General features: G+C 42.0%; 3 protein-coding genes across 4 annotated transcripts; 2 read left to right on the top strand and 1 right to left on the bottom strand.

Moving 5' to 3' along the window:
* Positions 1–12076: 12076 nt before the first annotated feature.
* On the top strand, positions 12077–35257 carry PLEK2 (pleckstrin 2). Its single transcript, XM_061180940.1, has 9 exons — positions 12077–12225; positions 19569–19733; positions 28858–29039; positions 30252–30343; positions 30658–30845; positions 31088–31189; positions 32965–33048; positions 33959–34037; positions 34778–35257. The coding sequence occupies exons 1-9, from the start codon at positions 12184–12186 to the stop codon at positions 34903–34905; spliced, it is 1062 nt and encodes a 353-aa protein (XP_061036923.1). The 5' UTR covers positions 12077–12183; the 3' UTR covers positions 34906–35257.
* Positions 35258–38066: 2809 nt separating this feature from the next.
* Positions 38067–57188, bottom strand: EIF2S1 (eukaryotic translation initiation factor 2 subunit alpha). The gene is made up of 8 exons (XM_061180941.1): positions 57048–57188; positions 52796–53044; positions 47657–47736; positions 45936–46087; positions 41752–41858; positions 40293–40390; positions 39417–39560; positions 38067–38612 (listed from the first exon to the last, which is right to left on the bottom strand). Exons 2-8 carry the CDS (start codon positions 53034–53036, stop codon positions 38487–38489), a joined length of 948 nt encoding a protein of 315 aa, XP_061036924.1. The 5' UTR covers positions 53037–53044; positions 57048–57188; the 3' UTR covers positions 38067–38486.
* Positions 57189–57686: 498 nt separating this feature from the next.
* ATP6V1D (ATPase H+ transporting V1 subunit D) lies at positions 57687–70417 on the top strand. 2 transcript variants are annotated; one of them, XM_061180942.1, is made up of 9 exons: positions 57687–57855; positions 62056–62173; positions 63318–63397; positions 64761–64828; positions 65558–65602; positions 66705–66808; positions 67264–67330; positions 68517–68595; positions 69719–70417. In XM_061180942.1, the coding sequence occupies exons 1-9, from the start codon at positions 57815–57817 to the stop codon at positions 69858–69860; spliced, it is 744 nt and encodes a 247-aa protein (XP_061036925.1). In that variant the 5' UTR covers positions 57687–57814; the 3' UTR covers positions 69861–70417. The 2 variants fall into 2 exon arrangements, with proteins under 2 accessions (XP_061036925.1, XP_061036926.1); XM_061180943.1 differs by lacking the exon at positions 57687–57855 and adding an exon at positions 57871–57984.
* The last annotated feature ends 271 nt before the right edge of the window (positions 70418–70688 follow it).

The following is a 70688-nucleotide window of genomic DNA, read 5'->3' as shown; positions in this document are numbered from 1 at the left end:
ATACTTTTGAGAGAATGTGATGTTTGTTGCTGCAAACACACTGAAGATGACAGGGCAGACAAATGGGAAAAGCCTGGTTTTTGATGGCAGCATTAAGCCATTGAATCAAGTCTGAAACCATCTATCTCCAGACTTTTTGTTAAGTAAATAAAAACATCTCCCTAGGGTTTAAGCTACTGTTAGTTGACTTTTTGGTTGCTTGTAGCCCAAAGCATTATAACCAATACACATTTTCTTCCCTGAATGAGAGAAGAAAGTTAAGGGGGATTTGGGGATGGACAAATCACAGTTCTAGTGACCAGTCTGGGCAAACCCAAGTTCTTTGTGGAAAAGGGCAGAAAATCCTGTGGTAGATGGGCCAACTTCACCTTTGTCTAACTTTTTCAGCCAATATTTATAGAGTGGCATCTACGTCCCGGGCATCATGGTTAAGTTGCTGAGGCTAAAATCAAGAGCAAAACCACACATGGTCCCAGTTCTCATGAGGCTTAGAATCCAATGAGGGAGTAAGACATTAACCAAACAGTAATCCTTACAAGTAAATAATTAGAAGTTGAGCTAAGCACATGGAGGAAAGGAACAGATGCTGTGAGAATCTACAATACAATACATACAACAAAGCCTGGAAGCTGGAAAGACCTCCCTGAGAAAGCAATCTATCTATAAGCTAGGAGCTGAAGGAGGAAGGGGAGGGGTGAACCAGGCAGAAGCTAGTGAGGTCTGGGGATACCGGGAGCAGTGCATGCAAAGGCCCTGGGGCAGGAGGGAACCAGGCTGGTTTGAGAGCTCTGAGAGGAGCAGACTAGAGTTTAAGTGGGTTGAAAAGTTTGCCTTCAGTGTCTCCCCAAATCTGGCCTACCAGTGTTCCCCATGATGCCCCCTGCTTCTTTGCTCATCCCACACTGCCCTTCAGGAACCCTGTGTCCTCAAGGCTCTTTGACTAAAGTTTGCGCATTCTGGAACTCCACCCAGACCTGCCTTTCCTTCTAACCCCACCCTTCAAATGACCCTCCACCCTATCAAAACCCCCTTTGCCTCCCATAAACCAATCTATCAAAGAATTTCTCCTACATTTTCGTCTTAAAAAAGAGTGAGAGAGCAAGTGAATGAGATATTGAGAGAGAAAACCAGCCTGTCACTGTTGGAATTCAGACAGCAAGCAAAGAATTTTAGGCAGGAGGCAGGCCCTGGACATGGCACCTCCCACACACCCTCTTCCATAAGACACCAGTGGGCTCTGCATGGGAGATGCCTGGGGTGCAGGTCGGCCTTTCAGGGTGCGCCGGCTGCTCCCTTCCTTTCCTGGATACACCAGTAACTTCTCCTCAGCCGCGGAACTCAGAGGTCTCTGTACCCAGGTTTCTCACCGCAACTGTGCCCGGGACTTTGGGGGAGCGCTGGGCCACCCTCTGAAGAACTGACTTCAAAAGGCCTAAAGAGCGGCAGTGTGGCCCAGTGGGAGGAGGCTGGCTTTGGAACTAGACAGCTCTGGGGCGTGACCTGGGCCATCACTAAGCTTTCTGAGCCTCAGTTGCCTCATCTGCAAAAAGGGAGTAAGATTATCTTCTTTACAGAGTTTCTGTGAGGATTAGAAATAAAAATGTATAAAAGAAGGAGAAAGAGGAGATTTTAAAACCTAAGCTAGGGCTCAAGCACAAATCTAGTGTCCAGGAATTAGCATTCAGTCTCAATTTCAAATATTTTGCCCTACATGTCCACTCCCATGTATTGGGCCCTGGGTCCTGAGTTTTTATTTGGAAAGCAAGATGATGCCTGTAAGTCAAGATCTGCATGGTCCGATTTGCTAGCCACTGGTTACATGTGGCTACATAAATTCTAACTGAAATAAAATTTAAACTTCAGTTCCACACCCTAGCCACATTTTAAGTGCTCAATAGCCATTAGTGGTATTGGACAGGGCAGATATAAAACATTTCCATCAGAAAAGAAAGTTCTATTGGATAACGCTGGCTGGCTTAGAGAAAAGGGCCATGTGTAAACAGGAGGTCTGTTTATTTTACTTGTCATCCCACTCCTGGACCAAGACACAGACTGGGACCAGCTGGTGGTTAGAGAAGCACTACATGCGTGCGATTGTGTCTGTGTGTGTGTGTGTGTGTGTGTGTGTGTGTGTGTGTGCACATGCATGTGTGTATGGGTGGTTGACAGGCCAGGTGTTCAGCCCTCAGACTTTTAAGATGAGCTCAGTGACACCAGTTGCAGAGCTAGAGCTGGTGGGTAAAGTCGCAGAATGAGAGCCCACCAGAGAGGTCTCAAACCTGCCCCATCTGTGAGACAGCAAGGCTGGGGGCAGCGAGGAGGTCCCCACCCTGGAACTCAGTCCTGACTCAGGACCCCAGGAGGAAGGACCTCCTGGTGTTAATTCTAAGGCAGAAGGGGAAGAAGGTGTGAGGCTACGAGATGCAAATGTGCAGCCCTTGGGGCAGAGGGACATGTAACTTGGACTGCTACCTTGATTCAGGGGCTAAGACAAGGAGCCGGAGGGTAAAACAAATACACTTCCCAAGAGTCTGCTCCAAAAAGGACACATGAGGAGGGGACTGAGTCATCCCAGGTCCTAGGGCTGGGCTGACCCACCCCAGGTCTGCCCTCCCTGGTTGTCTCTGGGTCTCACACACAAGCACTGCATCCTCTCAAGCTGACCCTGGTCTTCAGGGAAATATGGACTGTTCCCCACCAGGCCTACTTCCCAGAGACCCTGACATCATAGGTGACAGGCTTCCTACCCAAGTCCGCTTCCAGGAGCCGGCAATGTCCTGAGCAGGCCACGGCCACAAGGAGAAGCACCTCAAGGCACCCCAGAGCATTTCAGGCCTGCAGACCAGGCAGCTCCCTGGGATTGTGCTACAGAGTTACCTGTCCTCCAAAGTGCCTCCATCCCCTGCGTTCTGTTATTCATTCAGAAGTCCCTGGAGGGAGACGCAAGAGGGAGGAGATATGGGGATATATGTATACATATATACAATGATTCACTTTGTTATACAGCAGAAACTAACACACCATTGTAAAGCAATTATACTCCAATAAAGATGTTAAAAAAAAAATTAAAAAAAAGAAGTCACTGGAGGGATTTCCCTGGCAGGCCAGTGGTTGGGACTCTGTGCTTCCACTGCACGGGGTGCAGGTTCAATCCCTGGTCGGGGAACTAAGATCCCGTGTGCAGAGCAGCGCAGCTAAAAATAGATAAAATAAAATATTACACGTTTAAAAAAAGAAAAAAAAGTGATAAAAAAGAGAAGTCATTGGAGCACCAGGCCTCTATGCTGCTCCATTCCTTGGGAGACCACCTCCATAGAATACAATACACTACCTCACTGCACCTCTGAGGTTAAGAGCCCAGAGTTGGAGTCAGACCTGTACCACCTTGGCAAGTTACTTCTGTTTCTTTACCTGTACATGCAAAGAAAAACAGCAGCTACCCCATAGGTCTGTTGGGATTAATGGACCACTTAGCACGGTACCCCAAATATGGCAGCTATTACTAGTAAGCTGTGGTGACACACAGGGCTGAGCCACAACTCTGTCTGGGGGTAGCTGAAGGGGGCTTCAGAAGAGGGGCCACTGAGGTGGGTCTGCAACAGGCAGGGTCATGCTAGAGAGGGAAGTGGGGAGGACCATTCTGGGAGGAGGACAATTGCCTTGCTCAGTCCTTGGGGCTGCCTGCTTGACTGGGCTGACCCCTGAGCCTCACTCACTTTTCCCTTCCTAAGCCAATCAAGAGACACCGCGAAGGGTAAGAGGGAGAGAGGGAGGGAGGGAGGAGGTGGCCATGATCTGTGTCCTGGTTTGGGGTGGACACAAAGCTGAGGGCTGGATAGTTCACCACCGTATCTTCACATCTCTGGCCATAGTGCACCCCCATCCCTGGAAAAGTGCCATGAGGGATCCAGGACTGTCCTCAATATAAGCTGCCTGGTGGTGGCCTCTAGAAAGAGAAGGCACAACTGCCATCTTAGCACGGATTACCCTGTCTTGTAATAGGAAGTGACGAGCCAGTCTGGTTCTCAGAATAACCTCAGAAACTCACTGTCGGTCTTTTTATCCTAATAACGACAACTAAAATTGTAACAGTGGCAGTAATTTTTAAAACCTGCAATTTTTCTGGTATCAATTTCCTTATTGCTATGTTGATATCTCATTCATCCAGAATTCAATATCTGGCAACCTCACTCATGTGCAAAACAAAGCACAGAATCAGAAATCAGGTGAAGAAGGAAAAGCCTGGAGAAACTGAAATAGATATCACATGATGACAGCACTAATGCTTTTGGACGCCATTTATCCCTTTTTTTAAGCGCCATCTAATAACCCGGGTTAGTTGTCTGAGTCTAATCAGATTGTAGGCAATTTATAGAGTAGCCGCTGGAGATGGGCACCCTGACAGCAAGAGAAGTGGCAGCTGGTAATAAGGGAGGAGAGAGAGAAACTATGAAAAGCAGACCACAAACCCATAAAGCACAGCAGTCTGGATCTGTCTCAGAGGGCGTGTTTGACAGCATCTCTGCAGTTCCTGCATAATTCCATGCTCTTACCAACGGGCTCAGAAGATACATCTCTAGAAGTCCAACAGGTGAGTGATGCAATGGTTAGTATTGTGTTCATATAGGGCCAACCCTCACCCATCCAGTCTCAAGCTCTCCCCAGCATTTCTGAGAGATGCAATGTTACCTACTTCCTGTTACCACTTTTTTTCCCCACTGAGGAGACAATCCAGAAGGAAGATCCCTAGCCTGGTGTCTGGAGACCTGAGTCACCCATCCACCCAACCGTTATTCTTTGAGCTCCTGCTATGGGGCTCCATTTCCTCCCCCGTAAAATGAAGGTTGTTCTACGTAAGCCTGATAGTCCATGTTTTCAGGACGAGGCTGTTTGGGGCTGGGCAATAATGATCACTAACATTATCAAGGATTTACCAGGCACAGGTGCTTTCTAAGTGCTTTACATAGCTAAGCTTTAATCCTCCAAACAACCCTATGAGGCTCAGGTTAAGTGGCAAAGGGCCCAGCAATTGTTTTAATACCTAGCTGTCAATGTCTCGAAATTCTTAATTTTTGAACCAGGAGCCCACCTTTTCATTTGGTATTGGGCCCTGCAAATTATGTTGCCGGTCTCCCCTCTAGAGTAGCTGAGTAACTGACAGTTGTGGTCCCTGACCAACGGCAATAGTTAGCATCATCTGAGAGCTGGTTAGAAATGCAGAGTCCCAGGCCCAGCACAGCCCTCCTGAGTCAGATCTGCGCTTTATCAAGATCAGATGCAGAGCCTGCAATCTCAGTCGCTGTCGTCTGCTATTTCCTTCCATGTCCGCATTTACCGGAAACAGGAAAGACCCCAATTTCTGATCTTCAAGTGAGAGGAGATTCACCTTGCTTCTGAGAAGTGCGCTTCTAAGGGCCCCAGATCCCAGAACAGCGTGGGCAGGCCCCCGCACAGACTGTCAGCAGCGTCGGCTAATTCAGACGTTACACTGTCCCCAGGACCGGACTGGGGTCGGGACTAGGACGGCGGCGCCAAGGAACGGAAGGCGCAAAATTTAAGGAGGCACGCGCTCCCAGGTACTGATTCCACAGCCGCACGGCTCTGATATGCGTGCCTCGGGCGAAAAAGTGAAAAGGGAAAGTGAGGGGAAAGTGAGAAGTCTCGGTTAGCTGGCGCTTCCCCCACCGGTGCGGTGCCCGTCCACGCTGTTCCGCAGGCGCGCGTGGGGCGCTTAGAAAAGCCAGGCTCCAGTCCTGGGGATTTCTGGTTAGAGCAGCTCCGGTACAGGGTACTCCAAAAAAGAGCCTGATTGCTCAGAATCAGAATTCAATCCTTTCACCATCTCTTATCATTTTTAACCCTAGGAAGCTGGCAGCAACCCTCTACCCCTCTGGTACCTTTAAGCTCACAGCTCTGCGTTGGAGATGGTTGGGGCTGCCTTCACCCTGCATCAGAGAGCCCCTCCCGGGGGCGGAGCTGGGTGCGTGGGGCCTGCGGCTTTTGTGCCCGCATGAGTGCAGGTGGGAGGCTAGGCTGGAGATGGCTCACCTGAATTCAGCTCGAGCCATTCACAGCACCCGGGAGAGGCCAGAGACTCCTTGGGGCAGCGTCTAGTTGGGGCTCTGCATCAGCAAGGGCGCTGATCTTCAGCTGGCACCCATGGCTGCTGGAGTGGAGAGGGTCCTGCTGATGGGAGGGCTGAGAAACTTAGTGATTTTCCAGGGCCGAGGTTCCCAGAGCCGACTTACCTTCAGAGCTTTTCCTCACCTGCAGAGATTTCTAAAATTAGGATTCTCCAATCCACACAAATCAGAATCTCCTGGAGATGGAGATGGCCCCTGCTACTTTTGTATGAAGTAGAAAAAAGGTGCCCACTTTGAGCAGATGTGCCCTGCTGGGATGTGGCTTGGCAAGTGCATGGAGCCTTTAGGCGAAGAAACCCCCTCCCCTTAGGAATGCAGCCCTGGGGGCTCGGAGATCTTGGACTGAGGGACATACATTGCCCTTAGGCCCCCATTTGCCCGCTTTATGCAGAACAAAACCTGCACTGCTGTGAGCCATGGACCTGGGTGGGGTTGGTAAAAGCCTTGCAGGTATTTCTGATGACTTGCCAATGGGAGTCTCTGAGGCCTGGAGAGTGGATGTGATACATCTTGGCCAAACATGGCGCCATGGCCACTCACTTCCTGTGAGGTTCCTCAGACATTCCCAGGCCAAGGTTCTGCCCCTTTCTTTATTACCCACACAGAATAAACAAAAAGAAAGCCTAACCGCCAGGAATAACATTTAGGGAAGGGAGTGAAGGAGGGAAGAGGAAGGGGGAAGAGAAGGAGGGGAGGGCCCTTATCTACATTAAACAGGTCCAGCTCTGCCTGTGAGCACAGCTGAGTCATGCTAGGTGTCCTGCTCCACCCCCCACCTCCTGGAAGTGAGACAGCTGCCAATGGGCATTTCTCCTTCAGGACTGTGTTCTGGGGGCTACACAGGCTTGCTGGTACTGGTGGCAGGCAGTCTGGGTTCTCCTCCACCAAAGGCTGGCTGAGCACCCTGGAGGGAGTGACACCCCTCTCAAGGTGTTCCAGCCTTTCCAATGGAAAAGGGAGGTGGGTTCCAGGGTGTTAATGAGAGGGCACTCCACACCTTCATGTCTGGGAGAGGTTCCGAGTCATGTAGTTCTTTTGGCATTGCCCTGTAGCATCCATTATGGTGAGAGTGGGCAGCTGGGATAGAGAGGTGGGTGTATCAGTCAGTTTTCACTAAGTTACACCATGGTAACAAACAACCCCTCCCTTCAAACCTCAGTAATTACAACAACAAAGGCTTACTTCTCACTCAGTCTGGCTGCAGCTCCCTTCCCAAGTTGTCTTCATTAATGGACCCAAGCTGTAGGAACAGCCCCTCTCTGGGCCATGCTGGGCTGTGGCACAGGGAAAGAGCAATGGTGGAACCAAGTGATGGTGCTTAAAGCGTCTGCTGGGATATGCAGCTGACGTTTCATTGGTCAAAGCAAGTCACGTGACCCATCCCAAGTCACTTGCGTGTGACTTGGAGCAGGGACGTATAATTCTATCACAAGGATAGGGCAGTGAATAATCGGGAACAGTAATGCAATCTCCCACAGTGGGCCCCTGACTTAGGCCAAGGGGATTCCTTCTAAGGAAGAGAGAACATCCTTTGGCCAAAGGAGACAGTATGAAGTGGTGAAAAGAAAAAGGCTTGGAATCAGACAGGTCTAGATTTTAACGTGGACTCAGCCGCATACTAGCTGTGTGATCTTGTCCAAGTTATTTACCTTCTCTGAATCTTCTTTTCCATCTACAGAATGGGTATAATACTTAGTTCACAGGGAAATTTTGAGGCTTAAATGAGATAGTAAATATTAAGTCTTTGGCACATAGTAGGAATACAGTAAATAAAAACTCCCTACTCTACTCCGTGCCCATCTTTTGTATTTTATCCATAACTCTGGAGGTATTTATTACCAAGACTCCATCTACTAACCTCACAGGGTTGGGATCAAGTGGAACAGAGAGAATTTATTGTGTCCTTACTACGTGCCAGGCACTGAACCACACAGTTTACCTTCATGATCTCACTTGTTTTGTCCAATAACCCTGTGAGGTAGGTACGATTATTACCCCATTTTATAGATGAGGAAAATAAGGATCAGAGAAGATAAGTAACTTGCTAAAGGTCATGCAGTGACAGAAGTAGGATTTAAAGCCATGCTTTAGATTCCAGGACCCATGCTCTAGAGCAATGATTTTCGAGAGTGATTTGTTTGGTAGATAAGAAAAGAAACTGAGAGTAAGTTTGGAAAGTTATGGCAGCTGGACATTGCCATGACATTCAAGTGAAAGCGAAATAGCCTTATTTCGCTGAACAGAATACAGACTAGTTTAGGTGATGTAGAAGTCTCTGGTAAGTTGCATGTGGTGGAGGCCATTCTAGTCATGCAAGTAGGACCACACAATTGTCTATGACTCAGAGGAAGTGAAAATCGCTGGTCATGACCACAGACGGTGTGAGGGGCAGTGCTCTCGAACACTGCATTCACTATGTGCTGGTGGGCCTGCCGGCTCAGCTGCGGCAGACCAGGGAAATATTTGTGGTTAATCAAAATGATACCTCGTTTACACTGATGGGTGAGGCCTGGGAGCAGGGTTTGTGTATTGCCCATGGCAACTGGTTTGTGCCTTGTACACAGGATACACTCAATATGAGTATCCTGCTCCAGTGAGTGAATGAATGAATTGATGGATGAATGAATGAATATGTTTCTCACTGTAAGAGGGCAATTTGATGACCTTGGGCAAAGCCAAGATTTGGGCAAAATTTCTTTTCCAACTTTTCCTGCTGCCTGTACTCCTAGCTCCTCTCTCCTCCCCCTTTTTGTCTCTGCCTAAGCTTTTACATGCCTTCAGGACCCCACAAGCCCTCCTTTTCCTGTGAGTGGTGCCCTATTCTGGGCCTCTCACTGCCCCTTTCCCCAACAACTTCCCAGTTCTGAGTCTCTTCCAGGGGGACCCCCTCCAGCTGACTGCCCCTGGGGAGTAGGGGTCCACTCCCAACAGAGATAATACAGAGCATAGGCAACTGGGGATGGTCTGTGTTGGGTCTGATAGACACAGGAGACCGGCATTAGTATATGCTGCTGGTGAGGGCATCTAGAAATGTGGTACATTTCTAGAAAGCAGTTTGGCAACATGTATCAAGAATTTAAAAAATTTATACGCTTTAACCTAAAATTAAGCCCTAGATATTTATTTGAAATAATCAGGGATGTAGCAAAATCTTTATGTATAGAGATATTTATCATAGCATCATTTACACAGTGAAACAGGAAATTCAACCTAAATGGAAATGATTAAATAAATACATTATGAAATAGGCATGATGAAATATTATGCAGCCATTAAAGTTATGTTTTTGAATTGTTTTTAATGATTTGATGAGATGCTTATTAGCTATGACAAATGGAAAAGGAAGGGTTTAAATTTTTAAAATAAAATTTAATAAAAATATATGTGCATGTAAAAATACTCATCATCTGTCTAGGTGATGGGATTTGAGTGGTTTTATCCTTTTTGGTATTTTCTAAATTTTCTATAATGAGCACAGATTATTTTTATGATCAGAAAAAATATAGAAAACATTGTTTAAAGTCTTTTCTGGTTTTGCAGACAGTCACTCCCTCACTGCAGTCCTGCTCTGATGCAGGACACTGCTGGGGGAAGTGCCCCTGCATTTGCCAGGAGCAAGCCTTACATGGTTAGCTTGTATTCTGGTCCTGGCTTTGCCACTAACTGGCTGTGGGACCGTAGACAAGTCATTTTATTTATCTGGGCTTTGGGGGTCCTCATTTATAGAATGAGATTACTGGATTAGATGATTTAAGAATTAAATTCTGATTCTGTGATTCTAACAAACTCACTGGGTCAAGGTATTCATTGTGAATAAGGCTTCATGATTTATCCCTTTTTAGTGTAAGTATAGTAAATGGGATTGTTAGGTATAGCTAAAGAAGTGACTCTCTAATGGTAAAATTTCACATCAGACTGTGAATCACCTACACCCAAATACTGACCTTATAGTTCTCTACAGCTTACACATTCTGACATCAGCTGGCCTTTTTGAGAGAGTCAGAGTCCCTTCCACATCAGCCTCTGGCCCTGAAAGGGAGACGGGAAGTGTCTCTGGAAGAACAAGACAAGTTCCTTTGTCCTGAGTCTCCTTCCCTTCCCTGCTTCCTTCCCCCAGTCTCAAGCTGTTCCCCACTGTCTGTCTGCTTCCTCTGTCTCCATCCTCTTCACTGTGGTTGAGTCTGGTTTATGTTAGTGTATTTCCCTGGTGGACTGGTGGCTCAGCCACCACAGCCAGGGGAAGAGGGAGTGTGGCTCATGCCCTGTGTCCAGTGAGTCAGACTCGGGGTGGGCTGGACCAGGGGCTTCCCTAGGACAGGAAGCAGGTTCTAAGTATGCAGAGGCCTTAGCTCCCTCCTAATAGGGACGCTGCCAGGATAGAGGACCAATCTTTCTCCCTTTCCCATTTCTGTGAACTCATTCAGGAACCCCTCTTGCCAAAGAAAATGCCACCTCTTCTAAGCCTCAGAAGGTTGTGTCTGGGTAAGGCCAAGACTGCCTCTGTGCCAACTGGCTGCCCCCAGCATCCGAGAGGAAGAAGGAGAATAACAGACCATAGTTAGAACCAAAGACGATAAGAATTTCCCATTCCAGTCTCTCATGTCCTGGGTTTGAGCCTAGCAAGTTTTCACAGCTCCGATTATCCTTTCCTCCTCTTCCCAGCTCTTGACATGAGAAACAAATGCATTCACGCTGCCCTGGGGTTAAAATCCAAGTTTGTGTGACCTTGGGCAAGTTATTTAACTGCTTCAAGTTTCAGTTTCCTTAGCTGGAAAGAATGGGATAATAAACTCACCTCATGGCATGTTGTGCATTAAATAGAACCCAGCACCCAATACAGGCCTGGCTTTAGAAGGTGCTGAGTCGATGTTCAGTCTGCAATGGAGTGGAAGCACCATTGCTTTTGGACTCCTCTGAGATCCGAAAGTCGGTTTGTGCAGAAGGCTGAAATGGGCCATTTCCAGGGCACAGGAGCCCGTTGTGGTTTGGGAGTGGGCTCCAGGTTGGTTCTGAAAGGCAGCCAGGGGCACCATCTCCCAATCTAGAGCTTTCTCTTCCCTGTTAGGCATCTGGGGCCTTTCCCCTTCCTGGTGAACAGTCCTAAGAGGGCCCTTCACACTGCGGGGCAAACAATGAATAAACTGACCTTCTCCTAAGGACTACAAGACAGGATCAGTTTTACTGATGCTTCCTTTTGTTTCAGGCTCCAATATGGCTTGTTGTCCATCCCCAGTCCTCACTTAAATTTGTGACATTTTGTTCATCATGGATTTTTTTTTTGCATTAATTTTTACTAAAATTTTTAAAAATATTTAACATATTTTAAAACATTGCATTAAAATATTATTTATCTTGTTACTGAGTTCCTTGGCACTCCCTTAACTTTTGCCCCTAATGATGGAAACTTCAGCTCTAACCTTTTGAGGGGAGAGGTGTATTTTGGGGACAGACTGTGCCTGCTTCCTTAAACCTGTGACCTTGCTAATGGGAACTTCTCTCTGCCCCCACCAGAGGCCAGGACAAAGTTCCCAGCCTGGTTCCAACTCATCCACTCTCCCACCCCCATTTCCATGGAGCTCAGGAATGACCCCAAATCTTTGAAATCCTTTCGGTTCAGCTTAATTCCGTTAAGTATTAGTCAACGGCAGTATACTAAGTGCCAGGCAAGTACCTGGTTAAGGCTGGGAGTGGAGGAAGATGGGCAAAGACGGACAGAGTCAGAGGCGCAGAGCGCGCTGGGGGAACCTGGATGGAGAAAGCCTGGGCGGGGGAGGCTCCGGGAGGCGACACGGGGGCGGCACTCCCCTGAGGACTAACCACGGACCCTAGGACACCTTCGGCGGGGAGACCACGTCAGAAACCCCGTCCAGGACTGACTTCCTGCCCGGGAGGCCCCGCGGCCTCGGGCTCTGGGCGCGGGCCAGCGGGGCGGCGCCGGCGCCGGATCGCAGGCGCTTCCTGGGCGCAGCGTGCGCCGAGCTGCGCGCGGAGGAGCGGGAGGCGCGGGACGGCGCACCGGGGAGGGCGCGTCGGCGGCGACATGGAGGACGGCGTGCTCAAGGAGGGCTTCCTCGTCAAGAGGGTGAGCGCAACGGAGCCTCTCCGGACACGGCCCGGGGCGGGCCCGCGGCGGGCGCCGGCTCACCTGAGCCGCGATCGGGCGGCCTGGGGCCACGCTGGGAGGAGGCGCGTGTAGTGGGGAGAGCCGGGTGGACGGTGGTTGTGGGTGAGCTTTAGATAGAAAAGAGGGACCAGGGCACAGGCGAGGAGGAGAATCCCGCTTGGCTAGGGCGTGTGGGGTGCAGGGGGCGGCTACTCGTAGTGGACAGCTTAATTAAAACAACTTACTAAAATACGAAGCGTATAGGATTTAAATATGATGTATTAAAACAACGAAAGTGTGTTCGGTAGTCCCCAGCGCCCGTCCAGTTAATGCATCGTCTCCTATATTCTTCACAATAACCCGTGAGCGAGGAGGAAGCTTATGTTTCTTAAGCCCCTACTGTGCACCAGTCCTGGACGTTGTCTCCTTTAATCCTCCCAACAGTCCGACAGGTTGGTGGTCCCACATTACCCACCCCCTTTCTTCAAGGGGAAAACGAAGCTCAAAGAGGTTAAGTAGCTCAGGATCTGGGCTAGTGGGTGATGAAACGGGATCAAACCCGCTCAGGCTGACTCCAAACCGTTTTCTGCCCCACTGCAGGGTGGGTATTGTTATTCCTGTATTACAGATGAGGAAACAGGGGTAGAAAGATGAGATCGCTTGCCCAGAGCCCCAGGGCTAATAACAGCCGGGACTGGCACCTCCATCCTCGTTTCTTCCACATCACCCCATGGGGCCTTTCCCACAGCAAGCAAGAGTCCAGACAAAAACTCAACATATAGGATCAAGGTAGAACATGAATGAAAAAGCAGCTGCAAGAGGAAATTAGATTTTTAAAAGTTCTTTTAACATTGATGTTCACACTAAACATTTATGCTAACCCTAACAGCAGAGCATAAAATCTGGGGATGAGCCTTTTGGCTCCTCTGAGTTTACAGCTTTGGGAGGGGGATGGATGAAGAGGGGTGAAGGGACTCGGCCTCCCCTGGCCACCAGATCAACCCTGAGGTCTCAAGTCACTTTCTGTTCAATAGGAAATGCAGCCATGTTATTTTACACATTATTTGACATAGGAGGGCGGGTGTGTTGTTTGCTCAAAACTGTAAGCGGGAGGAGGTGTAGGAGGCTGTGCTGGATCAAGGGTCAGAGTGGATACAAGCAGGTACAAAATTCCACGCCTGTTTCATGCCACTGGGATTAAAGTGATAGGTTGGTCCCTCACAGTTTGTGGAGGCAGCTGCACCTCAGAGAGACCACCTATGGGGAACTTTTCCTGCAGCTTATAAGGTGAGAGGGAGAGGGGTTTGGGCAGGGGTTTTGGTGGGCATTGCTGATTGCCGGGATAGCCGAGCCCTGGTAGGGGGCCTGTTGAGGACAAGCCCTCGCAGAGGGGCCCTTTGGGGCATCCCCTTGTTCCTGGGGGTTACCTTATATGATTCCCCACCAACACCACCACCACGCAGAGTCAGGGGAGGGCTGGAGGGAAGGGAGGATGTGAGTTCTCTTCCGGATGGGCCACCCATTCCAGGGTGGCAGCTAAGGGAGTACAGGGTACAGGGAAGTGAGGACAGTCAACCAGGTCTGGCCCCAAAAGCCCACCGAGGGCCTTGGCTGAAATACCTAAAGCACATTCCAGCCAAACCCAAAGACAACAGTTTGGAGCTGGAGCCTGACCCTGAGGCAAGCGGAAGCCACACCCTTTCCTACAAGGCAGGGATGGGGCCCCTGCCCCTGCTAACAGCCCCTGCCTACTGATCAGTCGGGCTTTCCCTCTCCCCCATTTCCCCTCTCCTCCTGGATGGGAACAGCAGCCCCCGTGGCCACTGGAGAAGGTGCAGGGCTGTGACGGTGGGATTCCACAGATTCAGGGGGGGTTTACAGTCCAGAAGTGGGGCAGGCCCCAAGCTGGAAACCCAGAGTACAGAACAGTCATCACCAGTGAGGGCAAAGCAGGAGACGGGCAGGGGCATGATGATTTGGCTCTTAATCCAGCCCAGACAAGAAAGAAGCAAAGCTCCCGACAGAAATGCAGAGTGCTCACTTGGCCTGGCTTTAGAAGGAGGGTGAGGGGGAAGGAAGGCGGATCTGTGTGGGTAGGACTGCTTGTGCTTTAAGAAGCAGCTGAAGCACTGAATCAGGCATTGCTGCCTGGCTCGTACCTCAGAAACAACACTCAGAAAATGACATGGCAGTGTCAACACGCTTTGGCCTAGAAATTTCATTTGTAGGACTATCCCCAGGAAATGCCATACAAGCTTTAGGAACAAAGTGTTATTTCTGTAGTGAAAAAACTGGAAACTACCTATATGTACCCCCAAATAAACAAATGATTACAAGTGAATTACAGTTATGCAGATGTTAAAAATGTTTATAATATTATAATCCAAAGAGTAAAAATATAAATGGTATGAGTAAGGAAAAAATTTGCTTGGAAGAAAAAAGCAAGAAGGCTAGAAGAAGTTTCGAAAGCTAAAGGTCTCACATCAAGGTGTTCTCAGGGCCATACTCCCTCTGAAACCTGCAGGGGAGAATCCTTCCTTGTCGCTTTTGTTTCTTGTATTCGCAGGCTGTAAAGGAAACACGCAGATTTTTCCTTCCTGTGTAGGAAAAACCTAGTTCTTCCCCACTGTGTGTTTCTCTATCCTGTGGGGTTCCTTTACTTTTACACAGAACACTTCACTTCTGACTCTTCTGGTCACCAAATGTGTGGAGGTTTTTCCCTACACCAAGCAATTCTCTGCAACACCCGGTGTGTGTCCTACAATTTAACTCAGTGCTGACGCTATCTACTCAGAGGCAGCGTTAGATCCCACAGCATAAGAGCTCAGTCCTACAAGACTGCTTCCCCAGCCCTCCCCCATGCCCCAACACACACACACACTTCAGACACCAGTCAAAAGCCCAGGTTGTCACCTGTGCTCTGACCAACTGGCTATAGATCAGAGGTTCCAGGGAAACACTTAACTTATGTTTACCAGCTTATTAAAGAATGTGATAAAGGAAAGAAATGAGCATCCAGATGGAAGAGACGTGTAGGGCAAGGTATGTGGGAAGGGGCCCAGAGGTTCTGTGCCCTCTCCGAGTGTACCACTCTCCCAGCACCCCTGTGTGTCCCCCAACCTGGAAACTCTCCAAATCCCATATTTCTGGGATCTTATGGAGGCGTCATCATGTAAGCATGATAGATGGTTAACTCCATTTTCAGCCCTTCTCTTTTCTCAAGAGAATGGGGGGGGGGCTGAAAATTCCAAGCTTCTAATCATGGTGTGGTCTTTCCAGTGACCAGCCCTCACTCAGGAGCCCACCCAGAGTTGCCTCATTAGCACAAAAGATACTCCTGTCACCCAGGAAATTACAGGGGGTTCAGGAGCTCTGTACCAAGAACCGGGGGCAGAGAGCAATATATTGCATTTTCTGTTATCTCACACAGGCACTCCTTGCTGTTCCTTGACTTGTAGATGCATCATTCTATCTCTGCCTCCATCATCACATGACTATCTTCTCCCTGTGTGTCTTTCAGTGTCCAAATTTTCCTCTTCATATAAGGACACCAATCATATTAGTGTTCTTAGGGCCACCCTGATGTAGTATGACTTCATCTTAACCTGATTACATCTGCAAAGACCCTATTTCCAAATAAGACCACATTCACAGTTCCCTGGGGTTAAGACTTCAATGATTCTTTTGGGAGGACATAATTCAACCCACAACAAATACCATCTCTGCCAGTTTGGGGTTGTAGGGTCTTGGGCAAGACCTTTCTGGGCCTCAGTTTCCTCATCATTAAAGTTAGGGAGTATAGTATAGGCTTTTTCAAAGGGTCCTCCAACTGTAACATTCTGTGCTTCTTTTTTTTTAATTAATTAATTTATTTTATTTTTATTTTTGGCTGCGTTGGGTCTTTGTTGCTGTGCGCCGGCTTTCTCTAGTTGCAGAGAGCAGCTAGTGGGGGCCACTCTTCATTGCGGTGCGCGGGCTTCTTATTGCGGTGGCTTCTCTTTGTTGCGGAGCACAGGCTCTAGGCGTGCGGGCTTCAGTAGTTGTGGCACGTGGGCTCAGTAGTTGTGGCTCATGGGCTCTAGAGCACAGGCTCAGTAGCTGTGGCGCACGGGCTTAGTTGCTCCGCGGCATGTGAGATCTTCCCAGACCAGGGCTCGAACCCGTGTCTCCTGCATTGGCAGGCGGATTCTTAACCACTGCACCACCAGGGAATTCCCATTCTGTGCTTCTTAAGCCCAGTCCTAGGGTTACATCCCAGCTTATGGACTCTCCTCCTTCCCCCTAAGGGGGCTCTAAGCCATTCATGGTCCAACTGGCCTCTGGTCCCAGTCAGCCACTTACAGACAAGGAGCCTGGAGAGGGAGGAAGATTCCCAGGTGAAGGGAAGCCTGGGTTCTTTTTCAGCTTATACCACTGTATTTTTGGCCTCTGACACCATTTGCCTGCTGATTTTGGATGAGTCCCTTACGCCCTCCGATTATGGCGAAGCTTATCTGAGAAGCAGGGATAATGGGGCTTTCCTTCCCATTTTGTGGATTATTACAGTAACCTCCAGCTGAGCTGGCCGCTCCGGTCTGGCCGACCTTACTCAGCTGTTCTGCCCCGGTGTGGTCGGTTGATCTTTTTAACATGAGAACCTACGCTTGTCATCCTTCTGCTTAAATGTCTTCAGGGACTCCCCTCCAGCCACAGTGAAGTCACCAACTGCTCCGAGTTTTCTACCTACATAGTAGATTCTATCTCATCAGCCTTTCTTGGATTGCTCTCCTTTGCTGTCAGTCTGGATTCTTAGCTGCTCATAACATGGTCCACTCTAGCAAGTTTCAACAGAAGGGATTTCAGAGAGAATAATAAATATCAAATAACTCAGGAATATTTGGGAGGGCCAGGTACCATACAGCCAGAGATGATGCAGCCAAACAAAAATATCCAACAGCACCACCAGACGTTTCTTGTGGAAACGTCACTGCCGACACTGTTTGCCACTTGTCCCTGGTAACTCTGGGGACTGGGTGTCAGAAGAACCTGTCCTTCCACCACTATCCTGCCACCTTGGTGGCTGCCAAACATGCATCAATGCCCCATGCACAGGACTGGCAGCAACCCGGCCACCTCCCTGTTCCTTCCTGCCATCGATTCTGGGAAATGTAGCGTTTTGTCCAGGAAACGTAGCCCTATCTCTCTTGGTTTGTTCTGCTCAACTTCTGTTGGTTACACTTTTCTCCCTAACATCTCCAGGCCCCTTTCTCCTTTCCGGTTGTTTTAGTTTATTAGGGCTGCTATAACTACCACAGACAGGACCACCTAAACAACAGAGATTCATTGTCTCACAGTTCTGGAGGTCGGAGTCTAAGGTCCAAGTTGTTGGCAGGTTTGGTTTCCTCTGAGACCTCTCTCCTCGGCTTGTACATGGCACCTCTTGCTGTGTGCTCACACGGCCTTTCCTCTGTGTGCATGCCTCCCTGACATCTGCGTGTCCAAATTTCCTCTCCTCATGAAGACCCCAGTCAGATTGGATTAAGGCCCAACTAATGGCCTTATTTAACCTAATCACCCCTTTAAAGGCCCTGTCTCCAAATACAGTCACATTCTAAGGTAGTAGGGGGTTAGGGCTTCAACATATGAATGGGGAGGGGGGGATAATTCAGCTCAGAACACCTATGTTTTAAGGTTTAAGACTATTTTGCCCCCTCCCCTTCTCCGCCTCACACTGGCCCCCATGCCGGAGCCACACCTGTGTGCCAGCAACTGCCTTTACTGTTAATGCTGCGCCAGGACCCCCTCAGCAGGGATTGTTGGGCGAGGGGACTTGAGTCTGGGCTCTGTGGTCTGGTGTAGACCAGTGCTCACACAGTCAACTCCTTCGACAATTTTCGGTTCCCTAACACAGTCAGTACACGCACTGTGTACGTGTGGAACAGAATTGCAGCACCACAGATGTGAGAACTGAAGGGGCCTTTGAAATTGATAAATGCTGGGTCAGGAAACCAGTGAATTGGGGACAGTCTCTGATTCAGATAAAGTGCATCTCTCTTGGTTAGAATCCAGCCCTAATTGGGCTCTGCTCTGGGAAACATGCCAAGAAAGTCACTTTCATGAGCGTGTACAAAATCATTTCATTCTGATTCTTCAGCAGACATTCTCCCATCCACTGTTCTGTTCTAGAAACGGACTCTCTGCCTTCACCTGACTATCCTGTCCACTGGCTCCATGACCCACCTGAGAGCCCCCCAAACTCCCGTGCCTTTTAGGCCTGTCACAGTAGGCTAGGTAAAAATGTTAGGGTCCTTAACAATTTGTGGCTTCAACTTTACAAATTGCCCACATCCTTCAAGTAGCAATATTCTGTTTTTGGAATATATCCTAAGGAAAAAAAATTAAGAGATGCAGATCGAAATTTATGTGCAAGGATATTCATTGCGGAGTTGTTTATAATAGTGAAGAAAAGAAACAACCTCAGTTACAAACAACAGGAGATGGACAAGGAAATGATGCATCCACCTAGTGGTCATTAAAAGACATGTTTTAAAGAAATTTAATGGTGTGAGAAGATGCTTGGCAAAGTCAGCAAAAGAAAAACTAGAAAATAAAACTCATATATGTAATATCCTGATTTTTAAAAAAACTAGAAAGTAAAAACTAAAAGGGAAAAAGACTGGAAGGAAATACAAAATGTTAACAATGGCTGTCTCCTAGTAGCAGGATCTTTTCTTCTGTTGACTTTGCAGTTTCTTTCAAGGCTTATAACCAGAAAAAAAGAACAGATGGGAACTAGAAAGTCAATGCCAAAGGTCTTTGTTACATACTCGAAAGAGATGACAAAGAGATCCAAAGCTCATGCTTTCTTCATGAAAATGAAAATAAAACATATGATTCTGAGCTGGATCCTTTGGCTATTAAGGACATTATTGGGGTAATTGGTGAAACTTGAATGGAGTTTGTGGAACAGATGAAAATAATATATTCATGTAAATTTCCTAATGTTGATGATTGTATTGTGGTTATGTTGGAAATACCCTTTTTATTTTTTGGTAGGAGTTACACAATAAAATACTGAGAAGTGATTGGAGCTGCATCATGTTAAAAACTAACTCAAACACTTTTGTAAAAAAGTTTATAATTTTCTTCAGCTTTTCTCTGAATTGAAACTATTTCAAAGTAAAAAAATAAAATTAAGCTAAAAAAGAGAGAGAATGCTGTCCCCTTATTGGAGAGTTGATCCCATGGCACAGTCTGGTCACCTGAGCCATGGGCCACCTCTCCCTGGACACCACGTTGTCCCCTCGGCCACCTCACCTCAGGGTTCTCCTGTCTGTCCTCAGGGTCACATTGTCCACAACTGGAAGGTGCGATGGTTCATCCTTCGGCAGAACACGCTGCTGTACTACAAGCTCGAGGGGGGTCGGAAAGTGATCCCTCCCAAGGGCCACATCCTTCTGGATGGCTGCACCATTACCTGCCCCTGCCTGGAGTATGAAAACCGACCAGTAAGTGAAGGCCCCTGCTTCCCAGCTCCTCCCTCCCACTCCCCGGACCCTCCCGTCTCTGGCCTCTTTGGTGAAGGTGGTGTGGGTCACGGGAAGAGCTGAGTTACTGAAAAACCTAGACTCAAATCCTGGCTGCATCACGTACCAGGCATGTGACCTTGGGCAAGTAATTGCATCTCTTCGAGCCTTAGTCCCTCATTTATAAAATGGGATAAAATAATGACACCTGACTCTCTCTCACGGCTGTGATGAGAATCATGAAGGTAATGGTGGGTCAAAACACCTTGTAGGCTAGGAGACACTACATAAATGTGAATAATTACTGCTACTTGGGGTTCAATAGGATGACTTTCATCCTCCGAGGGGTACATGTTCCAAAAGTCCGGGGCAGCTTCAACTCTACCATCAAAAAAGAATCTGAATTAATCATTTACTGAGGGCCCATTAAGTGCCAAGAAATTTGCTGGGCTTGGAGGTGTCAAGGAAGAAAATGGTAAGATTGCTTCTTTCAGTTAATGATCTTATTATGAAAGCAAGTGATTAACAGAAAAACATTCAGAGTTCCAAATGTTGGTACAAACATTATTAGCCGCAGAGAACACTGTATTGCTGAAGGGGAGGAAAATGCCATCATAGGCTGTCTGCTCAGGTACAGCTTTGAGAGGGATAGAGGTTTGGGCAAAGATCTGAAAGAGGAAAGAGGCAGAGGTTCCAGGCAGGTAGAAGGTCTTGGGTAAAAGTGAAGGGACAGTTAGGGATAAATTTGGAGATGAGGATGGCCACTGTGGCCAAAGGGTATGTTCACTGAAGGAGTGGTGGGAGATTGGCTGGGGCCAGGTACAGGTAATAGGGAGCCATTGAAGGTCTTGACTGAGAGAAGGGGCTGGTGAAAACTCTCTTAGGAAGACCAAAATGAGGACCTAAGCTCAGTTCCTAATAAGATAACTAGTTCCATAAAGAAGGGATCTTACCATTTTCTTCTTTCTTATCATGTTTTTCTTCTTTGACTCTTCTAGACAAATTGATGAATCTTCTAAGTATAAGAAAATATTAACGACAGTCAATTCTGGGTAATGGGTTTACTGGTGTTTGTTTTGTACTCTTTTATAGTTTAAAAATTTTCTCAAATAGAAAACAAAAGGAGCTGTTAAAATAATCAGGCATGAAATGAGGCGGAAAGAAGGGATGAACATGAGGAAACATTATGAAGGAAACATTGACAGGACATCGTTGACTGGATGTTGAGGGCAAGGGAGAGGGAGGCACTGAATATCATTCCAGCCTAAGAGGCTGCAAAAGTGAAATGTCATTCTGTAATTTCCACTGCAAACCTGGAAATGCCACTGATTAAAAGAGATGGGGTAGCTCTCCGTGGGGGTGGGATGGGACTGCTGGGGAGTGCTAAGCCTGGTAAAAGACTTGGGTCTGCATCTTCTTCCTTGTAGCATCATCAGACCAGACACAATGTCTGGGCACATAGCAGATGCTTAGTAAATGTTTGTTGAATAAATGGTTAATAAAAAAGAAAGATTTACAGATAAGTGAGACAGTTTTTTTTTTTTTTTTTTTTTTTTTTTTTGTGAGACAGTTTTAAGAAGACAACCTAGTTTTCTAGGTGCATTTAAGACTCTGGGTCTCAAAAAATTAAACCTTGGAACTTGTAGGTTAACTTTTTCTTGGGGGGGGTAATTTTTTTAAATTGGAGTATAGTTGCTTTACAATGTTGTGTTAGTTTCTGCTGTACGACGAAGTGAATCAGCTATATGTATACATATATCCCCTCCCTCTTAGACCTCTCTCCCACCCACCCCCCATCCCACCCATCTAGGTCATCACAGAACACCGAGCTGAGCTTGCTGTGCTTTATAGCATGTTCCCACTAGCTATCTATTTTACACATGGTGGTGTATGTATGTCAATCCTAATCTCCCAGTTCATCCCATTCTCCCCTTCCCACCCTGTGTCCACATGTCTGATCTCTACGTCTGTGTCTCTATTCTAGATTCCACATATATGCGTTAATATACGATATTTGTTTTTCTCTTTCTGACTTATTTCACTCTGTATGACAGACTCTAGGTCTATCCACATCTCTACAAATGACCCAATTTCGTTCCTTTTTATGGCTGAGTAATATTCCATTGTATGTATGTACCACATCTTCTTTATCCATTCATCTGTTGATGGACATTTAGGTTGCTTGCATGTCCTGGCTATTGTAAATAGAGCTGCAATGAACATTTTGGTACATGACTCTTTTTGAATTATGGTTTTCTCAGGGTATAAGCCCAGCAGTGGGATTGCTGAGTCATGTGGTAGTTCTATTTTTAGTGTTTTAAGGAACCTCCATACTGTTCTCCATAGTGGCTGTATCAATTTACATTCCCACCAACAGTGCAAGAGGGTTCCCTTTTCTCCACACCCTCTCCAACATTTACTGTTTGTAGATTTTCTGATGATGGCCATTCTGACTGGTGTGAGGTGATACCTCATTGTAGTTTTGATTTGCATTTCTCTAATAATTAGTGATGTTGAGCATTTTTCATTTGCCTCTTGGCCATCTGTATGTCTTCTTTGGAGAAATCTCTGTTTAGGTCTTCTGCCCATTTTTGGATTGGGTTCTTTGTTTTTTTGATATTGAGCTGCATGAGCTGTTTGTATATTTTGGAGATTAATCCTTTGTCAGTTGCTTCATTTGCAAATATTTTCTCCCATTCTGAGGGTTGTCTTTTCATCTTATTTATGGTTTCCTTTGCTGTGCAAAAGCTTTTAAGTTTAATTAGTTCCCATTTGTTTATTTTTGTTTTTATTTCCATTACTCTAGGAGGTGGGTCAAAAAAGATCTTGCTATGATTTATGTCAAAGAGTGTTTTTCCTATGTTTTCCTCTAAGAGTTTTATAGTGCCCAGCCTTACATTTAGGTCTTTAATCCATTTTGAGTTTATTTTTGTGTATGGTGTTAGGTAGGGTTCTAATTTCATTCTTTTACATGTAGCTGTCCAGTTTTCCCAGCAAAGAGACTGTCTTTTCTCCATTGTATTTTCTTGCCTCCTTTTCATAGATTAGTTGACCTTAGGTGCGTGGGTTTATCTCTGGGCTTTCTATCCTGTACCATTGACCTATATTTCTGTTTCTGTGTACCACACTGTCTTGATTACTGTAACTTTGTAGTATAGTCTGAAGTCAGGGAGCCTGATTCCTCCAGCTCCGTTTTTCTTTCTCAAGATTGCTTTGGCTATTTGAGGTCTTTTGTGTTTCCAAACAAACTGTACAATTTTTTGTTCTAATTCTGTGAAAAATGTCACTGGTAATTTGATAGGGATTGCATTGAATCTATAGATTGCTTTGGGTAGTATTGTCATTTTCACAATATTGATTCTTCCAATCCAAGAACACAGTATGTCTTTGCATCTGTTTGTGTCATCTTTGATTTCTTTCATCAGTGTTTTATAGTTTTCTGAGTACAAGTCTTTTGAGTTGTTAGGTAGGTTTATTCCTAGGTATTTTATTCTTTTTGTTGCAATGGTAAATGGGATTGTTTCCTTAATTTCTCTTTCTGATCTTTCATTGTTAGTGTTTAGGAATGCAAGAGATCTCTGTGCATTAATTTTGTATCCTGCTACTCTACCAAATTCATTGATTAGCTCTAGTGGTTTTCTGGTGGCATCTTTAGGATTTGCTGTGTATAGTATCACGTCATCTGCAAACAGTGACGGTTTTACTTCTTCTTTTCCAATTTGTATTCCTTTTATTTCTTTTTCTTCTCTGATTGCCGTGGCTAGGACTTCCAAAACTATGTTGAATAAGAGTGGCGAGAGTGGACAGCCTTGTCTTGTTCCTGATCCTAGGGGAAATGCTTTCAGTTTTTCTCCATTGAGAATGATGTTTGCTGTGGGTTTGTCATATATGGCCTTTATTATGTTGAGGTAGGTTCCCTCTATGCCCACTTTCTGGAGAGTTTATCATAAATGGTTGTTGAATTTTGTGGAAAGCTTTTTCTGCATCTATTGAGATGATCCTATGGTTTTTATTCTTTAATTTGTTGATATGGTGTATCACATTGATTGATTTGCATATATTGAAGAATCCTTGCATCCCTGGGATAAATCCCTCTTGATCATGGTGTATGATCCTTTTAATGTGTTGTTGGTTTCTGTTTGCTAGAATTTTGTTGAGGATTTTTGCATCTATATTCATCAGTGATATTGGTCTGTAATTTTCTTTGTTGTGTGTGATATCTTTATCTCTTTTCAGTATCAGGGTGATGGTGGCCTCGTAGAACGAGTTTGGGAGTGTTCCTCCCTCTACAATTTTTTGGAAGAGTTTGAGAAGTATAGGTGTTAGCTCTTCTCTAAATGTTTGATAGAACTAGTCTGTGAAGCCATCTGGTCCTGGACTTTTATTTGCTGGGAGATTTTTAAATTACAGTTTCAGTTTCATTACTTGTGATTGGTCTGTTTATATTTTCTAATTCTTCCTGGTTCAATCTTGTAAAGTTGTACCTTTCCAAGAATTTCTCCATGTCTTCCAGGTTGTCTATATTATTGGCATATAGTTGCTTGTAGTAGTCTTTTATGATCCTTTGTATTTCTGTGGTGTCAGTTGTAATTTCTCCTTTTTCATTTCTAATTTTATTGATTTGAAACCTCTCACTTTTTTTTCTGATGAGTCTGGCTAAAGGTTCATCTATTTTGTTTATCTTCTCAAAGAACCAACTTTTTTGATCTTTGCTATAGTTTTCTTCGTTTCTATTTCATTTATTTCTGCTCTGATCTTTATGATTTCTTTCCTTCTATTAACTTTGGGTTTTTTTTGTTCTTCTCTCTCTAGTTGCTTTAGGTGTAAAGTTAGATTGTTTAGATTGTTATATTGTTATATTGTTAAATTGTTAGATTGTTTATTTGAGATTTTTCTTATTTCCTGAGGTGAGATTGAATTGCTATAAACTTCCCTCTTAGAACTGCTTTTGCTGCATCCCATAGGTTTTGGGTTGTTGTGTTTTCATTGTCATTTGTTTCTATGTATTTTTTTATTTCCTCTTTGACTTCTTCAGTGATCTCTTGGCTATTTAGTAGTGTATTGTTTAGCCTCCATGTGTTTGTGTTTGTTGCAGTATTTTTCCTGTAATTGACTTTTAATCTCATAGTGTTGTGGTCAGAAAAGATGCTTGATATGATTTCAGTTTTCTTAAATTTTCCGAGGCTTGATTTGTGACCCAGGATGTGATCTATCTTGGAGAATGTTCCATGTGTACTTGAGAAGAAAGTGTATTTTGCCGCTTTTGAGTGGAATGTCCTATAAATATCAATTAAATCTATCTGGTCTATTGTGTCATTTAAAGCTTGTGTTTCCTTATTTATTTTCTGTCTGGATGATCTGTCCATTGGTGTAAGTGAAGTGTTAAAGTCCCCCACTATTATTGTGTTACTGTCGATTTCCCCTTTTATGGCTGTTAGCATTTGCCCTATGTATTGAGGTGCTCCTATGTTGGGTGCATAAATATTTACAGTTGTGATATCTTCTTGGATTGATCCCTTGATCATCATGTAGTGTCCTTCCTTGTCTCTTGTAACAGTCTTTATTTTAAAGTCTATTTTCTCTGATATGAGTATTGCTACTCCAGCTTTCTTTTGATTTCCATTTGCATGGTATATCTTTTTCCATCCTCTCACTTTCAGTCTGTATGTGTCCGTAGGTCTGAAGTGGGTCTCTTGTAGACAGCCTATGTATGGGTCTTGTTTTTGTATCCATTCAGCCAGTCTGTGTCTTTTGGTTGGAGCATTTAATCCATTTACATTCAAGATAATTATTGATACGTATGTTCCTATTACCATTTTCTTAATTGCTTTGGGTTTGTTTTTGTGGGTCTCTTTCTTCTCTTGTGTTTCCCTCCTAGAGAAGTTCCTTTGCTGTAAAGCTGGTTTGGTGGTGCTGAATTCTCTTTGCTTTTGCTTGTCTGTAAAGCTTTTGATTTTTCTGTCGAATTTGAATAAGATCCTTGCTGGGTAGAGTAATCTTGGTTGTAGGTTTTTCCCTTTCATCACTTTAAATATATCCTGCCACTTCCTTCTGGCCTGCAGAGTTTCTGCTGAAAAATCAGATGATAACCTTATGGGGATTCCCTTGTATGTTATTTGTTGCTTTTCCCTTGCTGCTTTTAATATTTTTTCTTTGAATTTAATTTTTGTTAGTTTGAGTAATATGTGTCTTGGTGTGTTTCTCCTTGGGTTTATCCTGTATGGGACTCTCTGCACTTCCTGGACTTGGGTGGCTATTTCCTTTCCCATGTTAAGGAAGTTTTTGACTATAATCTCTTCAAATATTTTCTCAGACCCTTTCTCTTTCTCTTCTTCTGGTACCCCTATAATTTGTATGTTGGTGTGTTTAATGTTGTCCCAGAGGTCTCTGAGACTGTCCTCACTTCTTTTCATTCGTTTTTCTGTATTCTGCTCCTCAGCAGTTATTTTCGCCATTTTATCTTCCAGTTCACTTATTCATTCTGCTTCAGTTATTCTGCTATTGATTCCTTCTAGTGTATTTTTCATTTCAGTTATTGTGTTGTTCATCACTGTTTGTTTGGTCTTTAGTTCTTCTAGGTTCTTGTTAAACATTTCTTGTATTATCTCAATCTGTGGCTCCATTGGATTTCCGAGATTTCAGATCATCTTTACTATCATTACTTTGAATTCTTTTTCACGTAAGTTGCCTATTTCCTCTTCATTTATTTGGTTTTGTAGGTTTTTACCTTGCTCCTTCGTCTGTAGCATATTTTTTTGTTGTCTCATTTTTTTTTTTGATGGGTGGGGCTGTGTTCCTGTCTTACTGTTTGTTTGGCCTGAGGCGTCCAGTACTGGAGTTTGCAGGCAGTTGGATAGAGCTCGGTCTTGGTGCCGAGATGAGGACCTCCAGGAGATCTCACAACGATTAATATTCCCTGGGGTCTGAGGTTCTCTGTTAGTCCGGTGGTTTGGGCTTAGCGCTTCCACCACAGGAGCTCAGGCCCGACCCCTGGCCTGGGAATCAAGATCCCTCAAGCCGCGCAGTGCAGGCAAAAAAAAAAAAAAAAAAGCAAAACAGTAACAAAGAATAAAAAATAAAATAAAATTAGAAAAATTAAAAATATATTAGGAAAAATAAAAATATAAAAAACAACCACAAGGCAAAACAGAACCACAACAACAACCAAAAAGAAAAAAAAAAAGAAGCCTGGAAAAAGCGTTGGTGGGGGGCGGAGCCTAGGTGCAGCATGGCTGGAGGGGGTCCCGGAGGACTGAGGTTTAGGCCCAGGGCCCCAGCAGGCTCTCTGGGGCTCGAGCAGGCAGGGGAGACACTAGCTTCATTCCCCTCCGATCCCCCAATACCCCAAAGGTCTCTCCCCATCCCTGCTAATCCCTGCTCCATGGGTGGGCTCCTCCAATCATGGGAACCCCTCCCTTCCCCCAGCCTCCCCTCAGGGCTGCCAGTCCCATCCCACCTCCACTTTTCCTCCCCTCCCCCTTCCCCCCAACATCCTACCTGGTTGCTCGGGGATTCCTCCCGTCCCTTTAGGTTTCCAAGGTCCCTGACCAGTGCCTGGTAGGGGCCCTAGTTGTGAGGAGACGCGAACTCCACCTCTTCCTACTCCACCATCTTGACTTCTCCTCCCCTATAGGTTAACTTGTTGACCTGATACCACTTCATAGTCTTTAAGAACAGTGCAGAGCGGAAGTGCTGATAGAACAGGCTGGCGATAGGAAAACTTTGTTCTGTGTTTCAAAAAAGGAGACAGGTTGCTAGCTGGAGCTGTGAACTTCTTGCTAATTCTACGTAAAATTCTCAAACAGAGAAAATTGTCATCTGCCAGTTCATGACTACTTGAGGGGGAATAAGCCAAGAGGAGTCAGTAGGTTCACTAAGAACAAGTTATGAAGTGTATCATCTGTGCGTGTGTGTGTGTGTGGTTAATTTATTTTTAATTAGGGAAGCTATAAAAAAGTGTGTCTGGATTTCATGTGGAACTTTATAGTCTCTCCTGAGATCTTTTCATTAAAATGGTGAACTACAGACTGACAGGGTACTGGTTGAACTCATCCTTCCACGATGTTGATGAGTGAATCCATGTTAACTTGGAGGAACATCTTCATGGTACTCTTTGGGACCGTGAGCCTGCCTTGTCTTATCCATTTTTGCTGTTTAGGTGAAGGAATTGATGAAGTTTGCAAGCAAAGCAAGGTGGGAGCTAATACATTGGAAAACAGAATCAGAATGAGACAGAATCCTTCTGTTTTCCAACAGAAGTTGTGAGCCCAGTCTACTCAGATGACGTTTAGTAGGATCAAAATGCAAAATCTCACAATGTCTGAAAAAAAACCCTAAATGCCCATTTAAAAGATGGAGGAGATGTGGCCCACCTGAAAAAGACTCTCAGCTGACTGTACAGAGCATCAAGCCCTGAAGATGCCACTGCTAATGAGACCTCAAGCCCGTGCTGCCTTGTACCCCCAGACCTTCCCTGGAGCAGTTTGTTCCATTCCGAGGGTCATATTTTATGAGAATGTTGAACCAACTGCAGAACATTTAGCAGGGCATAAACTGGTTGAGAAAGTTTAAACAGTATCATATGAGGAACGTGTGAAAGACTTGGGATGATTAGACCCGATTAGAAAGAGGATGAAAAGGAGCAGAACTAACAGTTCCTTCAAGGTAGGCATTAATAGCCTCATATGACAGGTGAAGGAACTGAGAGTCAGTGGGTCCTTTAACGTGCCCAAACGTCCATAGCTAAGTATCCATATCAGTCTGACCTGGAAGCCTGTGCATTTCCCACTTCAGCACAGGGGCTGTCATAGGAGGTGAGCTTAATCTATGTGGTTCTAAAAGGCAGAATCAGGAGCAGAGAGACCAAGTGCCCAGGAAGCAGACCCTATGCTAATAAGTCTGTCCAAAGGGGAAAGGTGGTGAGCTCCCCGTCACTGGAGGTGTACAAGCAAATCTTTAAAGACCACCAGCTGGGGTGTGGTTGAGTGGTCGGGCATTTGGCAGTCACTGGACCACGTGGCCTCCCAGATTCGCCTCGGTTCTGTCATTTTAGCTGCCCAGCCAGCATTCTCTTGCCTGCTTGGTCTGACTGGCTGTCTTCCCACAGCTCCTCATTAAGCTGAAGACTCAAACATCCACGGAGTACTTCCTGGAGGCCTGTTCTCGAGAGGAGAGGGACGCCTGGGCCTTTGAGATAACAGGAGCTATTCACGCGGGGCAGCCGGGGAAGGTCCAACAGCTCCACATATTGAAGAACTCCTTCAAGCTGCCCCCTCACATCAGCCTGCAGTGAGTGCCTGGGCCCTGCCCTTGCCCTACCTGGCTTGGCTGCAGACTCTTCTGTCTGTGTGCAGCGGGGATGCAGGGTTGGGGTGCGGTTTGGGGCGGGGAGCAGCCTGTGGCTGTTACCCAGGCCTGACTGGTACCACCACTGTGCTTCAGGGCCTTTCGCTGTCACTGTCCTGTTTACATTGTTTTCTCTGCCTGGGAGTGGCCCTACCTACCTGCCCTGGGAACCTCTTGGGGCCTCTGCTGCTCCTGCCCCCCTCAGTGTCTTGACACCCTCTCTTCAGTTTCAGCCAGGGTGCTCAGGGCTATGTGACAGCTCCCCAGGAATCTCTGCTCACCCAAGTCATTAGTCTTGTTTGCAGCCTGGGGGCAAGAACGATGTGTTCTGGTAGCGGTTGCATTCTCGCTCTGTGGGATTCTTCATCCATTCATCCATTCATTCATTTATTCATTCATTCAAGAAACAGTTATTGAGTGCCTACTGCATGCCATACATTGCTCTAGGTGCTCAGGAGATGCAAATGAGAATAAACAAAGTCTCATCTCAGGGGCTTTCCAGCCCAAGTACATAAACAGAGAATGAGAAAAGATCTTCCATTGGTGGCAGGAATCATCCCACAGAACAGAAGGAAAACAGTAGTGGAGGTGATACTATAAAGTAGGGACGGATGAAAGGAGTTCCCATCGTGGAATCTCTTACATCAGCCCGTCTGCAGGAAATGCCCCCTAACCTTCCAGGCAGCAGAACTACCAAAAAGCTCCATACCAGGCTCTGGGATCTTGATTATTCATCTAGGGCACGGCTGAACCATGGTGAGTGCAAGGAGGACCAGTGGCAGATGAGTGTGGGTTCAAGTGATGGGTGACTTTGAGAAGTAGCTGGAGGAGTTTGAACTTTATGCAGTAGATCATAGAGAATCATTACTGAACATTCTTTTGTTTCTAAATTAAAAGCCACAGCTCATTAGTTCTACTACAAAAGTAATACCTGTCTAGTCTAGAAATATTAGAACATTTAGATGAGCAAGAAGAAAAAGAAACGTCCCCAAATCCTACCTCTCAAATTCTGATGCATAATGGAATACCCCTTTTTTTGCGATGTGTATCATACCATGTGCCATGTGCTTTATACCCTTAGCAACGACTCTTGGACCCTCCCTCATACCTGTCAGTGTGACAAGGGTCCCTCTCCTTTGCCTTCCTTCCATGTAGTCGCATCGTGGACAAGATGCACAACAGCAGCAGCGGAATCCGGCCAAGCCCCAACATGGAGCAGGGAAGTACCTACAAAAAGACCTTCATAGGTGAGCCTCCCCTCTCGGGGGCTGGGCCAGGCACTGGAAACCTGGGGCTTGGTGATCCGGGACTCATTGTGCTTGACTGGCTTGTGTTGAGGCCAGAGCTGCCTGCCAGCCAAGGGGCTGGCCTAAGATGGCCACATGTGACTGCGGCCACAGCTCTGAGCAGCAGGTGGGGCCTTCGGTCTGCTCTAGGGCAGAGCCCCAAGGCTATGCCAGGCTGTCCAAGAGGTCAAGGTCAATGAGGTCACAGCCAAGCACCCTGAGGAAGCTGGTCTGGAGCCTGTCGTCTGACAGGCGCTGCCCTTGCCCTGATGCAGGCTCCTCCCTGGTGGACTGGCTCATCTCCAACAACTTTGCAGCCAGCCGTCTGGAGGCTGTGACCCTGGCCTCCATGCTCATGGAGGAGAACTTCCTTAGGCCGGTAGGCACCCGAAGCACGGGAGCCATTCGCTCTGGGGATCTGGCTGAGCAGTTCCTGGATGACTCCATGGCCCTGTACACTTTTGTAAGTTAGGGAGTGGGTTCCTGTTGCCACAGGGGCAGAGAGAGGAAGAGGCAACAGAGTCGGGGCGGGGGGGGGGGCGTGGGTCCACAGTCACGGGTGAGAGGCCAAGGCTGGGGGAACAGCTTCACCCCAGGTGCAGTGGGTTTTCTGTATGGAGGCTTTTCCTTTCCCCCGCGGTAGCCTCCACAGCCTAGAACTAGGACCTTTTGGTAACAGAGTCCTTGCTCTCTCCTTCCCGCTAGGCTGAGAGCCCCAAGAGGAAGATAAGCTCCAAGGAAGAAATCAGTCTCAGCACCGTGGAGTTAAGTGGCACAGTGGTAAAGCAAGGCTATCTGGCCAAGCAGGTACGGCCGCCTTGGAGCGGGGAGCAGATGCACAGGGGAGCAGATGCACAGTTCTCAAGCTCGGGGGAGGCAGGAATCCCCACAAAGGGCGGGAAGGGCTGAGACTGCCAGGGGCGCTAATTATCAGCAGAACCTGCTAAAGTCAGGGTCCAGTGGTAGCCACCGGGAGCAAATCAAGGGGCATGCACGTGTCCACTCGCACATACACGAGCCCCAGACAAGGGGGCGTTCCGGGAAAAGTGCACACAAGTAGTTATCACAGCATTAGAAAACAATGCCTATGTCACTGCCCAGTTCACTTATTTGTCTGGAAGGGCATTGCCTACTGGTTGGCATTTTGCCTTTGCTGGCTTTCTGCTCCCTGAGGCTTCCTGGGGTCTCTGCCTGCTTTTGTGGGACTCTGCCTGTCCCCTTGAGAAGTATTTTCTCCACCTACTTCAGTAGGTTGAAGGTGAAATTCTGCAGTGTAATCTCCGTGTTTAAAAACTGACCGTGGCCACTGCTCCTACCATGTTGGGAGAGCGGCCACGTTAAGCGGGGACAGCCGGGTCACAGTCACACCTGCGGCGTGTCCACCTGTGCCTGCAAACCAAGCTGCCGTGTCCCGGCACCTGAGGTGTAAGCCAATCTCCTACACACCTCTTGTGTCTGTGCGCTCCTGACACGCCACGTGAATGTGTGCATCTGTACAACGCTGCTCAGCACCGTTCCCATCTTCTTGGAGCACTCGTTGTCATTGTCACCTGCTTCTTGCGTATCAGGATCCCCTTCTGCTCTTAGATTGCTTACCGTCCACGTAACTGCCTGTTTATTCCAAGGGCTCTGCTTCTGCTGGGCCTGAAGGGAGTCTGGTGAGGGGAGGTAGTGAGGTCCTGGGAGAGGAGGAGGGTGTGGGAGGGACTCGGGGTGTGCCAGACTAGAGGGCTAAGGAAGCTTTGTGATCTAGGGGTGAAGCCACAATCACACGCACGGCAGTATCTTCCATGCTTAGATTTAAACATATAATTGATTGTTTCGTACTCTTTTTTTTTTTTTTTTTTGCAGTAGAGTTGATTTACGAGGTTGTGTTAGTTTTTGGTGTCCAGCAAAGTGATTCATTTATAAATATATATATACATATTCTTTTTCCTATTCTTTTCCATTGTGGTTTATTACAGGATATTGAATATAGTTCCCTGTGCTATACAGTAGGACCTTGTTGTTTATCTGTTTTATATATGATAGTTTGTATCTGCTAATCCCCAACTCCTAATTTATCCCTCCCCCACCCCCTTTCCCCTTTGGTAGCCATAAGTTTGTTTACTACGCCTTACTCTTTTTCTGATGCAGAATGCCAAAGTGGTTTTCACTGTATATAAGTGCACATATATATACCTGTAGGCGTAGGTTTGTTTTCGGACTAAGTTGATGCTTAAAATTTGGTGCCCTTGGGTTCAAGTTTGCCTGTGAGTTCTTGGTCCAGTTGAAACCTGTGACCTCCCTGTCCTCTGTGTGCCCTGAGTGGTGTCCAGGCAGTGCTCCCCCTTTCTTTCAGTGCTGACCCTCTTTGGCTGTGTCAACTAGGCTAAAGGTGACAGTGCTGTTGGTGAAGTGTCACTGAGCCGTGAAGCCCATGACACGTCACTGCAATCCCCAGGTCTCCAGGCTCTTTTGAGAAAGTTGTTCGTTGGAGCAGGCTGGCTGGGAGGTTCGAGGTTCCGCACTGGAGGCACGGAGGTGGGAGGAAGTGACTGAGAGCTGTCACCGATGAGCCTTGCACCCTCTCTTTGCCTCAGGGGCACAAGAGGAAAAACTGGAAGGTGCGGCGCTTTGTTCTGAGGAAGGACCCGGCTTTTCTGCATTACTACGACCCTTCCAAAGTGAGTGCCTTGTCATGCTCCCAGACACATCTCTCAGAGCAGAGCAGGCAGCTGGCTTCACCTCCGCCCTTCCTCCCAGCATCCCTACCATAACTCCCACCCACTATGCCTTTCCTTCCACAGTGCAAGCTACCCCTCACAATCTGATCACTCCTTTCTTTCATCACATTTGTTGCCTGCTCAGTGGATCCTGCTCAGTGGATCTACATTGTTTTGAGAGGAAAAGCGTCTTTCAGTTTCTCCAAAGCTGGCTGTGTGCCTAGGGAAGGTGAGGTGGGCTGATAAAGAGACTCCTAACTGGTGCTTTCTAGTCTCTTTTCACCCCTTTCCACCCAAAGAGTCCATGAATTCTGCCCCCTCAACCTCATGTCCCCACCAACGTTTGAAAGGTTTCTTTTACCATTTAATATTTAAGCCATAATTCTTGAGTTTCAGATAATAAGTATTGCTGCATGCTGGGTTTGATCTAATTCCAATCAGAAGAAAAGAGAAATGTCCTTTTAGTCAGCCTGTTCAGCCTTGTCTTGGTAGATGTATTCTTTTGTTTTTTGAAATAAGAATGGACGTTCCTCCCTTGCTGAGCTTCAGTCAGGAACCCCACCCTAAGCTGAGAAACTGAAGGAGGTTGAAAGAGCCCCCCACCCCGGGACCCTGCTAGACCACAGGGAGGGCCGAGGGACAGGGAGGGGGGGTGGCACTGCTGCAGCTGGCTGTGGAATGAAGAAGCCCAGACTTCCTCGCTGGTGCAGACAACTTGCCATGTGATGTCCAAGTTCAGCCTCAACTGCTGTTACAAATGACTCTCACAGACTACTTTAGCAGGCTGACTGCGGGTGGTTATAGATGAGAGGGTGACTCTTCTTTTTTGTGCCTTCACACAGTTCCTAATCAGGTCTCCTTTCCTTTGCAGGAAGAGAACCGGCCAGTGGGTGGGTTTTCTCTTCGTGGTTCACTCGTATCTGCTCTGGAGGATAATGGCGTTCCCACTGGTAAGGGGCAACTTTGGCCCTGGCCTGATCTCGGGGGCCTCCCTCCTGTGCTCTCAGTTAACACTCTGCTGATGAAGGGCTAAGCTGTGAGGGCTGATGGGCTTTCTCAGTGAGACGATGAATGGTGTGAGCTTTGAAGCCGATTAGAGAAAGGGCAAGTGGGGTGTTCTTAGTGTGTTAACAACACAACTAAATGACCCTTGTCTTTAATATTCTTTCCCATCCTCTTCTGTGCTTACTGGCCCATAGGCTTCCACCTAAGAACAGTAGCTTACAATAGTGCTTAAGGATTGACAACACACTATTAGCACACTAATTTCACAATAGACAGTTGAGGTAGGAGGATAGTATTATTCTTAACTTATGGATGTAGAGATTGAGGTTCAAAGAAGTTACAATTCAAGTCAAATCCCACATCTGTGTCTGGTTTTAACATAAACGTACTGGACTCTTTGATGTTAGACTGTAGACCTGTGGTTTGCATAGGGGGCAGGCCAAGAGGGCTTCCAAGAACGTCCAGATATAGCACCGGCAGGCCTTAAGGCACAGGTGAGGGAGAGGGGATGGACAGGAATACAGGAAAGCACACATCTGGTGGGATTTCCTAACCATACACATTTGTACTAAGAAATACTTCATGATATGTATTTTTGTCTGTGTCTCAGTTGACTTTCAGCTACTCCCAGCTGAAAGCAGACATGGATGTTCACGCGCTGATTTTTTTTTTTCTTCCTGCCTAGGGGTTAAAGGGAATGTCCAGGGAAATCTCTTCAAAGTGATTACTAAGGATGACACACACTATTATATCCAGGCCAGCAGCAAGGCTGAGCGTTCAGAGTGGATTGAAGCTATCAAAAAGCTAACGTGACAAGGACCTGAGGGAACGGGATCAGGATTCCTCCCTCTTAACAGATGACACAGGATTTCCTGGAAAATGGGAATGTGTTAAGACTTTTAGCTTTTTCTATTTTGTACTGCTTTGGAGTGAGATTGGTGAAGAGTTCCTTAGATTACAGTCGGCAGTGGTGCTATTTCCTTCCCCACCTTCAAAGTTAACATGGAAATGCTAGAATAGACATTAGGCATCAGCATCTTGACTTTCACCCATCATCACAACCAGCCATTCCTTGGGTACCAAAATAGGTTTCCCTTGTCACACTAACTGGCCACGTTGTAATACTAAATAAAACACTATAGTCTCATGGTGGTGCTCTCTGAAATGCTGTCAGCAACTCATTCTTTGGAATGAATAAAAATTGATATTTGTTCCTGGCTATTAGAATTCCTATACCAAGTTTTAGTTTTCAAAGGTTTTTCATGCTTAAGGCTATACGAATTATTAGACAAGCTGATTATAAGAACATCTCAAGTGATCTGTCACTAAAACATGCCTCATCTTAAAGTGGGGATGGGGGCAAAATTTTGAAAATATCGTTTTGCTTTGAAAAATAAGCCTTCACATTATACGTTGCGGAAAAGAAATCATGGACTCGGACAGATTAGTCACACATACAAAAAAAAGTAAAATTACAGCTTTTCTGTGGAAAAAAATGTCATTTAGATGATAGACACAGAGCAGGAGCTTGCTGAAGGACAGGAACAGGTGCTCTCTAAAGGACACAGAAAGATGTCAATGGGAAAAGAATTAAATCAAGGCATGAAATTTTGGGTTTTAGAATGAAGATTAATGGAGACAAATAGGTACCAAGAAGCTTCACCAGTTAGGAAGTTAATCTGAAGTAGTGAAAAGTCTGCATCATACAGTATCTTTAAAAACATTTTTATTACTTTCAAGTTTAATACAGTAATCTGCCAAGTACAAGTGCTTCGGCTTCCTTTAATGAATAGATACGTAACTTACATTTAAGGGGAGTGGATACTTCCAAAGTGCTTAAGTAAAAATTCATTCTCTTCAATAGTTTGAACTGTCTTCTCTTAATCTTGTCTAGAATACCTGATCTGAGGTTTTACTTTATTCCTTACATTCTAAGAGACTGCCTTTTAAAGCACCATTTTCCATTTGGCATTTCACCAAGGTCTATGTCCTTGGAATTAGTTTCTTTATTGCTTCTTGTTATCAACAGGTGTTTACCTGAATTAAACTGCATTTGGTTTGATGGCTTCTTGACTCTAAATTGGCACAATTACACCCCACTCTGTATGGTATCAGTATCATGTGTTGAAAAGTAGTTGACTATCACCTTGAGGCAAATCAGGGGTCAACTCTTGCCAAGAGTACTAGCACTCGAATTTTTTAAAATCCTGAACCATTTACATTGTTCTTGATGTAAAAGTAGCTAGGTCAAGTACGGCAGCTGAGTAGTAACTGTACTGCTTAGTGCATCTCTGTAGGTTTCCACTAAGTGAGCATTATCCACGTAAGTAATGGCTTGTCTTGTTTTACTAGAAAACATGAAAAATGGTTTGCTTTCGTATTTTTCCTGGCCATTTAAAATTTTCAACTAATTATGCCTAATGGAGACTCAAACTATTTTCAGTTATGAGTCGATAACCACTTGACCTCAAAGGCAGCATGGGGAGTAGATGAAATTGTCAATTTTTAATGGTCTTTGTGGGGAGAGATCCATTTGGATAAACTGGTCAATTGTCTTTGTCAACCTGTTCAAGTTATTTGGAGCTGGGTGTGATCTTGTTCTTATATTTGAAAGTGATACTTTTAGGTCACCAGGGTAAGTTTAGTTAGTTCTCTCCTTCATGATCAGTGAGGTATTGATCTTTTTTCTCATAAGGGTCATAAATTTGCAAAACTGTTGTGAAACTGAGCAAAAGGCCTGCATGGGATAAAATCACTCACCACTGATGCCACCGGTATTTCTCGACGGTTATGGCTTTTGAAGTATTAAAAAAAAAATTCAGTCAACAAAGTGAAAATTCAATTCCTCTGCTTACAGCAAACATTTAAGGAGCACCTGTTACAGTTTGATAACATTCTTGATGCTGTGAGCTTTATAGACTTTTCTTTGACTCCTCAGAAAGACTGAAGTGAAAATTATGTGCCAGATTCTCCTCTAAATATTCCCAATATGCAAGCCAGCAATCATGGCTCCCTCGTGGAAACGGTTATATGAAATTAGACTTCTGGATTTAAAGAGCTAGTAGAGGCTGCTAAATTAAACAAAGGGACAAACCTTCAAAAATGGCTCAAATGGCTCACCAACACACTCTTCTATTTTCCATTCCCTTTAACACTGAGGTAAGTCTAGTCCTGGATTGACTAAGGTGGGTTAGGTTTAATCTAAGTATTTAAAAAGCTATTCTTGGGAATGATTAGTAAAATTAATTTATCTAGTACCTCAAGTATCCTAAGAGATTAAATTTATGAAGCAGACCAAAGTTAACTTAAGACTTTCTACACCCTGGCTACTGTAGCTGTAACTGCAAACCATACATTATCTATGAAATTTATTTACCTTTGTATATATTATTTATTTACCTTTAAAACAATCAGCTCTTAAAGAAAAAAATGATAGAAACATAGAAAAACCATTGTAATTGTGTTCAAACAGATCCCTACTCTGTTATGAAGAGAACTGAAGCTTCTAGGTGGCACCTAGCAAATACTTTACTGGAAAAAAAAAATCAAAAGTTGGGCAATGAGACTCAAATAATTTAAAAAGCAGCATCTTTTTCTTAAAAAACAAAAAAAACACCCCCAAAACCTTTACTGCCCTGAATTACAAACTCAAGGCAAGCAGCTTAGTACACCAAAAAGGACCAGTGTGATAAATTCTCCTTCATATCACATGTTGTCATCAGTCTCAAATAGGTAAAAGGCACACAACCAATGTAATTCTTTAGTTGCATTTTAAGGCTTTTTCCCCCTAGGAGTAAACTTTCACTAATTAAAATTATGTTCTCTAAACCCTCCCTTTGAAAGGATCTGCTATATTGATCCTTTAGGTCACCTGCCTTTATATTACTACATTTCAAATAAAATGAAGATAATAGAATTAGGGTCTTAGTAATCATAATGCTTTTAACTGGTGACAATAAGGAAGAAACCTATGGTTAAATATCCCAGAAATTTATTTAATGTTTGCTTGATACATTTTATATAGAAAGGTTAGGACTATTTGCTTTGGGTGCCCCTGGTAAATCTCATGGAGGCACTGAACTACAAAGGGGTGCCAATCTGGAGACATCAGAAATGGAAATCACACGCCCCATTTTATGACTGTTCTTAAAGATTTGTCTCTAGTGAAATCAGGCCACTCCCTTAAAAAATGCTCAAGGTGTCAGAGCTACTGTGTGAAAACAGCTGACATTTAGGAGGGCATTTCACGTTTTGGTCTGTTGGAACATTTAAATACTTCGAAATAAAAAATATTCAGCTTTGAAGTTTTCAATACTGGAAAACTTTCAAGTCTAGGGTTAACAGCCAGGAAGGCTGCTTTGTGTTCCTTAAACTGGACTCTGTTGCCCACAAAGTTAATCTTCGGCTTTGGCTTCCATTTCTTCCGCATCATCATCTCCATCCACTTCGGCATTTTCTCTCTCAAGCCTCTCCAGCTGCCTTGCAAGTTCAGTCTCATCTGTATCTGTGACCACTTTGGGCTGTGGAAGCAGAGGCACAATTTCAAAGTGAAGTAGTTAAACAGTACACAAATTCAATTTCAATACTATTACTGCCTGGTATTTTAACTCTTAAAAAAACACTTTGCTAACAACTCTGCCCTATCTGTTCACTTTTGAGTGCTGAAATATCACCAATAAATTCCATGAGATAAATAATGAAAGAAATTTATGAGAGTAAGACAATACAGGAAAAGAAAACATATATATTAAAACCTAATATATTTCCTGTAATTTCTAACAAGCTAGAACGGAAAATATATGAAAATAATTGCAGTGGCTGTATTTTTCAAATACACAAAAAGATGTCCTGTAAAAATGCATCTTCTGGCTTCAAAATAAATTACTTACTATTCCTTTCCGCAGAAGAAACTGTTTTGAAAATTATATATGAAAATTAGTTTTTGTTCTTGTTGAGATGAGGAAAGTATGAGACTATTCTTGTTTTTAATTCTGAAATCAAATTTTAAGCATTCTACATTAAATTCTGGCAATAACCAATCACTTATTTTCATTGTCTATATTTTTTTCCTTTTTTTCCTTTTGGGGGATCAGTGACCACAGTCCTGAATAACCATCCCATGGTAGTTCTTATTTACTTATAAAAACCCTTTTAGGAACTCTCTGAGTCAATGATTATTTTATGCTTAGGGGAGTTGTAATCTTAAACGTATCTCATGTTTTAAAATGCCTCCGATTAGATATTTTAGAATGCAAATCACTTAGATCATTTAAATTTCTTAAGAACTTTAAGAACAAGGCAAAAAACCCCAGTATTGACCTCACCTCCATTTGAACATTGAAGACGCCCCTCTTTTCCTCAATCTTTTCTTTTATAACAGCCATAGCTTGGTTGAGGACAGAGAGGCCTTCTGTTCTCTCCAGGGTGGTTGTAGTCATTACATACCGAGGAGGAGCTATTAGATTAATCTAAGGAAGACAAAATTAAATTATGAATGTACCTATACAACACACAACAGTGAGGATGTTCGAGAATCGTTTTGCTTATCTGCTGCTTTAACAACAAATCACCCCAAAACTTACTCCCAATTCTGCAGCACAGCAATTTGGAGTAGTTTGTTAAAGTAGCCGAAGCTAACTGATACTATGATCTAATCCAGTAGTATAAACAGGCTACTGCAATACCAAATATGAAGGATTATGACTTCTGGGTCTTTGGTGGCTAAACTAACTATAGCTATCATTGGCACAATGGATAATTTGTCTCTAAAATTCCTGTTTGGTTCCAAACTAAACTGATAGAAGAAATTCTTCTATGAGATTCTGAGTAACAACCATCCAGTTAATTTTATTGCTAATGAAAGATTCAACCAAACCTCCTGAAAGCTCTGTGTGAATATGAGAGAATAAGTTGCTCTTTTCAAGATTCTATGAGCATTATGGGCACAGTGACTCTTTACTGTAAAGGAGGTTTAGCATAGCTGGCCCCTTGGCACTAAATACCAACAGGAATCTCCATCCACTGTGACAGTAGCAGTAGCTACAACAAAAAGCCTACACATAATTGTAAACATCTCCTAGAAATATCATATCAAGAACCACTTTTCATAACATTTGTTATGAAACATGATTAAACAAATCTGGTTTGATTTGGTTTAGGTGATTTTGGTTTATCAGGGAGGGAAAAAACTGACTACTCACCTTGATGGGCATGGTTTCTGTAGAACAATTCAAACCTGCTCTCAGGGCTTCTTTTACAGCATCGATGCCTTCATAACCATAACAAGCCACTTCAATATCTAAAATCATAAAAATTCAAAAGCTTATACCAAAAAAATGCAAATTTTTTTTTTAGAGGTTTAAAAGAAATCAGACATGACAAATACACTAGTATTCAAATACGTATGAAAGCTTTCATCATCCTTTCAATTAGAAATCAATCCCAGCCATTAATTTTCATAATTAAAAACATCTGAATATGCACTGAAATTATATCTTCTCATTCACATCAAGCCCCTGAATGATGAAACTATAAAAAAAACAGAGAAATTTAACAAACACCTGGAATTCTGGCTATGTCTGGGTTGAAAGTCATGATTTCAACCCCTCTGTGCTTCAGTTCCTTATTTGTAAAATGGAGATAAGGAGGAGTGTGATGAAGACTGAATGAAATAATAACCACAAATTGTTTAGAACAGTTTAAAAACTGCATACCCTCTGACCCAGCAATTCTACTTTTAAGAATCTGCCTTACCGAACGCTTGTATAAATGGGTAAGTGTATGTGTATAAGGGTGTTAATTTGCAGTGTTTTTTGTAATACAGTTGACCCTTGAACAATACAGACTTGAACTGCATGGTCTGCTTACAAGTAGAATTTTTCAACAGTAAACACTACAACACTACACGAACCACGGTAGTTGAATCTTGGACTCGAAACCACAGATACGGAGGGCTAAGTTATATGTGGATTTTTGACTGTGCAGAGGGTGGGCGACCCTAACTCCCCCACGTCGCTCAAGGGTCAACTGCTGTGAAAAGACTGACACAACCTAAACACTCATCAAGAGGAGACTGGCTTATATCAAGGTTTATCGTTCTATGGAATATTACTTAGCTATTCAAAATGAGAAAGATCTCCGTGTTCTACATGGAAGGGCAGCCATGATACACCAAGTGGAAAAAGCTAGTTGAAGAAAATTTTGCATAGTAGGACCCCATCCTTATAAAACCATAAAAATTTACATCTGAATATAAACAACATACATTCCTATACACCATATGTGTATAGGAAAAATCTCTGCTGCAAGAATATATTGCAAACTAACATAACAGTGGTTAATCCAGAGGCCTGGGAGGATATTACTGGACTGTTGGAATTTTAAAGCATGCACTAAAACAAAATAATCGCCGCCCCCCCATGCCCCAGAAAGCGGGCTAACTTAAGGTTAGCTGAACTCATTTACTTACGTCAATATATATGTATTTTATAATTCAGTAAAAGCAAAGATAACTTAATTTCTTTAACTTTTCTTGTTATGAAAAAAGTTTAGAAAAAGGTAGATGTTGATGTAGCAACATATTCTTTGGTGAGGCTCATTATGTAACAGCTTTTTTGGTACATGCAAAATATTTTAAACATCATTTAAAAAATCATTTACCTGCTCGAATTTTGACAGCCTGTGGGGTCAAACGCCTATTAATATTGTTAATGAGTACTTCCCGTTCATCTTCATTCAAATCTAAGCCATCCAAAATAGATGGGTCTCTGATAATTAAAAAAAAAACAACACACACATACACAAAACAAAATGTCAAGGTTACTTTACTGATAATTAGGATAACAAACATAATACCACAGAATAATGTTTAAGAACACAGCCTTCAGTGTCAGAATTAGAGTTCAAATCCTAGCTTCACAATTTAATCACTATGTGTTTTGGGGCCTTTCTAGACCTCAATTTCCAAATATGTAAAATGCGAATGAAAACAGTGTATCTCACTGGATTGTAGTATTAAATGAGATAATGCAAGTAAAGCGCTTAGGCCTGTATGACAAATAGAAAACATCCAATTGATTATTATTAAAAGAAAAATTTTAGAGATCTGGCTAAAGCAAGCAATTTAAAATGTCTCCTATACAGGCATACTTCGAAGATACTGCGGGTTCAGTTCCAGAATGCTACAATAAAGCATGTATAGCAATAAAGTGAGTCACACGTTTGGTTTCTCAGTGCATACACAAGTTATGTTTACACTATACTGTAGTCTATTCAGTGTCCAATAGCATTATGTCTAAAAAAATGTATATAACTTAATTTAAAAATACTTTATTGCTAAAAAATGGCAACCATCATCTGAGTCTTCACGGAGATGTGATCTTTTTGCAATAGTAACATCAAAGATCACAGATCACAGTAACAAAATAATGAAAATTTTTGAAATATTGCAAGAACTACCAAAGTGTGACACAGAGACATGAAGTGAGCAAACGCTGTTGGAAAGCTGGCGCCAACAGACCTGCTTGATGAAGCGCTGCCACAAACCTTCAATTTGTAAAAAAAAAAAACACAGTATATGCGAAGTGCAATAAAATGAGTTATGCCTATACGTCTCACATCCCACTATAATTAAGCATTTCCATGTAATTAGCAGTCCCTGCTTCAAGGAGCTTAAAAAGAACAAAAACATGGAAAAAATTAAAAAAAAAACAAACAAAAGTGCATCCCTGGGGGTGAGGAGAGGAAGATATTAGTGGGGTCAGGAAGGGCTTCATGGGTGAAGTGGCATTTCATCTGACCCTCGTAAGTGCCACAAACAGGGACCACGGTCTTAGTCACTGGCATGTTTGCTGAACGAATGAACAAATGGAAAAAATGAAATGACGACTAAAAGAATGGTAGGATTTTAACGAGCTAAGGTAGAACTTAAAGTTTTAAGAAAGTTATGGTATAACTGAAAGACAAAGCAACAGAAAATGAGGAAATGAGATAAACAGATGTTTCACAGAAGAAATACAAATGGTCAATAAACATATGAAACGCTGTTAACTTTACCAACAACCAGCAAAATGCAAATCAAAACAAGACACTACTGTACATCAATCAGTTTGGCAAAAAAAAAAAAAAAAACTGAGATATATACCAAATATTGATGAAGAGGGAATATAAATTGTAGAACCAATTTGGAGAGTACTTTGGCAAAACTAAGTAAATTTAAAGGTGCATATAATCAATCCTATGACCCAGCAATTCTATTCCTAGGTATCTATCTTAGAAATTCCCAAACGTTGTACAGAGAGACATGTACATGGACATTCATCATAGTAGTTTTGAAAAGTAGGGGGATAAAAGGGCGGAGGGGATTATGTAAAAATCTCTTTATAGAGGAACAAATAAAGCATATTCTCACAACAAAATACTATATAGAAATTAATATGAAGTAGGCATACATCTATCAATTTGGAGAAATTCTGGTCAATAATAGCATTACGAGTAAAAATGTAAAGTACAGAAAAGCTTGTTACAATGATAAAATAAATTCATTTTTTTGTTTAAACAAGTTAAATATTTAAACATAAAAAAGATTCTATACATACTTTTCATAACCTACCCACACATGTATATGTATATGTATATAAATGATAATGATACATACTAATTTCAGAATAGTGGTTACTACTGATAAGTGACTGGAATGGCTTGGGAGGAGTAAAATATTGTTTCCAACAATCTCAGAAATTCTATTTAATTATTTAATTAAGAGAAAAAAAAATGAAGCACATGTGGCACAGAATTATCATGAGTTAAATCTGGACAGTTGCAACATGTCTGATGAAGCAAGAAAAGAATGTGAACGGTGATGAGTGAATGTTAATTCGTTAAGGTGAATGTTAATTTGTTAAGAATGTAACCTGTTATTTGTTAAGAATGCAGAGTGGTAACGGAGAGGGGGTGGAGGCAGAAGCTAGAGAGGTAAGTGGGGCTGATAATGACAGCAAACCAAGGTAAGACATGTACTGAGGAGTCCAGGATTGAAGTCAGGGAGGACAGAAATATAAAGCAGTGCTTGATGGTTAATAGCATAAGCTCTGTAGCATAACTACAATGCCTGTGTTTGAGGCTCTACCATTTGGTAGCTGTGTGAACTTGGACAATTTAGTCTCTGTCTCAATTTCCTCATCTATAAGATAGGAATAATAATAACACTTATACCACAGGTTGTTGTGAGAATTATATAAATGTTAACTGTTATTATTATTCTCACCTTTCCCACAAGGCGATATTAAAAAAAAAAAAAGTCACATGAGGGGAGAGGGTAAACTTGAAGGTATTTGGAGCCTCTGATGAGTAGGCCTGATGGAGGTTCTAACAGTTCTAAGCCCCACTTGGCCATTCTGAGGGCTGAGGAGACCAATAACCCTTGGCAGCACAAGGGCTGGGAAACACAATGCAGTGGTGAGGCTGCTTGTGAGGTATTAACATCTAGGAAGGACTGGGAGGTGCAGAAGTAGAGCAGTAAGTACAGAGAACTTAAGAAATCTGGCTGTTAAAAAGAGAGGACACAGTGCTTGCGACAGGAGAAAGTAGAGGGGAGGTTGAAAAGTTTGTTTTTAGTATAAATGGGAGAAATCTGAGCATATTTTTATGCTGATGGAGCAAAACCAATAAAGGAAAAAGGCTGAAGACGCAAGAGAGGGAATAGGAGATGGAAAGACATCCCTTAGGAATAGCTGGGCACAGGTGGTAAGATTATTTTGAGAGCAGGAAGGATCCGAATTCCAGTATGACAGGAGCACAGGAGGTAGTGACAGGTGGGATGGAGATAAGTTGGCTGAGAAAGTGGAAGGAAGTAGAGGTGATCCTGTTCAATGGCTTCTGTTTTCTTTTTTAGGTAGTGAGCGCACCAGGTGAGAGTGAGAGGAGAGGGACAGAGTGGGTATCTGAGGAAGAGTGTGGAGAAGTTCTAAAATAGCCAATGTAAGAATGAGAGGAAGAAGTGACCAGGAGCAAACAGAATGTGGGGCAGCAGTTAAGGCCCAGCTGAGGTTGGAGACCATGAATATGCAGTGGCACCAACCTGCAAGACTGTGGTTTTTCCTAGCAGCACCCAGCAGTCTACAAGTGCAGAGAAGGCAGGAACATCGCTCCAAGGCTGGATGTAACAGAAGGAAAAACAGGGCAAAACTCATGACACTGGCAAGAAAGTTGTTGAAATGATGGACCATGGTGTGTCTATGCTGAATAAGAAAGAGAAGGCAGGAAAGGGTGAAAAAGGGGAAAAAAAAAAAAGGTTTGGAATCAGAGCCTGATAATAATAAGAATTAAAACGACACAGAGTATGACTAACTGTGGGAGCTGGAAGGACAGGAGGCTGTGCTGAAAGAACAGAATGTGAATTAAAGGTTTCGGAGACAGAGCAAATCCTGGTGACAGTAAGACCCAGGGTGAGGCCATATGGAAGACTAGCTAATGTGGCATGGGCTGAAGGTCTAAGGAACTGAGGTAAAGAAAACAAGTTTTAAACAAAACATCTATGTTGGCCCTGAAGTCACCTAGGACAATAACAAAATTAAAACTAGGAGAGGAAAGTATGTAAGACAGTAGTGTGAGATGAAACCATATGGTTTACAAAACTACATAACTATGGTACATCAAATCATATAGGCTCAGCTTTATAGGATTGGCCCATATCATGGGTCTATTATACTAAAATATTTTTATCTAAATTTGGCAAGGACTTAATACATGAATGTTGTGCTATTAAATGTCAGGCTCTCAACTTGTGTGCTAGACCCAGCAGCTGTAGTATCAATGGAGAAGCAGAGCTAAGAAGGTGTTCTTACGAGACTGCGTGCTTAAAGGCATCATAGGCACCGTATCCGGGTCTCTTGTACTTGTCATCGAAGACCCAAGCGGTCCTCTGGAACAGGCTTTCCAGCTGCTCGTCCTTGGTATATTCTAAGACCTCAGCAACATGACGAAGAATGCTGTAAACCTAGAAACAAAATGAAGAGCTCAACAATTCAAAGGCAAGAGATCTATATTAAAAAAAAAATAGATATTTTTACATTTTAGTAGATAGCATATAAAAACAAACGTTTGGTTAATTTGACTACACTAATTCCTTAATAACAAAAGATCACCACACAACAAATTCTTTCTCCATAGAGAAATATTCGCTTTTCCATAATAATGAACTCAAGTGGGTATAACAAGTACAACTAGTATAGCATTTACAACCCAAGACCCAGATCAAGTCAATTCTGGGACAAACAAACCTCTCTGAATATATTTCCTCATCTGGAAAAGGGAGATCCTAGTATCTTTCCTTTTTACTGTAGCGAGTTCTTACACAGATCAAAATGTAAGATATTATTATTACTACTCCATGAGAGCATGGAACCTGGATGGAGATTTTATTATTTCTTTTGCTCTGTTATCACTTAACAGTTATCCTTCAATCCTACCCACCTCCTACCCACTGCTGCCAAACTCTTTTCCTAATCTCCTAAACATAAAAGGGCTTAACGAAGAGAAAGAGTATAAAGAGGGCTTCATGTTAATTACACACAAAATCTGAGTGAGGAAAAGTACTAACATTGGCTATTTCATTCTATCGTCTTATTATCCTAATAAGATCTATTATGCTCATTTTACAATATCCTAGGGGAACAAAACAAAATGGAAGTTTCCGAGAGCAGTGCTTCTCAAATCTGGACTTGGTGGGACTTGAAAGATTTGGGTAATGGTCTGATGGCTTTTAGATTTATACTTTCTTTTACTGGGGTTAAGCAAGATTTTAAAAATCTTTTCTTCATGTAAACACTGTTTTCTTGGCATTTTATCTTGAGGACAGAAACACACATGGCAGAGGAACAAAAGATACAAGAGAAGGGTAGAGAAAACAGAACCAATGGAAACTGCCAATAAGCACTGAGGATCTAGGGGATAAAGGAAAATCTAAATAGGACCAGAGACCAGAAAAATACAGAAAGATGAGAATGAAGAAATGACTGTCCTTGCTTTATTAGTGCTTACTGAGGAAATTACAGCAAAATTAATAAGAAAAGGAAAAAAACCAAGGCAGGTGAAGGGTGGGGTGGAGAACCACACTAAGTAACAGGCCTTGCCTTGCTTTCCTGGATTCAAAGACAGTTTACAATCCTTTGCTCATTCTTAACAAACAATAGCTGGTTGTCTCTGTGATCCTTATCCCAGAACAGAGCTGAAAGTCAAAAACTACATGCTGCGACAAGCCCAATCAGCTGAAATCACCCATAGTTAATTTAACCTAAAATAGCTTAAAAACACTAATGGTCCAGTACTGATTTGAGAATATTACACATCAAGCAATGCTTTAAGGTAGTAACATCATGAGACAAGAACACTGAAGCCATGCTCTTTTGAAATAAAGTCTTCGAACTGTTTTTCTACGTAACACAGAATGAGAAATGGAAATACTGTTACAGAAAATGTAGGTTTTGTTTCTGCCAGGAACACACCATGCAGATTATTTATTAAACACATCAAATAGTGGACTAATTTGATTAAAAAATCAACTTACAGTTTTGGATTTGGTAAACTTATCTTCACATTTGATTGCTTCCTCTGGAGAAACTCTTCTTTTTGACAAATCAATATATCCTATATGAGAAAAATTTGAAAAAATTATCTCTGTCCAGGTGCCAAAGAATCACTGTGACAATTTTCACCACCAGATTGCTGGGTTGGCATACCTACACTTATTCCACACTAAAATCGTATCAACAAAATACTGCATAAAAAGTACAAGATAAGAGATTTTTGTTTTCAGAAATGAATTTTTATCATCATGTAACTGTACATTCTATTACCTTAGTGGAGGGAATAATTTTCAATTATCCAAATGAGAGCTAAAGCCAAAAGACACTGTATTTGTCTATTTGGCATCCATTCATCACAGGGTCAAGTGCATTAACTATATTTTCTGTATTCTTGATGCTCTGACATCTGTGGCCTGGCTGACTGGGGAAGAGACTTCCCTGCCTGGCACTAGCCAATTCTTAGAGTTGGCAAAGGCCTCAATGGGAGCAGCCTTTTACATGCAAATCAACCAATCTAGAGCCCATACCTCCAATCATCTCATCAAAGTTCCACACAGCAGGTCAATATTATTCCATGGCCTAAACCAGCATAGAGCCAGGTACCAGACAACTAGGGACAGCCCCAATGCACCAAGCCCTGCCCGAACTATTCAGATGAGCCAACCCTAAACTGTTTACGCCGACCTGCCTTGCCTTTGTCATGGAAACCTCAATAAAAGCTCTGGCCTAGGCTTTCCCCTTGCTCCTTCTACCTCCTGATCAAAACCAGCGCTTCCTCATGTGGCTTTGCACGGCATGCTGGGTCCCCATCTCTTGGGAAACTTTAATAATAAAAATGTTCTTTCAATGGCATTGGCCTCTCCATGTCACCAGTCACCTCCATAAATAAAAGTCCCATGGGTACACAATGAGACAAGTAGTTAAACGTATTTTAAAGAATTAAAAGGGAGCTCCCCAATGCTCACTGCAGCACTATTTACAATAGCCAGGACATGGAAGCAACCTAAATGTCCATCAACAGAGGAACAGATAAAGAAGATGTGGTACATACATACAATGGAATATTACTCAGCCATAAAAAAGAACAAAATAACGCCATTTGCAGCAACGTGGATGGATGGAGAGATTGTCATACTGAGTGACGTAGGTCAGACAGAGAAAGACAAATATCATGACATCGCTTATATGTGGAATCTAAAAAAAGGGTACAAATTAACTTATCTACAAAATAGAAACAGAGTTATAGATGTAGAAACAAACTTATGTTTACCAGGGGATGGTGGGGGGAGGGATAAATTGGAAGATTGGGATTGACATATACACACTACTATATATATAAAATGGATCACTAATAAGGACCTACTGTATAGCACAGGGAACTCTACTCAATACTCTGTAATGGCCTACATGGGAAAAGAATCTAAAAAAAGAGTGGATATATGTATATAACTGATTCACTTTGGTGTACACTGGAAACTAACACGACATTGTAAATCAACTACACTCCCATTAAAAAAAAAAAAGAATAAAGAGGGAGAAAATGGTTTTTTACGTTTACCCACATATTTTCCATTTCAGGTATCACAGCTCTTCAGCCTGAACAACTTCCTTTACCATCTCTTATAATGTAGGTCTTATCTGGTAATAAATCCCCCTAGTTTCTATTTACCTGAAAATGTTTTCATTTGATTTTTGTTGTTGAATATTTTCTTCAAATACAGAATTCTGGTTTGACAGTGTTCTTTCAGTGTTTTACAGATATCATTCAATGCTCTGACCTTCATTATTTCCAATAAGAATGCCACAGTAATTTGTATTACTGTTCCCCTATAAATAACATCATTTTCCTCTGGCTACATTGAAGATTTTCTCTGTTTTTCAATAGTTTGGTATGCCTAAATGTGGTCTTAGTATTTATCCTGCTTCAGGTTTGCTGAGCTTCTCTAATATATAAACATTTTTTTCCCCCAGCAAATATGGGAAACTTTTGGTCATGGTTTCTTCAAATACATTTTCTGTTCTTTCTTTTTCTCCCCTTCTTTTGGAATAGAGCTTTTGATAGTTGACAGGTTGGTTTTTTTTTTTTTTCTCAGTTCTTCAGATTGGTTCTTTTTAAATGAACTACCTTCAAATTTCAAGGAGCCTTCTGTCATCTTTTATCTGCTGTTAGCCCATCCAGTGAATTTTTTAGATATTATATTTTTCATTTCTAGAATTCATATTTAGTTCTTTATGAGAGTTTCTAATTTCTCTACTGAGATTTCATTTTGTTCATTCACTATAAGCATATTTTCCTAATATCCTTGAGCAGTTATAACATTTACTTTAAAATGCTTATCTGCTAATTTCAACATTAGGGTGATCTCTAGGTCAGTCTCCATTGATTACCTTTTTTGTATGTGTCATATTTTCCTGTTTCTTCAACTATTTAGCAATTTGAGTTGTATCCTTGACATTAGGAAAGATATGTGGCACACTGTGAATTCCTTTAGGTTCCTCTTAAGGACACTGAATTTTTTCTTTTTTCTTTTTTCTTTTTCTGGCTGCTCCACACGGCTTGCATTTCCCGACCAGGGATTGAACCCATGCCCTCAGCAGTGAAAGCGAGGCGTCCCAACCACTGGGTGGCCAGGGAGTTCCCAAGAATACTGAATTTTTGTTTTAGCAGTTAGCTTGTCTGAATTCAAAACTATAAGCTCTGTCTCCCCAGATGGAAAGCAAACAAAATTTGTTTAGATTTTTACCCTATTGGGCTGCAGTCTACCCTGTGTATTACTAGTTTCACGGGTTGGCCAGAGATTTCAGCAGAATTTATATATAAACTTGGGGGCTCTCCCTCTGTGTCTCTCCTTTCTCTAATCCCTATCACCACTTTCCAACTGTTGTGGTTGTCCAGAACTCTCATCTCTGGCTCTCAAGCCATTAAGACTGTAGGTTTTCCCCTAGAATTTTCGATGCCCTGCTTGGAAGTTGTCTGTAACATCACTCAGTCAAAAAGCTGTAAAATTTATCCAGTGCAGTTCCTTTCTGCCAAGTGTCAACCTGCCTTCAGTTTCAGCCTGCTTTTGGTTGCTCCCACTGTCCTTGAGTAATTTTTACCACCCGTTCAGATACTTGTTTAGGGTTTATAGCAGTTATGATGAATGGTTTATCCAATAGGACTTAATCTTCTAGTAACAGAAATGGATCCCCTCTATAGATCTTCTGCACTTTGCTTTTTTTCTTATCTTACCCTGGAGATCTTTTCATATCAGAATATTCAGATCCTATTCTGTATAAAATTGCCTTGCTTGTGTTGTGTTGCGTCATGATTTATATAACCATGATTTATATAACCACAATTTAGATTGTTGTTTCTTGTTTTTAATTAACATTGTAAAAACAATGCTATTATGAAAATAAATTTTTACATGTAACTACTGTACTTATGCAAGTTTACCCTTTCACTTTTTCTGATCGCAGTTGAAAATGTATTTGATTCCTTTTTGTGTATGTATTTCATATAATAGGAAAGCAATATAAGATAAGACACCATTCGAGGTCCTACTGGAGCAACAATGAAACACAAGTTTAAGGAATAATCTCAGTCTTCAAGCAGTTTAATAAATGGAAGCTGGGGAGGGTGTCACAAGTCATATCAAAGCATTTAGAATAATCAATGTGCTAAGTGATAGCACCACCTAAGGGGTAATATAAGCTGCCTCGAAAGTTTATTGTCTAAGATTATAATCAGAAAAGAAGTCAGTTATGTATAAAATTATTCATTTGCAGAAATATCAATTAACTAGATGGCTGAGGAGATTCAGAAAGCCAAGCTCCGTCAGGGTGACTGATTGGTCTTTTAAGCATGACGGTAACCACTTGCCTGAAACTAAAACCTAACAAACTATAGTAAGATGACTGAAACCAATTATCTTAACTATATTAAGCCAGTTGAAGACAAAACCTACTCAATGGTATTATACAATATATTTAGAAAAAAATGTGTTCACAAAGGTGAAGATTTACATGTGGTCCAAAAAAGGGGCACCCAAAGAGTAAATAAATGAATACCTATTCATCTCTGCCGGAAAGATCCCATAGGATCTGGGGGTCACAAACATTCTGATTACCAGAGACATACAATATTGGGTTTTGGGTGCGTGTCTGCAGTATATTGCTTTTTTAAAGACATAAAAAATATTCCTAAAATCCATTTACCTTTGCCCAATTTCCATCACTTATTCAATAACCTGATTACTAATCTAACTCTAAATCAATAAAAAGGCACCTGACAAATATGAATGAACTAGTACTCTGGTTTGCTTATTTGTCTCTCTGAGTTTGGTGAGTTTGGCAATGAGTCAATTATCAAGATCCCGATAACCCCTGGGAATAAAATTCAAGTTACCTGGCTCACAAAAACTAGTCCTGGGATGTACTAATTAAACCACTACTGGGCTTCCCTGGTGGCGTGGTGGTTAAGAATCTGCCTGCCAATGCAGGGGACACAGGTTCGAGCCGTGGTCCGGGAAGATCCCACATGCCGCGGAGCAATTAAGCCCATGCGCCACAACTGAGCCTGCGCTCTAGAGCCCACGAGCCACAACTACTGAGCCTGCGCTCTAGAGCCCACGAGCCACAACTACTGAAGCCCGCATGCCTAGAGCCCATGCTCTGCAACAAGAAAAGCCACCGCAATGAGAAGCCCATGCACTGCAACGAAGAGTAGCCCCCGCTCGCCGCAACTAGAGAAAGCCCGCGCACAGCAACAAAGACCCAACTCAGCCAAAATAAATAAATAAATAAAATAAATTAATTAAAAAAAAACAACCACCCAAAAAAAAAAAAAAAACACTACTAACTTAAAAGGTCTTGTTTAGATGGTTAACTGGCATCCTTCTCTAACAACTTTGTATGTAAAAGAGCTTAAGGACAAAAGGAGGTGTTTTTTTGTTTTTTTTTTTTACCGCAGTAGGCAATTTACAAAAAATATATTTTAAAATAAATCATTTTAAATCAAAAATTTCCAGATAAATTATTTAATATATGAATACTTATATATTAAATATAAATTTATATTTAATAAGTAAACATAAATTTTTAAAATATAAATTATTTTAAATCTTTTTCTCATTTACCTTTTTCTTTGTCCACTCTGATAACAACCACACATTCATTCCTGCCAATTCGGATGAGTTTGTTTATAGAACGGATACGCCTTCTGGACAACTCACTCAGAAGAATCATGCCTTCGATGTTGTTGTATTCCAGCAAGCTGACATAAGCTCCCATTTCAGCAATGGACCTTACATTCACCATCACTACGTCTTCCACCTCAGGAAATTTGTGCTGATAAAATCTACAACTTAGACCCGGCATTCTGCAATCTGAACAAAAGAATCAAGTTAAGTGTTCAGTTAAGGTCAAAATTTAAAAATGTCAATTTTCCACATCTTGCCACTGGAAGAAGTTATTGGTTTTCTCCCCTCTTTAAACTTCTTAAATGGTACCAGAAAACAGAGGAATGTTCAGGAACCAAGCTTTAATTTTTATTTTGCTCCACATTTTTGTAAGGCTTGCGTGATTCTCTACCATCAGTTTCAGAGGAATCATAAAAAATAATGACCATTTACAAAGTCCTGACACTGAAGGATTAAAGGTACACCTTAAGAGTAAAATATTATTTTAATACTTTAAGAAATAACAAATGATAGGAAGCATCACTACTATTATAAACCTGTCAGAAAAACTAAAGCTACTCTTTCTCCAAGTCAGCTAAGACTGGATATGCTACCGCCTACTATATAAAGGGAAGACTCTTCCAACAAATTAAATCCTAACCCTAACCATATATCAAATGATATACTCTATTATTTATTATAGCCAAAATTATAGTATCACATGTCAAGACAAAAACAAAAAATTTATTAATCACAAAAGACACTAAATTTAACTAAAATGTATCCTTCTCTGAATTTTTTTCCTCTTAAAACAAACTTGAATTTAATTCACAACTACCATAATTTTTAGCTTCCACTTTTCCCATTACTCCCAAATATTCTTCTCTTTTGTTGAATAGTTACACCCAAGCTCAAGAACAGCTTTATAGATTCCCACTACTATAAAGTTCAAGTTTCTCTTAGCCTCCACACATTAAATATATTTAAAACTATTCCCTTTGATCCACCAAACCTACTTTCAACACCACTCCTTTTATGACCCACAGGCCTAAAATCATACCATATGTAGAAATACGTTTTTAAAAGGAAGCTCTCAAATTAATCATAGTTGATAATTTTCATGTTTTTCTGCTAACCTTAACTAATTTACTATTGTCAAAGCTCAGAAGACAGGCAATAATAAGACCTAAGGTCCTATGAAAAATTTGTGAAACTTCACCTACTAACATTTTTTTTCTTATAAATTAGGAAATAAGACTGTCATTACTTAAAGACGGAACACCTACATCCAGCTCATAGAACACCAGAGTTCTGCTTCAGAGCAGTTTGAGAACTGCCACCTGCACCCACATGTTTCTTCCTAGTGGCTTACCCACTGATTTATACATTTTTCCACTACCTACAGCATCCTATATTATCTGGCCACTGCCTATCTCCCTGAGGTATCACTTTCCCCCTAGTCTTCCCCATTTTATAGATGAAAAACGTGAAGCATGTGTTAAGCATCTTGTTTTGTCATATACTGCTAACAAGTGACAGTCAAAATTTGAACCTATGAAGTTTGAATCCATAGTTTGTGTCTTATTCATCAGGCTATATTTTCTCTCAATATCACTGATAAATACATGACAATCAGTAAAACATCTTAAACAAAAAGCACTATCAATGTACATATTCAGTGCTGGAACATAAACTATAAATTAGTGCAAACTTTTAATATTAACCTATCCTGTATAACAAAAAATAAAGCTGCATATTAATAATAGTGGCAGAGATATATTTCTCTTTGAAGCTTGACAAAACAGAGATTTAGCAAATAAAGGGAAGCAGACATTCAATTACCCACCAAGAAACAGCTGAGCTGGTTGTTTCATTTTTAAACAGGGCTTTTTTTTTTTCTTGGACAACTGCTGTCAAATATCTGCATGTAAAGTACTAAAATTTGAGAGCTGAAAAAGTTTCAAACTGGATATAAAAATAAACGTTATGGAAATGTGTGAAACAGTTTTAAGAGATTTAACAGGTGCTAACCACTTTTACTCACCAAGTTTCTTCAAATAGTAAAGCCAATAATTTTGGAGAAGCAAGACTTAATTCGATTGTAAAAGAACATAGGCAATCGTGTAAAAGAATCCTGAAGGGAGATATGGATGCTAATGCTTCAGGAGGTACAAGTCTCTTTGCAATAGACCGTGTAAATAAAGGAATACTGCTAATGGTATGTCATTCACAGTAAAAGAAAGTAGTGGAGTACAAAAAAAAACTGCTTTGCGAAGAACCTGCATAATGGTTGACAGATTTTGAACCTATCTCCTTATTTATGGAGATATTATGCTAATAACACTAACTTTGAAAAAAATCAGTCAGGAAAATAGGAGTCACACACCAAGTATCTATCAGCCCTTTTACATAATTTTCAAAGCACTTCGACTTATTTTATTTCGCCCTCAATAGGGTCCTCAAGACAGGCAAATAGCAGAGCCTGACTTTGGGAATAGCTCTAGACATGGGTTCCAGACTTCGCTCTCCTACTTACTAGCTGTGGCTGCTTGGGAAATGCATTCCCATTAACTGTAGTTTCTAGTGTGTGCCATGTACTTCACCGGTTTGTGGAGGGTATCAAATGAAATAATATACATGTGATAAAATTTGGAAAGTGTAATGTGCTATACAAATATAAGCTATTAAAAGGCAAAGGAGGTATCATTTCCATTTTGTAACTTAATTCATTAAACAATTATTTTATTATTAAAATAAAGTATTAAATGACTTCCTCAAAGACAAATGCTTACTAAGTACAAGAGGAGCTAAATCCAGGTCATCTGACATTGACTCCAGAGTTTAACCCACAAAGCCTCAATATGTCGGAGTACTACAATACAGTATGTGTTCTCCAGTAAAGAACACCCATCTTTCAAAATACATGACCTGAACTCCAAGATAATTTCAAATACCCTGCAATGTCAGTAATTTTGCCTGGTCAAACGGTAGGCAGGACTTCTTAAACCACTGCATGGTCAAGTCGCCATAATGGATACAGAAATCCACATTCTTTTCCAAAGTAAAGTACGATGTGATAGAGGCAACTCCCGTGATCATTCTAATTCGGCTCTAACAGTTATGTTCTGAATGCTCGTTTTTACTACAGAAGTGCTACACAAATAAAGCTTTTAAACTAGTTCACTGTCATTGAAATAGGAAGCACCCATCTCTAAAAACATTACTGTGCATCTTTTTGAGATGTTTTGAGAATCGCTGTCATTTGGCATCCAATGAACTGAGAAGAGGCAGTAAAGCTCTATGTAAGTAATTCCAAACTGTTGAAAGACACAGAGTTACAAGGTTTTTTCCCCTTGGGTAACAGCTTAAATTGGTAGAAAAGACAAGACTTCTTTGCTACACCTTTTCCCCAAGAAACAATGTTTCTTGTTAATGAACGTTAAAGTAGCCTAAGTTTGGGGCGCTGACAAAAGGGACCTAAAATTCCCGTATCTTATGTGTTTTAGTACTGCTTAACCGTAAGATCACAGCGCGTAATTCTACAAGTCTATTCTTATCGGTGCTGAAACATGGCAAACCGATACGAAGAGTAATAAACTCTTCAGTAGGATCTTTTAGTTCCATCTTAAGGAGCGACTCATTACCCAGAAACGCACCACTCCAGCAACACAGGGTGATAGGAGCTTCGATTTTTTTAATATCACTTATCAGATGAACAAACTTGGATCTTTTTTTTAACCCAACTCTTGTCAATATCGTGGCCCAATCAACGGGTTCCTTGAAGTGCCGGGTCTGGTTACAATTGAGAGTATTTGCTGGGGCGGAAGGAAAAAAAAAAAAAAAAAAAAAAGGATGGAACTCTCTGGCCCGGAGAAGGCAAAGTGTTCCGCGTCCCGGGGCGGGGGCGTCACGGCATTCTCCCAAGGCCGCCCCACCTCACGGCGTCCCCACTTGAAGCACACTGAAAGGGCTGTTCAGTCACTCGGCCCACCTCCCTTCACGAGAGGCCTCCGTTCGCACCATGACACCTCTGCTACACGGGGAGACCGACACGGAGCCGGCGGGCGGTGGCAGCTGTGTGCAGACACTTCCCGCGCAGGGACGGGAGAAGGAGGGGTGTTAGCCCGGGGCCTACCCTCTATCGACCACCCATGTCACTGGACACAACCAAAGTGAATTCCTGGAGAAACCGATCGGGGCGACTAGTCACCTGAGGTATGTGTGTGAATCCCGCACTGGTGTCCGGCGCCACGCTCTTCAATCGGAGAGACCAGACTTGATCCACCCGCAGCAACCGCCGACTCTCCTCAGCGTGCGCTTCGCTCGACCCCACCGCGCATGCGGAACCACCTCGCAGCACGCAAGCGCCAACAGGATGGAGGCCCCTCTTCGTCACTGACCATAGAGTCCAGGTCCTCCGAGAACAAAGAAGAATGTGGACCTTAGGAGGACCTGAAAAGTACGTTTTCTCGCTGTCTTTAGCTTTCGCTAAGTAACCTTCAAGGTGCAGGTGAGAGGGAGGACTCTGATTCCTTGTCCCTGAAAAATAAATCCTCTCTGGAAGCTTTAGTCAACCATGAGGTGGCGCTGTGACCAAAGATGAAAAGTGGAGGAAGAGAAGGAGTGTACTCTTCCCTGTTCTTGCGCCTCGCCCTGCGCAGCCGCCTGGGAGCTGGAGACCGGGGGGTGGGGGGGGTGGGGGCTAGAAGACGAACCGGAAATGAGGGGCGATTCCGGGGTGCGCGCGCCTCAACATCCGGGCATCGCCTTCTTCCTGTCGCCTTCCCCACACCCGTACCCCCCCACCCCTACCGACAGGAAGCGGAAGTGAAGAAGGCGTAGCCTGGCTGCCTCTTAGCAACGCCAGGGGGTCACGTGACACAACCAGCTGACTCAGGTGGAGCAAGACTCAGTGGCTGGGCTTGTTGCAGCCGCGATTGCCCGGCCAGGGACCCGGGCCGAACAGTCATTGTCAGAATGTCGGGCAAAGACCGAATTGAAATCTTTCCCTCGCGAATGTAAGTAAAAGAATGGAACGAACAGGTGTTCAGGAAGACCTGCCCGAGCCGCTGTCCCTCCATACCCTGGACCAGCAGCGGGGCTTCTTGTTTCCTGGGCCGACCCTCAGCTCTCTCCAGTCTCTTCTCGTGAGTCCAGGGCGAGGCTCCCTGAGGGGCCCCTTACACATTCCTCTGAGTGAACCAGACTGGACAGAGCAAGTCCAGCCTGTGAGAACAGGCGCCCGGCCTGCTGGCATTTTGTAGAGATCCGCTGACTTTAGTCATTAATCGAGCCATTCATTCCATATTCCCTTATTGATCCGGACACTGGATTTATATAACTATGAATCGTCGCCACTCTTGCCCTAACAGAGCTCACAGTTTAGTGGAGGGATATACAAGCGGACGAAGTTTGATAAATGCTTTGAGAAGGGAAGTCTACTGCGGTGGGAAGCAGGCTTCTAAGCCAATTTGGGGGTTGAATCGAATCGCCCTAAAGTGGGCGTCAGGTTCGATCTTGGATACCCATACTCATTTTCCAAGATCCCCTGAAATGTCACATGCGGTGGGAAGCTATACCTGAATTTCCGAGGCACTCCTTTTGTTCTGTCACCATTGCATCTCATTCAGACTTCTGTTAATATCACCCATCACATTGTAAAGCGCATATTTGTTTATGTATATTTACCACTGAACTGTGAGCTCTCTCCAGGATGAGAAGTGTCTTGATTATTAATCCACAGAAGGTCCACAAAAAATGTTACTTGAATGAACCCATGCCGTGGAATCTGTTCAGTTGTGGCCTCCTTTCTCTTTGGGCCTGAATTCTTTGTTAGGAGAAAAATTTTAAGTTTTCTCAAATGTGCCTAACAACGTGTGGAAGGTAAAGATTGTTCTTATTTGCCCTCTCCCCCTCCCCCTGCCCCTCTTCCTTTTCCTCTTTTTTTCACTGAGGAGCAGAAAATCAGTTTTGGTTTTGACACTTAGATCTTTTGATTGTGGTCCTGTCTCTTTGGGGGTGTTCTGTTGTTTTTCTTTATTCTGACTTTTTCTCAGAGAATCTGAGGATGCTTAAAATAAGAGTTATATTTAAACCCCAAACCTAGATTTCTGTACCTACCTGGGTGGCTACAGCTTTTAATGAAATCAAGGGGTTTTTGTTTGGTTTCTACCTTCGCCTATTGACTTTCTAATAGCTGTTCGTCCTAGGTGGGAAGTAAGTCAGTTGTGGAGAAAGGCAGTGCCTGTGAAATAGATAAGGATCAGGACTACCCTGGGGTAGTGAGGACTGTAGAACTCCCAGCACTTAAAGACTCTGACTCCATCCAAACCTCTGCCCTAAGAGACACCAGACTCTAGCATGGCTTCTGGTAGCCTAAGGCTAAGTTCCTAGAATGACTCCAGCCCCTAGTAAAATGCCTGCTTGAGAAAACTCATCCAGCCAGGAGAATTTACTCTTTGTTCTATGCAACACCTGAGACTATGCCCCTGACCTCCCTTCCTTAATAGCCTGCTAGCAGACACAGCTGGCCTCGTGGCATTTCCAGTGCCCAACCTTTTGGAATTTTTCTCTGACTGGCATCCACTCTCACTCTCCTCACTCATTTTAAAATGCCTAATCACCTGTGCACAATCAGAAAGGAGCTCAGCTCTTTCCCCTGCTGTCAGTGGTTACTGAATAATATCTGTTTTCACAGCTTTAACTAATGTCTGGCTGTGTTTATCTTTGATAGTAGTCAGAATGTTAACATTTTGTTTTTTGTTTTTACTTTGAGACTAAGAGGTGAAAATACACTCTTTGGGCTTAGACAAGAATGATAGGTTTGTGAAGGTGAAATTTGCTATTTGAGAGTACTCAGCTTGCCAATTGAGAGGAAAATCAGGTGCAGGAAGTAACTGCTTCTCTAAATATTTTCCCCAAGGCTTATCAGCAGGTACTTTGTCATGTAGTCAGATGTTTTTGATTCAGCTGGAAGCAAAGTCATCATCCTAGCTGAAGGTCAAACATTTTTTGTAGGGCCAAGCAGCTCTGTAACTTGTAAAAGAACAAGTGTTTAAAGAGCGAGGCTAGAAAATACACTAGTGACTTCTGTTTCAGACACTACTACCTTACAGTGTTATCCTGTGAAATGGGGTGTCACCCACTTAGGCACCAGAGAGAGCAAAACAAGTTTAGAGTGGAAGCAAAAGAGGCATGAAGGATTTGGAGTCAACAGAAGTCAGTCACATCCAGGTTCTCCTACATACTGGCTATAAGCCCTTGGGCAAGTCACTCTTTGAGTCTCAAGAATTAAAATTTGTCTATTTCATGAGAAAAGAAATTAAATATAGGAGGAAATTAAAATTAGCGTGGTGAATTCAGTTTTATGAACCAGTTCACCTTTTTACTGTAAACTTGCTGCCATTTGCAGTACTAGGATTTGACTTAAATTTGGTTCAACTCTTTGAGCCCAAAGTCTGGTGGTTAGTGTCAACAACACGGTATGTTAAGTGTACACATTGGGGTGCATAGCTCTTGCTCAGGTTGGAAGCTGAACCAGCTTCACTTGGTTAGACCTCCAATGAGGCTAGTCAGTGCAAATTCAGCCACTGATAGCTAGTTTTTCAAAGACAGAACTGTTCACCTGAATTATGTCCCCTTAATCTATAGGTGAGGCAGTATGGCACATGGTTGGGGTACAGTGGACCTAGGTTTGAACCTTGGTTAAATCCCTGGAGTCAGAAATCTGTTTTAGGTCTTGCTCTGCGTTTTCTTCACTGAGTGACTGTGGGAAAGTCATTTCACTTTTCTGAGCTTTGTTTTCCTATCTTTCAAGATAATGTCTAAAGCCCCTTCCAGCTATAGAATTGTTTTAGTAACCTTTGGCCTATGGTAGAAGATTCAGTATAATCTAAGAATTTAGTCAGAAGTTTAGCAAAAACTATTTTGCAGTTGGTCATAACACCAGTCATATGAAATTATGTCCCCTTAAACAAATCACTTTAAGTATGTTATACAATTGATTATTGAATCTTATTATCCACTTTGTTTTTCTCATTATTAAATTTTATCTGGCATATGGTAGCAAGAATGGAAATGTCAATTTCTGCTGTTGCTTTCTTGACTTTGGTTTTGGGGTTTCTGATGGGAAAAGATTGAAATAGGGAGGTAAGGAGATATCAGTGGCTTGTCACTTCTCAGAAGTGTTTACTTATATGTGTCATTTGTTACCTGGAGTCATTTACAAATTAGTAAAGTGATTGGTAGTAGACTCTTAATTGATGATATCAAAACACTTCAATGCCACACTTTTAATGGAAAAAGTGATAAATGACTGTGGTATGAAATACAGAAGGTAAAACAGAATATAGTAGTAAAAAGTAAATCCATTCTTTTCACTCAACCTAATTTTCCGAAGGAAACTGTTACCACTTTCTGTGAACCTCTCTAGAACTATTCTCTTTATCTATATAAGCACATTCATCCCTTACTGTGCATAAGTGAGACAATGTAATATGAGGAGCACATGCAGATCTACCTTCCTCTTTTATTTTTTTCCTTCCTCTTTTTTTTTAATGGCTTCATATCATTCTGTTGTATGATGAACCATGATTTGTGGAACATTTAACTTGTTCCCACCCTTTTGCTATTACAAATAAGGCTGGACTACTCATCCTTGACCTTGTACATGTTTTTGTGTGCATGTGGGAGTAAATCAGGGGGATAAATCCCTTAAAGTAGAATTGTTGGTCCTGAAGGTAAATGCATTTCAAATTTTGATATGTGTTATTGGACAGATTTTTTTTTAATTCTTAGTGCATCCCTAATGGAAACATATACTGTTCTAACTCACAAATCAAGTAAGTATTTAAACTATGCTGGCATCATAAAATAGTTCTAATAAATATTTATTAAATCATAATAAAATTTATTAAATTATTAACCAATTATTAAGTAATAATATTTATTATAATAATTATTTATTAAATTATTAATGTTAGTAACTTATTTATCAAATTATTAAGTACTTATTTATTAAAGGATTGTTTCTGTTTTAAATAAAAAAGACTTCTTATTTATGGAACACTGAGGGTGGAAATCTACAGTATTGAGAAACCAATTAAGCCTTTCAGTTACAAATGGTACATATTCTCGCTCTCATGACATCAAGGAATTAGCATAATTTTAACACCATATTGGGGAAGTATTTTTAAATGTCTTTAACTTTATTTACATAGGGCACAGACCATCATGAGGGCTCGGTTAAAAGGAGCACAGACGGGTCGAAACCTCCTAAAGAAAAAATCTGACGCCTTAACTCTTCGATTTCGACAGATCCTTAAGAAGATAATAGAGGTAGAATGAAGTTTGCTTAGAATTGTATTTATTTTAGAAGTATCTATGGAAAATCCAGCACCACGGCCGTTGGCATTTTAATTAAACTTTTTTCTTTCAAAAGTAAAAATGCCATTATAAATGTAACAAGTTTCAGAAAGTACATTTAATAAGATTCAAACTCTTTACTCTTGCCCCCAAACCCCACTTGATCTACTCTGGCCCCTGCCTGCCCCTCTGATCTCATTTGGAGCTTTTTTTCTAACATCCTCCTCTAGGACCTTTGCATTAGCTGTTTCTAATGCCCGAAATGCTCTTTCCCCAGTATTGATTATAACTGTCCTCTGGCCTGTCTGGTAACTTTCTACCCACCTGTCCCAGTTTTTCTTCTCTTTCAAAAAAATTACTGGGTATTCTCAAACATTAAATATTCCAGATTTTAGAATCACTGTGCCATTAGGATTTTGAGAGCAGTATAGTGAATTTAAAAGATTAATTTGAGCAAATCAGCATGGACTCATTCAGGAATAAGGTAGGCCCTTCAGTAAAGATTCAGTTTCCTATTTCTTAGTGCCTTTATTCCAGTATTTTAATTATAAAACTCATGGTTTTGCAACATTGTTAGTAACCATAACCAAAACTGTTCAAGCAAAATTCGATATATATATTTTTTTTCTTTTTTTCTTTTTAATTTTTAAATTTTATTTATTTTTGGCTATGTTGGGTCTTCGTTGTTGTGCGCGGGCTTTCTCTAGTTGCAGCGAGCGGGGACTACTCTTCGTTTTGGCGCACGGGCTTCTCATTGCGGTGGCTTCTCTTGTTGCAGAGCACGGGCTCTAGGCGCGCGGGCTTCAGTAGTTGTGGCTCGCGGGCTCTAGAGCGCAGGCTCAGTAGTTGTGGCACACGGGCCCAGTTGCTCCGCGGCATGTGGGATCCTCCCGGACCAGGGCTCAAACCCATGTCCCCTGCACTGGCAGGCGGATTCTTAACCACTGTGCCACCAGGGAAGCCCGAAATTGGATATATTTATTTTATTGTTACCAAATCAATATTTACATGTACACCTGGTGTAAAATACTGATGGTTGTTAAAGGAACATGATTATGATATGATTTTTCCCTGTAAAAAACTTGCTTGAATTGGCTGTTGGTTTTTGCTTTTCCAGACTAAAATGTTGATGGGTGAAGTGATGAGAGAAGCTGCCTTTTCACTTGCTGAGGCCAAGTTCACAGCAGGGGACTTCAGGTAAGAACACTTAAGTGGGGTGTTTTGAAAAACAAAGTGCTATCATGTTCATAATTTCATTTAAAAGCCTCTTTTAATTTAAAAAAATACATAAGCATTAAAGACAAATGATATAGTAATAATAAGAACACTTTTAACCCCATCACCTTAACACTTTTGTGTTTATTACCACCCATGTGTATCTGTTACATAGTTGCAGGCACAGAATACTTAATATTTTACAGTCCATTTTCATTTAGTATTGTATCATAAACATTCTTCCCTATTTTCACATAGCTGCATAATCTTTAGATGTATGATAATGTATTAACGTTTTCCTGTAATGGTGGGCCTTTGGGTTGATTTTCAGATTTTTGGATTATTAGAAAAGGTGCCATGAACATCTTTATGTATATATTTTTTAATTTCTGTTGAATTATTTCCTTAGGAAAATTTTTGAGAATGGAATTGGTTGTTTAAAGGGCATGGACTTTATGGCATATGTCAATATGTGCTTTACAAAGTGTACAAAATGGCTTAGTTATTGCTTTACATATGTTTAGTTATGTCATTTGATTCTCCAAATAAGCCTGTGAGGTGGACCAGGCGAGCATTGTTGTTCTCAGTTTAAGTTCAGTGCCTTCCTAAAGTCAAATGACTACTCAGGGGCAGAAATGGAAGTTTTCGGGGTTTTTGATTTTAGTCTTCTTTACCAATAACACAGTGCCTCCATTCTTAGTTTGTGTTATCTGGGAACATTACCTGTAGACAGTCTTACAGCTTGAGGGGCATAAGACCTTTTGAAGTAGTAGACTTTTAATTTTTGCCAGTGTTGGTAGGATAGCAATTTGCATTGACTTTTCCATGAGAGGGCGGGAATTAAGAGTGTGTATGTGGTATGTGAAAGTGTTTTAGGGTGGTTATGGGGAAGACACTTTATTTTGTGATAGTAACAGGTGGGGAGTCAGACAAAGCCAGATGGAAATTAGATAGATTCCAAGGTAAAGGAATTGAACTCCTGCTTAGACACACCTAGAGGTTTGAACAGCAAACCCAGAAGGAAGGAACGTTTTCTCCAAATTACATTAGTGGAATGAAAATCCCTAAAGTCACATCCATGCACCACATGTCTGATTGAAAACTTAAGCAGTCCATGTACATTAAAATCATTCTTTGTATTCTTATGGCTAATGTTTGAATATTGTTCATACTTTGCTCTCTGAGGCTCTCCTCTGGTAGCAGTGATTGTTCTTTTCTGAAAGAAGACAATCATCAAAGCATAATCGTAACATCTTACTTTTGTTGAAGTCACCTGATGGGTCCCTGATGGTTTATTTCTCACTCTAAAAACTCAACTAAATCAAGGCCTTTTCTTTTTCTGCAGCACCACAGTAATCCAAAATGTAAATAAAGCCCAAGTGAAGATTAGAGCAAAGAAAGATAATGTAGCAGGTAACTTTTCAACCCTTTGGAACTCTTAGCGGAGAAAAGATAACATTTTAAAATTAACCCATTTATACAGCAAGATCTTGATGGCCCAATTAATCTTTTCTCCTTAGACAAAGTTGATTGGCTTTACATGTTAAAACTATTGTTTACTGGTGGTTGCCAGGGGATGGGGGTGGGGAAAGCTATTGTTCAGTGGATGTGAAGTTACAGTTATACAAGATAAATACATTTTAGAGAACTGCTGTACAGTAGTATAGTTACAGTTAATACGGTGTTGTGCACTTAAAAACTTAAGAAAGTAGATCTCATGTTGAGTGTTCTTAACACATACACACAGGAAAAGGGGCACAAATCTTTTGGAGGTGATGGATATGTTTATTACCTTAATTGTGATGATGGTATCATGGGTATATGCATATTTCTATACTCATCAAAATGTATACATTAAATATGTGCAATTATTTGTATATTATGTATACCTCAAAGATGAAAGAAAAAAAACAAACAAACATTGTAACAACCAGATCCCTTACTAAGGATAATCTGATTTTTGAATAGGAATGAACACTTAAGAAGGAAGGTTTCTAAATTCATTCATTGAAACCAGTTACAGTTCCAGGCAATCTCTTGACTTTTGAGTATTTGCTGAAAAAGAAACACAGGAAACAGTGGTTAAGAAACAGTACTTCAAGGACATGTTTGTGAATCCATATATGTTTCTGTGTTTAACAGGTGTTACTTTGCCAGTATTTGAACATTACCATGAAGGAACTGACAGTAAGTGTGAAACTTTTTATGTGTGTGTCTCTGGGTTCTTCCAGTTCCTCTTTAAATGAACCTTATTCTGGAAAATGATGATAAATAGACCTGCTTAGAGTTCAGTGGTTCCAGTGTTGGAAACCTTCATTTTTTTTTTTTTTTTTTTTTTTTTTTTGCCTCCCCGGGCAGCATGTGGGATCTTAGTTCCCCGACCAGGGATCAAACCCGTGCCCCCTGCATTGGGAGTGTGGAGTCTTAACCACTGGACCGCCAGGGAAGTCCAGAAGCCTTCTTATCAGATACATTTGGGACAATAGTTTATCAGTTAATCAAAAAAGTGTTATTGCAGGGAGTCACAAAACATTGTACATTGCTTAAAATATTTTATTTCAACCTAGAAATTTATAGAGTCATTTGCAATTTTAAAAATATAAGGCCATGGCCTTTCTTTGAGTATGAATCCACTGATTAGACTTCCATGTTGTCTTTCTGCATAAACCACACCCATAATGCATTGTTTATAATTTCCAGTTTGGGTCTTTTTAAAGTAGAGTAAGATCTCAGACACTGTGATACAATCTGAATGCTGAATCTTCCTAGACTTTTATAGCCAGCCTGCCCAATTTTTTATAATTGTCTCACCTTTTCCTAATTTGACAGCATGTTTCAGGTAGTAATGCATCGTTGTTGAGTCTTTCCAAAGTAATCAATTTTCTTTCATAGAAACAACAATATTCTTTCTTTGGCCCTCATATTAAATTGGTTCACATCAAATATTTAGTACTGCTTGAATAAAGAAGTAGAATATTCTAGAGAGTCACCTGTTAACAGAGAGTGTCAACCGTACTGGGGCATCAGGCAGTATAATCTACAAAGGGAAGGGGTGCATTGGTTAATCCAGCAAGCTAACTTCTCCTATAGTTAGATTTAGAATAGTATCCTTGTGCAAAACTATTCAGCAACATGTCCTACAGTTTTGGGGGAGTGAAATGGGCACTTAGTGTTTGGGTTAGTGAATTTGTTTTTCCATGTTTGGTATTATTCTGACTTATCTTCTTTTGGGAAGTTTATGGGGAAGATTACACCCTAAACACACATGTTGTCTGACTGGTTCTTTCAGGTTATGAACTGACTGGTTTAGCCAGAGGTGGCGAACAGTTGGCTAAACTGAAGAGGAATTATGCCAAAGCAGTGGAACTACTGGTGGAACTAGCTTCGCTGCAGGTAAGTTTCTGAAATGGTGGCTTCTGCACCATTGTCCCTACTTTTTACTACTAGCAAAATGTTTGTGCAATGGTATAGTTTCACTCTTGGCTAGGTGAGAACAGCAATAGTCAATATAGATTTAAATGCAAATATAATATGGTTTATGCATGAAAGCCTTTTTTTCCCCCCCCTTTGTAGCCAGTTAATATATATCTAGGTCATTAGTGTATGATTCTCTTCTCTTGCCATTTTTATAACTTCAGGTGAGTCTGAAGGAAACAAATTCTAATAGAATGGAAATCATGTTAGCTCTATGGAAATCTCATAAGAATTTTCTGTTCTTTAAGTATGTTGAAAAGAAGTAGTCTTGGTTTCCAAATGTTTTCTACAAGTGCTGAGTGAAGGCAAGTGGTGGACAGGGCATGATTAGAAAGACTTTGTGCTTACGTTATTTATTTATCTTCTTATTTTAGACTTCCTTTGTTACTTTGGATGAAGCTATTAAGATAACCAACAGGCGTGTAAATGCCATTGAACATGGTGAGTGTAAGCTGCTGTGAGGCTCTTTGTAGATCCTCTTGTCCGCACCTCCACATTTGTCACGGACCTACTAGGAATCAGGCACTGATCGCCCGGTGAATAAGATGTTGCCCCTGCCCACAGTGGGAAGGGCAGTGAGTCAGTAATACAGATAACTGTTAGTAAATCCTGTGATAGAAGTGTGTGTATGATTTAGGGGGTAGTTAGAGGAGAGTGGTGAGTTAGAAAGTACAGAATGTTTTACTCATTTCTGATTATTCATGAATAAAAGGTGAAACTATTTCTCAAGAGCCCTAACGTTTTTGTAAGTTCTTTCCAATGACTGAGTGATAAATGTTTTTGAACACATGAAGTATTAAACTTTAAATCTCTCTTTCTTAGGCCTTATGTCCTGTTCTCTTGCTGTTCTCCTTGATTTCTAAAAATAAATTTTCCCATTGGATGCATTTATTTTCCATCTCTCATTTCATTATTTTAAAACTATGACTGCTGAATGTTGTCACAGTACTCTTTGCTTAAGAAACTCAGTTTTCATTAAAGAAACACTTATTCAATTTTAAAGTAAGAAAGGAGCAAAATTTGAGCAGCAAGGAAATTATTTTGCTTGGGCTCTATTAGTGTTAAAGAGGAAGTTATCTCATTTTTTAAAAACTCAAAATACATTTCCTGACTGCTTGCTTGTGCCAGCCTCTTGCATGGAATTGCAAGCAAAACAAAATGGATAAGGTTAACAGTTCCAATTCACAAGGAGTTCACATTCTAGAAGCAGAATAGGCAAATTCTGTGTAAAGTAGAACCTTATGATTAACACAAAATTCAACTTACTGTATTCTCTCTGCTCAATGCTCCAGTTTTTAACAGTGGATTGCTGTTGTATTTAAAATAACATCTGTGGTTCAATGTTACATATTCATATAAATTCAGTATATTCAGTGTTGTATATATCATGGTCCGGTGTTACCTGTCCATAGAAAAGACAGTATGAGGGCATATTCCAAAATATTTATAATAGTTAACTATAGAGTGGTTGGATTATACTTCATTTTATTTCTTTGTGTTTTTGTTTTTTGCATTAAATGTACATTTATTTTACAGTTAGAAAAAATAAGTTAGTTATACAAATGAGCACTGGCAATTTGAAAAAAGGTTGGAAGTTCTCACTATGTATATATTTTTTAAACCCTAGTCATCATTCCCCGGATTGAACGTACCCTTGCTTATATCATCACAGAGCTGGATGAGAGAGAGAGAGAAGAGTTCTATAGGTTTGTTGGAATTTGCAGTTATTGATCATTTTTTGTTTTTCCATATTCCAAAAGCTTGATTTGCTGAGACATGTTGGCTTATGTTCTTTAGAATTAGCACAGCTTGGGACTTCCCTGGCTGTCCAGTGGTTAAGACTCCACGCTTCCATTGCAGGGGGCATGGGTTCGATCCCTGGTCAGGGAACTAAGATCCCACATGCAGTGCAGCGCGGGCAAAAAAAAAAAAAAAAAAAAAAAAAGAATTAGGACAACTTGTATTTTATTCTGATAAGAAACAAGAAATAATATTGCCAAAGGCTGTGGAGACAGATCTGTGCCAAGTTTTGCACACACCTAAAATATGGCATCTCTGAGGACTTAGGCCCTTCAGAGAAACTATAAATAGCCTCGATAATTCTTTAAAATGAAACAATGGTTTAGATGGGGTGTCTCCCACATAAAAAGAAACTGGAATTAATCAGTCAATCAACAAATATGTATTGCATGTTGAAAATGTTCCAGGAGAAAGTATAAAGTACTTGGGGGCATTACATGATAATATAAATCATACCATTAGAGAGAGTACTTGGAGAGAAATGATACCTGTACAGGAATTAGCTCTGAACATTTAGGGCTAGTAGGGACAATAAATACTAAATAGGTGGTGTGCAGGGGTCAGTGTGTCAGTTTCAGAGAAGTGGAGATAGGTGAAGGCAGGCGTATTCAGGAAAGACATCGCTGTCTTGGACCTTGAGTAGCATCTGAGTATGATTTATAATCGTAAATAGCAAAATTTAGTTTGTCCTTCAGTTGATGTGCAGGGTTGTGGTAATCCAGATTGAATGATCCAAAATTTTAATGTCTGAATGCTGAAAACCTGTTCCATTATCAGGGAATGGACATCAAAGTTTATTTACCCTGAGACAGGAGCTTTTGAAATCATTTATTAGCCTAAAATATGTGTGTATTCTACCTCAAATCTTTTTTTTTTTAAATGGGTTATAAATATGTTACTGAAATTGAAATTAATAAAGGTAGAATTTTGTTCTACTTTGTGTTTATTATCCTTGTTACAGAACTAGAAGAAATCAATTCTACTTAGTACCAAAACAGCATTCAGAAAATTCCCTCCTTTATTTTATAGGTTAAAGAAAATACAGGAGAAGAAAAAGATTCTCAAGGAAAAGTCTGAGAAGGACTTGGAACAACGGAGGGCAGCTGGAGAGGTGATGGAGCCTGCTAATCTTCTGGCTGAAGAGAAGGATGAGGATCTTCTCTTTGAATAATCTTTCCTGCTGATTCTTTCAGAAGGCCTAACATGGCATCATTTTAATTCACGGTGTGTAGGTTTGGTATGTGTGGCTATTTAATTTTTGGTCTAAGAATTTCACCAGTTGTAAAATTCCCTGATGTCCGTTTATGGGATTACCTTTGCACAATCATAGTTCAGCAACCATTTATCACCAATGAGATTTGTAGAACCTGCCCAGAAACTTATAGAATTTATTCTGCGAAGTGTCACCCTACTGCACTTACATGTCTGTTGCAAGTGATCTGCTTACCAACATATTAAGAAATTCCCCTTAGGAAACAGCAGTGGTCTCAGGCCAACACACATAGGACAGCTACTGCTGGAACACCCTTTGTTCCTACCTACTTGCACACCATTGTCTGAGATTGCTGCAGCCATCCTTGTGTTAGTTACTGTGGGACTTCTCTCCTCAAGCTTTATGAAAACCTTCACTTATTCTTCCTTGAATGACAGGTCTGTCTTGTCTGTCATGGGAACAGTTCTGCCAATTCAAATGTGACTATGGTAATAAACAGTAAAATGATTTAAAAATGCGTTGTTCCTTTTTAATGAATTTACTGCTAAGTTGTGTTCTTATGCTCAGATCACCACATGGGATTGGCATCCAAAAAGAGCTTTCTCTGCAGACATGTATGAAGTGGGTAGCTTCCCTTTTCCCCCGCTTCATATTTCAGTGTTTTACTAATAAACTTACTGAGGTGAGTGAGTGATTGTTGAATTCTGGGATACTAATAAATATGACTGATTGCCAATGAGTTAAGAGGGCTTATTATTACTGCTGTTTTTTCTAAGAAAAAATACT

Source organism: Eubalaena glacialis, chromosome 2 (genome assembly GCF_028564815.1).
Source record: "Eubalaena glacialis isolate mEubGla1 chromosome 2, mEubGla1.1.hap2.+ XY, whole genome shotgun sequence".
Lineage (NCBI taxonomy): Eukaryota > Metazoa > Chordata > Mammalia > Artiodactyla > Balaenidae > Eubalaena > Eubalaena glacialis.
This window is presented reverse-complemented; position numbering and strand designations above follow the sequence as displayed.

What these genes read in the sequence shown, in the direction of transcription:
- PLEK2 (XM_061180940.1), top strand. Translation starts at nt 12,184, where the DNA reads ATGGAGGACGGCGTGCTCAAGGAGGGCTTCCTCGTCAAGAGG. An exon ending in CCATGGCCCTGTACACTTTT is followed by an intron (nt 30,846 to 31,087) that starts GTAAGTTAGGGA and finishes CCTTCCCGCTAG; the next exon opens with GCTGAGAGCCCCAAGAGGAA. An exon ending in AAGGCTATCTGGCCAAGCAG is followed by an intron (nt 31,190 to 32,964) that starts GTACGGCCGCCT and finishes TCTTTGCCTCAG; the next exon opens with GGGCACAAGAGGAAAAACTG.
- EIF2S1 (XM_061180941.1), bottom strand. Translation starts at nt 53,036, where the DNA reads ATGCCGGGTCTAAGTTGTAGATTTTATCAGCACAAATTTCCTGAGGTG. An exon ending in CAGAGTGGACAAAGAAAAAG is followed by an intron (nt 47,737 to 52,795) that starts GTAAATGAGAAA and finishes TTTCTCATATAG; the next exon opens with GATATATTGATTTGTCAAAA. An exon ending in CAGAAACCATGCCCATCAAG is followed by an intron (nt 39,561 to 40,292) that starts GTGAGTAGTCAG and finishes TGTCTTCCTTAG; the next exon opens with ATTAATCTAATAGCTCCTCC.
- ATP6V1D (XM_061180942.1), top strand. Translation starts at nt 57,815, where the DNA reads ATGTCGGGCAAAGACCGAATTGAAATCTTTCCCTCGCGAAT. An exon ending in GAAATCTTTCCCTCGCGAAT is followed by an intron (nt 57,856 to 62,055) that starts GTAAGTAAAAGA and finishes TTATTTACATAG; the next exon opens with GGCACAGACCATCATGAGGG. An exon ending in AAAGAAAGATAATGTAGCAG is followed by an intron (nt 64,829 to 65,557) that starts GTAACTTTTCAA and finishes TGTGTTTAACAG; the next exon opens with GTGTTACTTTGCCAGTATTT.